Genomic DNA, 62,566 nt, shown 5'->3' with positions numbered 1-62,566 from the left:
AATCACCGCAGGTACAACTCAATTTGTAAACCCCGGGGTACTGTAAGTCAGGAATGCCATCCTTCACGGATGGGATCAGATCACGAATTTTGTGTACTGTATTGAACCGGACCTGGATCTTGTGTTTGTTTAGAATTTTGGAAATCATTTTAGTAACGCCTGCTATATATGGTAGTGTGATGGTTTTGGCCGGAGTATCAAGTGGTTGTTTCTGTATGGAGGGAGAAACAGCTTGGCGGATGGTACGGTCAGAGTAACCATTCCTTTTGAGGGCCAGGTGTACATGTTTTAATTCACTGGTCAGGTGGTGTTGGTCCGAAATGCAATGAGCCCTATGGTATGAAGTTTTGATGAGAGAATTCTTTTGGGCTGGGTGGTGGTGGGAATCAGGTTTCAAGTAGGAATCTGTGTGGGTGGGTTTCCTGTAGACAGAATGCCCCAATGAGCCATCAGGTCTCCTCTCAAACACAACATCTAAGAATGGTAGCTTAAATTTCGATTTAAAGTTTTCGTGACTGCAAGGATTCATCTTCTTTGGTTCTTTCGGTAAAGTCACGTAGAATGAGAATAAAATAATAAATTGATAAAATAAAATAACACAATAATATTCTCACGACGTTTCGGCCACAACACAAGCGGCCTTCATCAGGTGAAGGGGACGAGACTGTCTGGAGGACAGCGCTGGAGTGAGAAAGCCACGCTGAGATCACGACCTTTAAGCTGTGTGAGAAGAAACAAAGCGCCTGACAAAGGAATTAGCATTTAATTTAGCATTGAAATGGCTGAGTGATTAGCTTGTGACTGGTCACAGAAAAGGCTATATTAAAGTTAAAGCATACACATCCGCAAAGGCACCCCTTGACAAAAAAATTAGCATAGAATTTAGCATTGAAATAGCTAAGTTAAAGTATACACATCTGCAGAGGCACTACTTGACAAAGGAATTAGCATAGAATTTAGCATTGAAATAGCTGAATGATTAGCTTGTAACTGGTCACAGAAATAGCTATGTTAAAGTCAGAGCATATACATTCACCGAGGCACCTAGTACAAATCAAACAGGAGAATTTAGCATTGAACTAGGCGAATTTAGCATTGAAATAACTGAGTGATTAGCTTGTGACTGGTCACAGAAATGGCTGTTGAAGCTAAGGCCTACACATCCGAGCTATTCACTGTAACTGGGTATACAATACAATATATAATGAATACTATATCATGAACCAAAAAAAATACTAAAATATAAATTACCTCAATGTTATCAATAAACTCTATATTCTCCAATCAGCTAAGCTACCAACAATAAGTCGTTATATATCACAATGCTATATGGCGAAAAATGGGTGGATTCTTACCCTCAACTTTAGCAACACGGATAGCTTAACCGTGGTTAATGGTATGGTTTACAACATGGAGTATAACAGCGCCTCGCAGCTGTCTCTCTCCCCCTCCTCTGTTCCGACCATCGATGAACTCGTCCGTCTGAACGGGACCCGTAGCTATCCGTGGTGCTAAAGTTGAGGGTAAGAATCCACCCATTTTCGCCATATAGCATTGTGATATATAACGACTTATTGTTGGTAGCTTAGCTGATTGGAGAATATAGAGTTTATTGATAACATTGAGGTAATTAAAATTTTTGTGTTTTTTATTGGTTCAGTATATAGTATTCATTATATATTGTATACCCAGTTACTGTGAATAGCTCAGATGTGTAGGCCTTAACTTCAACATAGCCATTTCTGTGACCAGTCACAAGCTAATCACTCAGTTATATCAATGCTAAATTCACCTAGTTATTTCAATGCTAAATTCTCCTGTTTGATTTGTACTAGGTGACTCGGTGAATGTATATGCTCTGACTTTAACATAGCTATTTCTGTGACCAGTTACAAGCTAATCACTCAGCTATTTCAATGCTAAATTCTATGCTAATTCCTTTGTCAAGGGGTGCCTTTGCGGATGTGTATGCTTTAACTTTAACATAGCCTTTTCTGTGACCAGTCACAAGCTAATCACTCAGCCATTTCAATGCTAAATTATGTTAATTCCTTTGTCAAGGCGCTTTGTTTCTTCTCACACAGCTTAAAGATCGCGATCTCAGCGTGGCTTTCTCACTCCAGCGCTGTCCTCCAGACAGTCTCGTCCCCTTCACCTGATGAAGGCCGCTTGTATTGTGGCCGAAACGTCGTGAGAATATTATTGTGTTATTTTATTTTGTCAATCTATTATTTTATTCTCATTCTACGTGACTTTACCGAAAGAACCAAAGAAAATGGTAGCTTACCATCTTTCTCCACTTCCATGGTCTTGTTCTTCTGACAGAGCTCCACATTCTGCAGGCCCATCCTCTCCGTTTGCAGCGTCGTGGTCTCGCGGTAAAAGTATGAGATGGAAAGCTTAAAACGAAGATAAATGAAGATCTCCATCCCAAGCATGGCCAACAGCGGAACGCCAACGGTCAACAGCGCCATGCTGAGCTCGTGTTGACGGCACGCGGGACGGAAGGAAGTGTGAGGCACGTCACGAAGGGGCGTGTCCTATATCACCGGATGTGACGTACAGCCATCCCTGCCCACTTATTGGCAATCATTGCCCACCACGTGACTCCACGGCCCCGCCCCTTACCGCGCAGCTCCTCCCCCATACTCTTCTTCCGCCTTCCCCACGTGACGCGAAGCGAGCCAATCACGCGAGAGGCGGCGCGCGGTAGGCCCCGCGACCGCTTCCCGCCATTCTTGCAATGGGCAGCGGGGCCGCGCAGGGGGGGGGGGGCGGTGGGGGCGGGAGGGGGCGGGGCTGAGTTCACTCCACGTCGCGAACGGGAGGAGGATTGACGAGGGGGAGGGGCCAGGAGGGACGAGGGGGAGGGGCCAGGAAGGACGAGGGGGAGGGGCCAGGAGGGACGAGGGGGAGGGGCCAGGAGCGGGAGGGGGGGAGCCGTGGCGCCGCTCTTGGGCCGCGAGGCCTCCCCCTGGACCCGCGGCGCCACGCGGAGACCGCGACAGCAGCAGCAGCAGGAGGTGGTGGTGGTGGTGTTTGTGGTTGTAGGCACGGGAGAGGTGGTGGTGGTGGTGTTTGTGGTTGTAGGCACGGGAGAGGTGGTGGTGTTTGTGTTTGTAGGCACGGGAGAGGTGGTGGTGGTGTTTGTGGTTGTAGGCACGGGAGAGGTGGTGGTGTTTGTGGTTGTAGGCACGGGAGAGGTGGTGGTGGTGTTTGTGGTTGTAGGCACGGGAGAGGTGGTGGTGGTGTTTGTGGTTGTAGGCACGGGAGAGGTGGTCACGGACAGGCGGTGAGTGCCGGGTGATGGAGGGGGGGGGGATTGCAGGGTGAGTGAGTTAATGAGGAGAATTAATAGGTGAGGAGGGTGAGTGAGTTGAAGGGTGAGGTGAGTGAGTGGGTGAGTGGTGAGTTCACGACAGGGAGATTGGGGCTGAGTGAGTGAACGCAGCGCACGGTAAAGATCCCCTGAGAGCATTCGCAAGAGTTGGACATTGAGTGCCGCTGTCAGGGTCCACACGCAAATTACTCACTTGGCATGATATACAAATTAACCATTGTAAACGATAACTTTAAAAAAGTCCGCTATTTGTCAGAGCTAATGCGATGTGCGTTTTGCATATTTGTAGCACGTTATAACCATCGTCAACATCGTCATTTAGAGTAACCATTAGTCCATACGTGTCACTTGCTAATAGTCCCCGGGTCAATCACAACTTTGCCGTGCGTGCAGGCTTTGTCTCTGGCTGCTCGCTAGGGCTGCGATGCCTTTCCATGCCACAAGATGACGTTCATTGCTCCTTCCACACCGCGACAATATTTACTGCAGTGTTCTATAACGCGGCAGTTGCGTTGCTGAATAACACCGCGTTGTGTAAACTCCCTCGTTACAATGACTAATACAGGGTAAAGCACAGTCCGTGATAACAGCGTGAGATGCGTGTGTCGGCTGAACAAAGACTGAGGCGCGTGGGGAGCATCAGGAAGCATCCAGCAGCATCCCAATGCCTCGTGTGACGCTGTGCCCAGGCAGCCGTACAACCGCACATTCCTACTCGCGTGACGTGGTTCTGTTGACTCAATCGCGTTATATCCATTTAGCATCTGCGTTATAAAACGTGTTCCCTATTACATCCATCGTGCCATATCCAAATGGCGTTATGAAAACACGCGTTGAGGCAGAACGAACTCTATAAACTATTTTTATTTTACCAGGTGAGACCCACTGAGCTATGTGGCTGTTTTCCAGAAGCGACCTTTCCACAAATGATAGATCAGCTAAATGGCTAATCACGTTAGAAATGTGTAGCACCAGCCACAAATACTCTAGACATGGGATCCCCTTTGACAGGGTCAGTGTCTACTTAGATTCACTCACTCCGCCTATTGTCATGCGGCATCCGCAGCTGCGTCGCGACACTTGGTAGAGTGCTGACTTTGAGGCAGAGAGCTTTACAACCGTGTGCAGTGGTTAATTTGCTTAACAGCTTTACACCGAACTCCTTGCTTGTGGTAAAACATGTTTGCGACTTTGCTGATCGAGAACTATGCAGATTTAGATTTATAGTAACATGTACTTAGTGTGAGATGAACTTCCAAACAATTTCCTTTGCTCAACATCTTGCAATTAATGTCTTTTTAAATGGTCAGCTTAAGTGATTCCGTGATGGTTATGTAACTTGACCATTAAGATAATCTATGGAGCACAATTATTTCAGTATTATTTGTCATAAGTAAACTTTAAACTGAACCCATATGTGATATTATATTGATTGATTATTTTATTTTTTAATGTAGTCTACATGCTCTTCTGGGGATATTACCCCACATTTACCATTCATTGATGTTCCCTTTGACATTGGTAATTGGCATTGTCACACCATAGTAATTCATGGGCAATTATGTAATTCCCTCTGTGTCTATCTCTCTCTGCATCTGTCTGTGTGGGTGTCTCTCTCTGCCGGTGTGTTTTTCTCTATATGCGTCTCTCGTGTGTCTCTTTGTGTGTGCCTCTCTCTGTGTGTGGATGTCTCTCGGTGTCTGTGTCTCTCTTTCCTTTTCCACGATGTGGTGTTGTATTTACATGCAAATTCTACCTCTAGCCCCGCCCACTTACCCTTGGGCTGAGCTTATCTCAAGCCAATATAACTTTGTGTTTCAGCAGCTTTCTCGCTATATTTTTTCACCTGATGATGGTTGCTTGTGTTGCGATCGAAACGTCGTGATCTATTATTTTTTTCTACCTACGTGACTTTACCTAAAGAACCAAAGAGTATTGTGATTTTGATAGTGATCGTTGTGGTGGAGGTGGTGATATTGATGGTGGTGTTAACGATAGCAGTGATTTTGGTGGTTGTAATGGTGGTATTGATGGTGGTAATGGTGGTTGACTATTACCCCTCTCGTGTCCTTACTTCCACAACCAGGTTTAAGAATCTGCTGGTGTCTGTGCTGGAGGTGGACGTCGGATATCTGTGCGGTCTGGAGCGGTGGACAATAGACTCCTGCAGCTCAACCAGGTGGACGCACTGGGCAGGGGGCAAGATGGTTGTGGCCTTAGAGACCCACTTACTCCCACAGAGAGCCATAGACTCACTCACAGAGTACACTCACACAGAGAGCCAAAGTCTCACTGACACAGAGCCATAGGCTCACTCACATGGAGACACATAGACTCACTCACACAGAGAACCATTGATTAACTCATTGGTTTTTTCGGTAAAGTCACGTATGTAGAAATACCATAAAATTATATTAAAATAAATCAATCATGACGTTTCGACCGCAACACAAGCGATCTTCATCAGGTGTAAAAACAAATAGCACATAGGGTGACATCAGCGCAACACATAGAGAGCGTTAAACTGCACGGAGGTAAATACAACAAGAAGATGAGAGACGAGAATTCAAAAAACCTAAGAAAAATTTACGTGATGCAAAACCAGTCGGCCAACGACACAGTTAGACACCTGCCTGGCAGACCACGAATTTCAGAAGAGTGCTAAATTTCGTGTTCATCCTCTGGGTTGAACATACCAGCATAGACAGAGTGAACAAATACGAGGTATAAGATAGCAGAAATACATATACAGGGACACAAGAGGTAAGAAGAGGAAAGACGGACAGAGAAGCAAGAAAAAAGGGGCCGGAGGGATGAACAGACAGAGGCTTAAAATAAGTAGTAGAGGTGGGGGGAGGGGCGGAAGAAAGCAAGGGGCACCCCACCCACCCCACCCACCCCACCCACCCATCCCCACCCATCCCCACCCATCCCCACCTCACCCACCCACCCACCCCACCCCACCCACCCCACCCCTCCCACCCCTCCCACCGATCCTCCCCCCAACCCTCCCCTCAACGCTCCTTTCACTCCTCCCGTCACCCCTCCACCCCTCTCCTTTCTGCTGCGTCAGGGCCAGAGGCTGAGAGCAGGGGAGAGGAGGCTACACGGGGAACTGGGCCGCGTCAGGGGCGAGAGACGCGGGGCGACTCGACACTTCACAGCGTGGGTGAGTGTGGGGAGTTCGTGGTGCATGGGGGACGGTGGGTGGTGTGGTCCAGAATATAAACCACCTGTGTAGGATACACGGGGGATTTTTGATTGGTGCTTAAATGTGTGTGTGTGGAAAACGGTGTAGTGTGTGAGTGTGTGTGCGGTGGGGGGTAGGGAGGTAAATGTGTGTGTAACGCAAATTAGTATCTGGGGCGGTGTGTAAACATCACACATTGGGGAGACAAAGGCGGTCCGGCGTGGTTCTGACCACTTACCATTTCGTGTACTATGCCAGCCTTCATAGGAGCTCAATAACAGCACTTGCCCCACCAGTCTGTGGAGCTCCATGGTGGATGTTTGTGTTGGAGCTCGTGCTGTAGGTGTAGACGACGCACGACCGTGGATCCTCTGTAGGGAGCGCGCGTCTGCTGTGGGTCGCATGGAGCTGCACAAGCGGACACCGCCGCAGCGATTCCCATACCGAGTCACGAGATAGGCGCTGGGAAACACCACCATGGTGTGCTTGCCTTGTATGGTCAGTCGTGTGACTGATTATTATAATATATTAATTCACACCTGTGCACCGTGTCATAGCAGTTTCTCTGTTTTTCCTTCATTGCATTTTTATTTCAGAAATATTTCACCTGCAAAATAGATTGAGTTTGAATATCTCATGCGAAAGGGTGCCCAGGGCATGTGGGGTCGTCCAATTGCACAGTGTTTAGCGCACATCACTACACACCCATGGACTAAATCCAGAGGCGAGTGACAAATGAATCAGTTCTGCCCCCCTCGCTTCACCAACCCGCACTAGTCAGCGTGGTGAAATATGGTAAAAAATCAACACGACCGACAGGGCATAGGGTGCCCATTATCCAGAAGTGCTTTACTTTATGATCACATCCACATCTAATGTGGATTTGGTTATTTTTCTTTAGTTTTCTTTGTTGCATAAATACAACTTGACAAGATGTGTACTGCTTCATTCTGGTACATTTACTGTTTTTCAGTGCATTTCAGCACTGGGTGTGTTTGTTGGATTTATTGTTTGTCACGTGAGGTTAAACACTAACAAAATATTTTATGAACCAGGCAAAGTTCACTAAGCTATTAGATTTTTCATTGAACTGACAGATGCTGTAACCTGGTCCCTTGGGTACCCAGGCCTTCCTATAGTATAACTCCAGGAATCGGCAGATTTTTATTTTATTGTACCAAGTAAGGTCCACTGAGCTATATAGCTGTTTTTCAAAAGCAACCTGGCCACAAATCGTAGCTCAACGAAGTGGCTTATCACGTGGAAATTTGTAGCAGCCAAATACTGTAAACGCATATTTCTAAATGTGGAGGGAAAAAAACTCGAGGATCCAGAGAAAAACCCACGCCACCACGGGGAGAATATGCAAACTCCAAATATCCAGGCGTCGGGGTTGGAATCGAACCCACGACCTCCTGCATTCCAGGCGAAGGGGATAACTTGTTGCCACCACTGAGCCCCTTGTTAATCTGATGTGGTATACTGGTACAGCCCCTGGTGGCCTCGGTCACTTTACTGACCTTTGCACCATTGTGTAGTCGGTTCAATTGAGTCGCAGACATACTCTTTGGAGGCAACAAATTTATTTATACCAACACGAAGGGGTAACTTCCCTTTTACCAGATAACAACCTATGGTGGTGGACCACCAGGCTATCTGCGCTAACACTCTGGGATAGCTACAATGAGCAGGACTCCAGCTTGAGTCCTGCCCATGTGTTGGTGACTCTTCACGGACGTTGAATGTAGATCTTTCAGAAGACAACAGCAAAGCTGAACCCCGGTCCCTCTGGGGACCCGGTTTATATGCTCACCAGTCGTGGCCGGCTCTGCCCTTGGCCACGACTACCTTCTCGATTCCTATTGCAAGATCTCGCCCTGATACGTGACTACCCACTAGCCCCAACTTGGGGCCCCTGTGTAGACTTTACCCGTCATGTACCTTCCAGGGTCAACCAGAGTGCAATGGCCCACATTAACCTCATTCATGGTTGACACTTTCACACCCCTCCTATATAGAACAGCACTGCACGCCACACGTGGTGCCACTCAGCGCCATGACTCAGCACTCACCAAGCCCCACTAGGGCTGGTACTACACCCACATATATGGGGTGTCGGTGATGTAATTACATCGCACGCCGTGCCTCTCAGGCCGGCACTACACAGTGGCATTCCCGATGTCACTACATTACCCCCCCCCCCCCATTCGTAGCATTCAGCCGTCCTGGCTGTCAACTCCCCCTTAAAACTAACCAAGTGAATAAGTTCTAGATTTGAAGCTTTCGTGACTGCAAGGATCCATACTCTTTGGTTCTATTCGGTAAAGTCACGTAGGTAAAAAATAAAAAACAAAAATCATGACGTTTCTTCCACAACACAAGTGGCCTTCATCAGGTGAAGGGGACCGTACTGTCATGAGGACAGCGTTGGAGTGAAGACAGTCCATCCCAGGTCGCGTCCTTTTAAGCTGTGTGGGAGGAAACAAAATGCTTTGACAAAGGAATTAGCATAAAATGACCGTAACGCACAAGAGGACCGGCACGGAGGGGGGGAGGGGGTGTGAATTGGAACGTAGAGGACCGGCACGGGGCGGGGGAGGAGTTTACAAATGTAGGTGTGAAGTGAAATAAGCTTCTATGAAAGTTTGGTATATCACTATTTGGATAAATACCATTGAAAATTAGTTTAATGTTTGGTATGATTTAGAACATCTTTCCAATGGTTGCTTAAGTGAATAAGGTGAAAAAAGCGAGTAAAAGTGACTAAACGCTATGTGTGCCTCAATAACAATAACAAATAGCATATAAATAACCAAGCCCACCTATACAATATATACACTAGCTGCAAATGTACAGAACAACACGAGAAAATATTAAACGCGAATGCACGGAATCCCCTCCATCACCAACAACTCCCATCCTCACCGTGTAACAATACCCATAAGCACAACAAAGGCTAGGTTCAGCCAATAACCGATATGGCCTACTGAGTGTGACAAGCAACTGATGGTGTGGGAGTGTGTGTGCATGGGTGTCACAAAATCCGAAGAGTTTTTGAGCGAGTCCTCGTGGCTGGGCCTCCAGTGGAGGTGGGCTCACTCTCCCTGGAGGTCCCAGGGGGAATATGCAACTGTCCAGTCGAATCCGGCTCCTCACGAAGAGCAGTAGGCCGGGTCGACGGGTTCTCCTCTCTCGAATCAAGTGAAGACAGCGCAGGCGGCGGCTCGGGGGACATCAGGCGCGCGGCACCTGAGGGAGGAAGCACACGACTCCGCTGAGGACCAACCTCAACGTGCACACATGCCAGCTCGCCGGACACATCTGTCCCTCGGCGCCCACAGTGTGGAGATGGAACAAACTCACAGGGAGCAATAAAGGGCTTAGGGCAAGAGGAGTGTACAAATCAACTCCGCCGCCCCAAGCGGATCTGGACACACTGCGGTCGAATGACCCGAATCACATCAACCAGCCCTCTCCAGGGTTTGAGCAATTTGGGCGATGTACCCACCGGTACCTGTGGACAGTGCAACCAAGCTCTGTCCCCAGGTGCCCATTCATGTTTTTGAAGTACGGAAGCCCCTCAGCCATTCATTGGCCAATCGGCACGAATCAGAATTTACCCTGGAAGTCTCCCGCACTTCTGAAAGCTTTTGAAGGGTACAGCACACGGAGTCAGAGATTTAAGATTTAGCCTTGTTGGGTGCGGCTTGTAACTGAACATGAATCTGGGGGTCGTGTTCTCGCTGACCTGATGACTCAACATGGAGGTCAGAGTTCTGTGCAGCCACCTCAACCATACCATCCATCTGCGGATTGTGCGGTGACATGCGTACTTTCTTGGTTCACAACTAACGCACACCTCTTGCAATAATTTTGAAGAAAATGTTTTGCCCTGATTGTTCAGAAGACGTTCGGGAGCACTCTTGTCCATTATGTAGTGGGTAATAAACTGGAGGAAGCTTACTCTGAGGCAACACATTTATTATAACATTAACAGGTTATTACACAATGGGGTAATGGCCCCTTTCACCCGATACTCTATGGAGGTAGTCCTTCCAGACTAGCTTGCCTCTCACTGGCTATCACGACATCTATACTGCTGGGGCTTGAGTCTTCGCTTGAGTCTTCACTGGTTATCAGCTGGAGCTTTCACTGGTACAAGCTCGAGCCGACCCTAGCCAGGGGTTCGGCTCTGCCCATTGGGCTCTACTCTTCAGGGCTCCAGGATGCTCTTCAGTCTTCGGCCGGACAACAACTGCTGGGACCGCTCAGGGACCTGACTTATATATAGGCTCCTGGCTCACTCCGCCCCTGGCCACGCCTTCCTTCTAGGACCGTCTCCGAGGGTCTGGAGAATGACATCATCTCCCCAGCCCCCTTCCCGGGATCTGGGGTCCTGACCGTTGGTCACGATGCTCCCCCAGGGATTGCCTTGGCCAACGGCCCGTCATCATTAATCCAGCAGGTTCAGCCTCCCCTCTGCTCCCTACTGACACAAGCTAGTACTGCCGGCTATGATTAGTGGCGATCATGTTCAACCATGCCACTACAATTACATAGCCATTGAGGAATGCCTCAGTGATCTTTGCCGCCAACTGTTTGGGAAGCGGCCAGGCCACAGGCCATCATGAGAAATACTCGACTCCCACCAGAAAATATTTATTCCCACGAGCGGCTTCTACCGCGTGTACTGCACACACCCCTTCAACAAATTAGCAGCATCCTCAGCCATGCCAGGCCAGAAGAAATCCGACTTACGTGTGGCCAATGCTAGTTTATGCACACCCAAGTGCAACAGACGCTCGTGCACCGCCCAAATGACCTTACCCCGCAGGGCGGTGGGCACAACAATGTTGGAACATCGCATCTCTCCGTCCCAATGCATGAGCAATCCACCTCTGAGAATGAAAGAGGCGACACCCCATCAATCCTCGCCCCCATCAGTCTCTCTGACTCCGCATCGCAATTTAAGCAGGGAAGCGTCCTCAACCTGGAGGCGCCCCCATTCTTCGTGGTCCAATCCAATGACAGCATCACGCGCCACTGGATCCCCAGCTCCCTCAGATGTTACAACCTCGGCCGATGCCGTAAGGGTAGGGGGCGAGTGTTCGTTGCGCGGCTTACAGCGACCGGAGCCCGAAAAACTTGCGCAACTCTCGTTCGTGGGTAATCGCGAGAGGGCGTCCGCGTTCGTGTGATGGGAGCCTTTGCGATAGGTAACCTGAAAAGAGTAGTCACGGAGGACCTCCAACCAGCGTGAAAGTTCGCCAGATGGCTGGTCAACCTGCAGCGCGTACTGCAGCGCCGCGTGGTCCGAGCGCACCTCAAAGTCTCTCCCATACAAATATGGAAGATACTGTTGCAAGAAAAACACGATAGCTAACAGTTATCAGCGTGTGACACAGTACCGCTGTTCAGCCGGAGACAGCACTCTGCTTCCTTATGCGATAACACTCTCGATGCCATTGACAACTAGAGACAGAACAGCTCCAATGCCAGTGTTACTAGCATCTGTATCAAGGACAAACGGCAAGGAAAAGTCGGGGTAGTGGAGGGGAGGGGCGTTCACCAAGCCATCTTGGAGTGCAACAAATGCGGCCTCCTCATGGGTTGTGCCGATGTCACAAGTCGAGGAGACTGAAGTGCTGTGACAAAAGGGCCATTGCCTGAATCGTCTCTTACTATAAACATTTCATTTCAAAGCGGTGTTATCGAAGAAGTTTTTTTGGAAGATAAATAACATCGCGATGGGGGGAGGGGGAGATAGCGGGATTGAGGGGGAGCGATTAGGGGGGTTATAGAGGTGGGTGTTGAGTAAAATAGTATCAGTGTCTTGTGCTTGAGCCTAGGGGCTATGCCAAGGGGCTAGGACATTGAGAACACGGATTCGAATGAACGTCTCATCTTGCCACATGCTTTTTTTACTATCTCCATCAGTAACAAAATCAATCTACAAAGCAACGCTGCTTCTAAAATGGGTATAGTACTCTGAAGCATGTAAAAATGGTAATGTACTGTCAATCGTACTTTAACAGGAGCATTGTCTCTTTAAAGGTCACGGTTTTTGTTGTTGACATGAACTCTATTGGCTTCCACCTCCCTGTTCACAGAGATCGTCAATAGAGGCTGAAGTCTGTTACTCGCGCACAGTCAGTCGAGGGAGTGATAGCCCTCACTGTGCCCTTCAGCCCGTGGCGTTGCCTATGGGACTCATTGTCCCGTAACATCCCGAGTTCACAATGTCGATTAAAGCGACACCTTTGTTTAATAACGATCCATGAAATTAGTGGGACTTTATATAGTGTGACAGTCTTGTTTTTGGTAATACTGTACTCATGTTTGTTTCTGTTGCCTGGTTTTTAATTGGTAAAGCTGTGATCGTGTTTGATCCCTCCACTGGTATCCGATTAATTTCTGCATCAAGCACAATATCCCCTTTGCTGTCTTCAAGTTCCACCATGGACACGCTCCTGCTTGCCTCTCCCATCATCTTATTCCCCTCCCAATGTTCTCCTATATCGTCCCTACCATCTCGCTTTACTCCCCTTCACTCATTCTCCGCCCAGCAACCAAGGCTTCCTGTTGGAACTTCTAATCAACCTTTACTCATTCGGAGGTCACTCATTCCCTTTTCTTTTGATGCAATTATTTGGGCCTGTCACTTACCATCCACAGATTTCTCCTGTGATCATCACTTTATGTTCTCTCTTTAGAAATGTAGGCTGAATGTACACCTCCTTGTTCCCAATGATGATTGTATCTCACTGATGTGCACATCACCTTGACAGAGGCTCTTTTTAAAGGCACTCTAATTGATTATTTCTCATTTCACAGCCTCCACTACACTACTCAGCAGATTATACCCCACTTTGTTCGTCAAGACTTGCTTGAGGCAAATATAAGTATGGTCCAACAACTTCTATGACTGACACGGCACGAGTAAGACTGCCTGCAGTCCAACCAAAAAGGCTGCATCATTGAAAGCTGGTTTCAAGCCTGCCCTCCACGTGTGTTAAAAGATCTTACTCACCCATGTGATGATAGTTGAGCCTCTGGGTGTCAGCATTTCTGCTCTGATATTGCAAGTGTTGGATACTAGTGATTTCTTTCATTTTTCTTAGGGTACCTCTCACTTTATACTCAAATGGCTCAATGCAGAAGGTGTAGGGTCTTTGGTTGCTGTGGCTTGCATGAGCTCTTCAAAGGGATATGACGAAGAGCGATTCTGCATTTGGGAGCATAATTACTTCTAGCATGCTAGTTTCCGCCTTCAACTGCTGAGGAGCTTGCCACTGGCATTTGTAATTGCGCAGGAAATATTAAAGTAGGCTCCCCTGAGCTGACTGAAGTTTGCAAAGTCATCCTTTATTTGACTGAGAGTTATTATTCAACTGCTGCAGCTTTTCTATCAGGCCCCCTCTGTTCATGCCAGATCTGAGTTTTGCATTGCCTTCTTAGGCCCTTGTAGCAGTTTTTACGTTCGTTTTTCAATTAAACACCACGTTTAATCACTAATCCATTCATTTCCAATATTGCAACAGGTTGTTGGGCTGGTCTTGGCGGCGTTGTTTACATAATCTTGAAATTGTCCCAAACTGTTGGTTCCTCATTAGACAGGAGCGTGCATTACCACTGCCCACCTCCACATTACAACCATCCCCACCATAAGAATTATATCCAGTATGAGCTGGAGAAGCTTTTGTTGAACTTCGAGAGTACTACTAAGAAATGGGGTTTACGTTCATCCCCACATAAAACAAAGCACCTGCCTGGGTATTCTGTCATCGTATTCTCCCATCCCTCCACTCCCCATGAGCAGTGGGGCAGTTTTGGACAGAGCAGAACAATTTTCCATACCTGGAAAGGGTGCATGTGACTAGCTCCAGTTTGGCAGCAGAGGTCATGCTCCGAATCGGTTGAACATAATTATCTCAGCTGCGTAACACACTGTGAATGCTACATTGCCTGTCGCTCCATGTAAAGCTCTGGGTCTTCTCAGCCAGATATCCCCTCCCTTCTCTACATTTGAGAAATTTGGATCCCTTTTAAAGGAACATCCACACTGGTTTTGCATATTCAAGTTGTCTACGATCCACCGTGGGCTTAACAAACTAGATTATGTGAGCAGCTTAGATCCTTGAATGATCTGGACAAATGCCCATCAGTGAGATACTAAGGCAGGTGAGGCAGCATTGGCTGGGTCATGTAGCCCAAATGCCCAGTCACTGTGTACCCAAACAGCTTCTGTTTGTCCAGATATAAGGGGCTTATCGCTATAGGCAAGAGTTTGACTGCAGTGTAACAGAAGGATGGTGGAGCTGTTTGGGCTTGCCAACAGCTCGACCAGTGGTTTCAAGATCAGCGTCTCTGGAGGAGTTTTGTGAAGGATGTCCGCCTCCAGCAATAACGGAGGGCGGAGGAGTGATGCTCACAACAACGAGCGGAGTGCAGAATGAGTAAAATGCAGCAAGGTGGAACAGTAGGGAGCACAGGTGGTAGATCTGCCAGTCATCCCTGTCACTCAACCCATGACACCTTTATCTATCCTGTAACCTACTGCCCATGAGCCTTCGACAGTCCACGTGACCTCAATGTGCACTTAGCCTGGCACAAACACTTTTTTGACGTCACCAATTTTGAGTGGCGAATGGCTTTTATTGTTATTGTGTTTATGTATCCACCCCTTCATGTGTCGTACTGGCCTTCTTAGGTGCTCGCTAGCAGAACTAATCCCAATAATGTAAAAAACGATATGGGAGATTTTTCTCATTTGTATCTTGTATGTTTGTGTACATCGCCTATGTGTGTTTGTGGCGAGCCATGCTGCACAACAAACTCAGCCACAGTTATCAATAGCACGTGATATCTACACTGGTTTTGGGTCCTCTAGGTTGTGTCTGCATTAAATGAGTGCCTGGTACAATGGGTAATCAGTATAACCTATGAGACAAACGTGGCCAGGTGTGGTGCTGGCCATTTCTACCCCACTTTGCGTGCAGGTCTTCAAAGGGGCTCACTAACAGCACTTGACCCACCAGTCTGTGGAGCTACATGGGGGATGTTTGTGTTGAAGCTCGTTCTGTCGGCGTAGAAGACGCTCGACAGTTTATCCTCTGTAGGGAGCACGCGTCTGCTGTGTGTAGCGTGGAGCTGCACGATAGTGAAACCAATAGAGTTGTTGCGCCTTGGGCGTAAACATCAATGTATGTCCATTTGCCAGGTGTTATTTTTTTCATTTCCTGTGGAGATGTGTGCTGTATGAGAGAAAAAGCGACTAAGCCCACGCCCTCACCCCCTTCTCCCTATTGCATTATCTCCTCGTACTATTTGACTACTCATAAAATCATACGTATATAGTGACACCCCAGGGATAAATTAATATTGCTTGTTATAGCACCTTCTTGTAGAAAGAACGCTGGTTAAGTCAGACCGGCCTGTATATGTACAGTATAGATATTTAGTTTGCAGCAATGCAATACACACAGCTCAATACACAAAGAGTTAAATGTATAAATATCTCATACTAAAGAATGGATTACTTGGGTTTACAAACATGATGTACAAAACTCGTTATAGTCTCATGCTCTGCATGCTGTTGTAAATGCACGTGGTGCATACTCACTGACCAGATGCTTCGTTATTATTGATACTAATAAAAAATGTTAAATTAAGAATTTTCTTCATCAATTTCTCACGTTAAACAAATATAGGGAGGCGTTCATCCAGCGGTAGAGAGACAATGGCTGCTGATGATGATGTAACGTGCCGCTAATTTTGAAGAATTCCTAAGAGACAGTGCAAGTGGAGATTCAAAGGCATAGGAAGGTGGTTGCACAGACACCTGGACCACTGCTGTCCTGTATAAGTGATTTATTTAACATAATGAACATTACAGTAACATTGACGTTGCCTCATGTGTGTACTTTAAGTTTTGGCTTCCCCACACAAACACACTACCTCCACAAAAGGTCATGTTTACTCATTTCTGTGAAGCGTATTCAAGTTTAATTTATTAGGTATAGCCCTGTGAGCCATGCGGCTCTTAAGTCGGGTGCAAACGCAACAAACAAAATATGAATCTACATTGCAGAAAACTATTGAACCACAACCAGACCAAAATAAAGCTACAAAAACAATGTAACAGCAGTAATCATAGGAACTGTGATTTTAAAATTAACAAACGATAAACATAACATGTACGACAAAACCTGCAGCCATAGCTGGCAGCACGACACTCCCAGTGTATGATGTGTGAGTGAGTCAGCAGCAGCGTGAGTGTATGATGTGCGAGTCAACGTATGATGTGCGAGTCAGCGTATGATGATCGAGTCAGTATTAGGTTGAGTGAGTACATGATGTGTGAGCCAGCGCATGATGAGTGAGTCAGTGTATGATGTGTGAGCGAGTCAGCGGCAGAGTGAGTGTATGATGTGCGAGTGAGCCAGCACACGATGAGTGAACATGTGTATGATGAGTGAATGGGTCAGTGGTTGTTCGAGTGTATGATGTGTGAGTGAGTAAGCGCATGATGAGCGAGTCAGTGCATGATGTGTGAGCGAGTCAGTGCATGATGTGTGAGTGAGTCAGTGCATGATGTGTGAGTGAGTCAGTGCATGGTGTGAATGAGTCAGTGTATGATGTATGAGAAAGTCAGTGTCGGCTCCCTCTGCCCGCGCTGTCGCCCCCCCCTCCCCCCGGCTCCGTCGCCCCCCCCCCCCCCCCGGCTCCCCCGCCCCGTCGGCCTCCTGGCTCCATCGGCTCCCTCCGTCGGCTCCCCCGGCCCCCTCACAAATGGCCCCGCCAGCCGCTGCTGGGAGCGCGGTATGTGACGTCATACCACTGCTAGACAACCTCAGAGCACCCTCTACCCATACATTGAGAGCATGGGAGTGCCCACTACATAGGGACTACCCAAGATCAAACCTGGCTCCCACCCTCTAATCGTCACTCAACTAGAGGTGACGCTATCCCGATCATTGCACATTACAACGCAATTTGCCATCTGCGTGGCATCACGATGGTCGAGGCAGTGAGCACGTGGTGTCACGCAGCTGCTTAATCTGCTAAACCTGTGTGGTGTTTTGAATTAGGTTTACATTTTACTTTTCTTTATCGTAGTGTTGTGTTCATGTGAATGTTCAAATGCTTGCACTGAAGAGTGTTTTGAGATGCCTAAAGTGTTTCGATGCAATTGTATGTATTTCTATATATTCCAATGACAATTTTTAAGCTTTCATTACAATTTAAATAACTCAATGTATTCACAATCAAATACCTAAAGTCACAATTGTACCTAACCGAGACCTCTCAGATTTTAGTAGCAACATTTTATTTTTATAATTATTATTCTTTCCCGTACCTGTCTAAAATTACACGACTATGCTTACAGGTGACACATGGTTTGTTTTCATTTTCTTCAGGTGACTCGATGCATTTGTCGTGATGGCATCAAAAGTTTCTGCATGTGAGAGCATTAAAACCAACAAAGTGAATCTGCAGAAATACCTCCAGGCGAAGTCTTCAGAAGTGCTTGACTATTCCTATCAAACAGGGATAGTCCTGGACAGTGTATATGCGTCCCTCAAAAGCGAGAATAACCCCATGGCACGAACACGGGACCTGGTTGACCTGGTGCTCAACAATGGAGAAGAAGTGTGCATGAGATTCCTTAAAGATGTGCTGGTGCCACTGAGATCCGAGATCCCTCTCTTGGGTCAGTGGATATCACAGCATGAGCAGCAGCTCAACGTGATGGGTGTCGATCTGAGCACAACTGCGGGTAAAGCCATCCCTGGAGCAGCTTCTCGTGAGTGATGCTAAACTTCACGTAACCATTCGCATGTCTCTGGCAAGTTTAAGTGAAGGAATTGCTTTGAACTGATATGAACTGTCATTTGATATTCGCAAACTGCACCACTCTTGCATAACAACATCCCTCTCAGGAGGAGGACATTCATATTCCATTCCATAGCAGGGTATGTACAAGGGATCAGAAATTTGGAGGAAAGGATGGATGGATAATGGAAATGTGTGTCAGTATCAAAACATTGCATCCACACTGTACCCCAACATTCCTGAATTTCTGTCCTATCCTACACCTCCCTTTCCTTGCAAATGACTTAAACATGGTGATTTTCTCTCACCTCTTCAGACACAGGCATTTTATTTGAGCTGGAAGAATATAATGAGCTATGAAGCTCTCTTTCAAGTGTCAAGCCCAATATGTTTGGCCATGGCAGCAAACCCATCAGCTGCCTTGGTCTCCATGACTTGGTACAATCTGGATTCCACCAAGGCCATTTCGTTGAAACTGTTTCCCTATTGAGGGTGAATGACCACCTCTCTTAAATTATGGAAGCTGCTTCTAGTTCTTGACTTTTGGGCTGCTTTGGATACCACACACCACTCCATCCTATTGAATCGGCATGGCTACGCAGGCATCTCTCACACTTCCCCATTGCTTCTGCTTCCCCTCTAAAAGTGAGCCCTATTTTTGCAAGCAAGGACTGCCTTCTGTTCAGAAGTCCCAATTATATGGTGTTCCACGTGGCTCGGTCCTTGGCTATCTGCTCTTCTCAGTATAATGTCTCCTCCTTTGTGGACATTTTTTACTCCTAATTTTTTTATATTGACTAGCTATGACTGCTATTCTCTTTGGTTCTATTCAGTAAAGTCACGTAGGTAAAAAATAAAACAACAAAAATCACGACGTTTCGGCCACAACACAAGTGGCCTTCATCAGGTGAAGGGACCAGGCTGTCTCGAGGACAGCGCTGGAGTGAAACACAGCCACGCTCAGACCGCGACCTTTAAGCTGTGTGCGAGGAAACAAGGTGCCTTGACAAAGGAATTAGCATAAAAATTTGCATTTGATTGGCCGACTTAGCATGATGAACGGCGTAGAGGTGGTGTACATGCGGGTGCACATGCCGGTTGGCGCGGAGGGGGAGTTTACCTATTGATGGTGTGAAAAGGGAATTTTTAAGAGCTCATTGCATTTCGGACCAACACCACCTGACCCGTGAATTAAAACATGTACACCTGGCCCTCAAAAGGAATGGATACTCTGACCGTACCATCCGCCAAGCTGTTTCTCCCTCCATACAGAAACAACCACTTGATACTCCGGTGAAAACCATCACACTACCATATATAGCAGGCGTTACTAAAAAGATTTCCAAAATTCTAAACAAACACAAGATCCAGGTCCGGTTCAATACAGTACACAAAATTCGTGATCTGATCCCATCTGTGAAGGATGTCATTCCTGACTTACAGTACCCCGGGGTTTACAAATTGAGTTTTACCTGCGGTGCTTGCTATATCGGGGAGACAAAGCGACATGTCTCTGACCGAATTCGCGAGCACAAATCAGATTTGAAACACGGCAGAACGAATTATTCTGCCGTAGCTGATCACTGTTACAACGCTGTGGGTGATCACGATATAATTTTCTCCGATACCAAGGTTCTTTGCAAACCCACGGGTTTTTATCAGAAATTTGTTTACGAGGCAATTCAGATCTACAAACACAGACACAATTTCAACCGAGAAGATGGTTTCAAATTAAGCAACCATTGGAAAGATGTTGTAAATCGAACCAAACATTAAACTAATTTTCAATGGTACAGTATATTTTTCAAGTAGTGGTACCCCAAACTTTCGCAGCTCTTAAAAATTCCTTTTTCACACCATCAATAGGTAAACTCCCCCTCCCCCCCCACGCCAACCGGAATGTGCACCCGCATGTAAACCACCTCTACACCGTTCATCATGCTAAGTCGGCCAATCAAATGCTAATTTTTATGCTAATTCCTTTGTCAAGGCACCTTGTTCCCTTGCACACAGCTTAAAGGTCGCGGTCTGAGCGTGGCTGTGTTTCACTCCAGCGCTGTCCTCGAGACAGCCTGGTCCCTTCACCTGATGAAGGCCGCTTGTGTTGTGGCCGAAACGTCGTGATTTTTGTTGTTTTATTTTTTACTAACGTGACTTTACCGAATAGAACCAGAATATGGATCCTTGCAGTCACGAAAGCTTTAAATCTAGAAATGACTGCTATTTCTAATGACACCCCGCCTTTTAATGCCATTGACTCATGAAACGGAACCTACTCTCTCCTCTTAACTCTTGAAAAATGTTGATACTCCTACTGATACTCCTGCTGTTATGGAGTGACTCATGCAGCAAGCTATGGCTGCAAAGTTTGGTAGTACATGTTATGTGTATCTTTTATTGTAAAATTTAAATTAGTTCCTATGATCACTGTTACATTGCTTTTATAGCTTTATTTTAGTGATTTCTAAAACGTTTTGGTTTAGCCATATTTATTTGTTGTAGTACAGAGTTAGACTGATAACTTTAATCTAAATTGTCTTATGGTTGTAATTGTTTGGCTTGCATCCCACTGGGATGTTTGCACACAGCATTGATATACGGTGCTTTTTCCGGAAGACTTTGCTGTTTTTTCCTGGATTTTTCTGTTTGCGCGTAGTCACTTTAAGATGTTTCTTGTTCCTGGTTTTGTTTGTTGCAGTTGCACCCGATTCAAGAGCCGAATGGCTCACAGGGCTATACAAAATAAATGAAACTGAAACTGGATTGGTTATACTTCACTCCAGATTCAACGTCAAATTTGTAGACCTCGTCATTTGTAAAAAAGTCCACGGGAGATAATGACTCCGAATATATGATTCCCGAGAAATTTAAATAAGATCAGATACAGAGGGATCAGGCTACTCATGGTCACCATTGCCCAAGTGGTGAGAGACTGGGTTCAATGTTTCCTTGGAAAGCTGATGGAAGTTGTTGAGCAAATTTGTCATTGGAAATCGACACTCTCCACAATGTAGTGGCTGCCACAGTATTTGCTGATGATGCAGTAGCCAGATTAGTTGAAGTTCAAGTGAACCTACGATGTATCACGTGGGATGCTACGAGTGTTGTGATTCATGTGTCTGTTCTTGTGGAAGTGACAGCACTTCATCTTCTCTGCTGCTAGGACCGTGGCTGGTGTACTGCACTCCACCAGTGTAGCCCCCGTGCTACGTGATGTAGGCCAGCTTGAGATGGGAGAGGAAACACAGCCCCAATACCAGTGAAATATAAAAAAAAAATCAACATCCTAGACAAAAAAAAATCGATAATTGTAGGATAAGGCAAGCAGTGCATTTTACACACAGATTGATAGAATTAGGTTGTGATGATGCTGATGTACACGGTAATGCTAAATGTGGTACTATCTTTTTCACAGGCAAAACAAACAAGACACATGGTGGTAGCATTTTTGTTATGATAAAACATATTTTTTTACAAAAGGTACAGTGTTTATAAAAATTGCATTTGGAGAATATACACATCGTGAAAACTTCCACACAATAATTCATGATGTACATGATGTTGCTGCATTATCCATGGTGAATGAATTCGCTACGCTTTTTTTACATAGTTTATTTTAAACATATTTGTCTGCTATAGGAATATGTTTTTTATTGTAAGTGAAACTGATCTGCTCGTTAAATTATTTGTGTCATTTAGATAAGCCTGGTGATGATTTCAGAGAATTATTGCTGAAGCTGACATCATTAACACGAAACTACGACGCACGACCTGGAGAACCTGCAGTGTTTTTGCTGGAGAGGATGGTGAAGCCAATTCTGGTTCCCTACTACCGCCATCAAGAAACCAAGGAGCACGAGTTACTAGCGAGAGGCAAGCAGCACGAGGAGCTGATGAAGAGAGCACAGAGAGAAGGGATTACTTACAAGAAGCTCTTTGATCACATTGGAAAAAAAACACACCCCCGACTGGTTATTGTAGTGGGGACTCCAGACAGCGGTAAAACCATGTTGAGCAAATTCATTGTGCACAGCTTGCTGTCAGGTGAGAAAGTATTTGCACGACGCTTTGAGCACATCGTGCTCATAAGGTTCAGGGAGATAAATGATATTGGAGAGGTGTCACTGGCAGAGCTGTTTTCTAAGCTGCACTCATGTTTGGGAAACAAAGCGGATGAGGTTTTCGCAAACCAAGAGAGAACCCATTTTGTTATGGACGGGTTGGACGAGTTTGGAAAGCGCCTTGACTATGCCAATGCGTGCACCGATCCACGTAAGACGGCAACAGTAGAAGCCATCATTGCTGCCCTAGTGAATGAAAATCTCTTGCCCAAGGCCTCGGTCTTGATAACGACCAGACCCATTGCCATGGAACAACTGAGTCAAGTGAATGTTGATCGAGCTGTTGAAATCACTGGGTTTTCCAACAAAGATAAAATAGCATTTTTTAACAAATTTTACCAAGATAGGAGTCTAGCAGAAAGGGCACTCAAGCTCCTGCAGGAAAATGAAACAGTGAATACATTGTCCCAGAACCCTTCATTCTGCCATATAGCAGCCATTACACTGAAGGAACATTTACAAAAGTCTGAACATTCTGAGATTATCCTCAAATCAATGACCGACCTCTTCACACAATACGTGTTTGGGCTCATAGTACACCATGGACGTGGCAGCTGCTGTGCCAAGGAAATTGTATCGTCTCTTGGCAATATGGCTCTGAAGGGGGTTCAGCAAAACATCCAGATGTTCAGCCAAAAAGATCTAGAAGAGTTTGTTGTTAGTTCTTCTGAACTAGGAAGTACATTCATCAACAAAGTGTTCACATGTGAGGGCATTAAACAAGGGAGTTGTTATTCATTTTCACACTTGACAATGCAGGAATTCTTTGCAGCGATAGCTCTGCATCTGTCACATTCAACATGGCCAGTGAATGACGTCATCAAGGCTATTAAGGACAGCAAAGATGGGAGGTTTGATGTGTTTCAGAGGTTTTTTTGTGGACTGGCATCAAGCACTCCATGGAAGTTCTTTGAGGGTATCTTGGATCCTCCATCTGCAGATTATCAAAAGGAAATAATCGAGTGGCTCAATCGCAGCATGAAGAATCGGATGGTTGACAAACACAGGCTCAACAGTCTCCTGCACTGCGTGCACGAGCTGCACGACCGCAAGTCCCTGAGTGATGTCACTCGGTCCATGACTGAGATAGACCTGTCATTCACAAGGCTGTCCCTGCCAGACTGCGCTGCCATCTCCTGGATCCTGCTGCAGCGAGAAGAACCTGTGGAGACACTCAACCTGTTCGGCTGTGGCATCGGCACCGAGGAAATGAAGAGGCTTCAGCGTGGACTGCACAGATGTAAACATCTAGTGTAAGACTGGCACACCTTGCATTCACTACTTCACAAATTGTGTGTGCATAATTGTGCGTGATATCAACTCAGTTTCAATTGAGCACCAGGTGCAGTGTGTAAAACATCGCTACTCGGGAGACAAAAGCAGCCGGGCGTGATACTGGCCACCCACTCCATCATATGCCATGCCGGCTTTCATAGGTGCTCCCTAACGGCACTTTCCCCAGCAGTCTGTTAAGGCTATACGGCAGATCTTTGTCTATAAGAATCCTCACTTATTAACTGTGCATACAGTACAATGTAACTCCATTCTCACGTAAACACTCGGTCTTGCGTAGCCCAAGCATGAACACAAATTTTGACAAATTCTTCCCCTTTCCACTGCCATCATTGTCCTCACTCACTTCACTCCTCTCCCCGCACGCCACGCTCATCCCTCCCTTGATACCTCCCATTAACCCCCAATCTGCTCCTGCCTTCACTTTTTCCATAACCCATCCCCCACCCTTGCCCATACCTTCACTCTCCAGCCGCATACCCACTCCCACTCATCCACTGAGGGATGAGGTTCGGTGAGTGAGTGCGTGCCTGCTTGAGTTGGTGGGTGACTTGGTGGGTGGATCGATGAGTGAATATGTGGAGTTAAGTGAGGATGTGAGTTGCGTGTAAGTGGGTTGGTGAATGAGTGAATTAGTGTGTGAGTGGGTTGGTGAATGAGTGAATTAGTGTGAGTGGGTAAGTAAATGTACAGTGAGTAGGTGGGTCCACAGTGAATGCTGCACTCACTGTACGTTAAAGTACAAAAGGAAAAAAAAGTTATGCATATTCATGGATGCTGTAAAGTTTTCCATCATCTTCAGCAACATTTAATTAGCGATAATGATAGCCCTCACACTATATGCAGGGAGTGAGGTGACCTTAGGCCATACTGAGAAAATGTAGCCCTGATTGCGACTGCGGTGGAGAGTGAGGGTAACGGTTTGATCCACGTGTCCGATTCAAGCCCCTGGTTCACAGTGGATCATGGTCAGTGATTGTGCTCACCACTACAGAGACAGCTAATTGGTAATGGGTGTTAATCTTAGTTGTAAAGCATTAAAGAGACAATGATCCCCCAAGTAGCCCATATAAACTGGTGGGGAAAGTGAAGCCAGTGACAGGGAACAAGCACACACTATTACACTGCACTTTAGAGCACAAAGACAATCTCCCCGTGGAGCCTGCATACACTTTTGAGGCAAGTGCTGATCGCACTTCCCTGACCAGCACCGTCCTTGGCTGTCTTTCTCTCCCCATTGCTGATGTTGACACACCACCAGGTACTCATTTAAGGCAGAGTCACCCTACGGGAGTTCCAGGACCAGAATTTTTTTCATCACTCACCACTGATGCTGTTTACGGATATTGAACCCAGGTCACTTCGTTTGTAATGTAATGTGCCAACGACTTTCCCACCATTCCCCTAAACGCATATAAATACACAATCAAAGACACTCGTATATACACACAGACATGTACACACACAAACGTACACATAGTGTACATATAAACTCACACACTCCTACACATGTACAAGTACAGCCTTTGGTCAGTCTACTGCTGGATAAGGCACTCCCACACCATGCAGGTCTTGGGGGTTATTTGACCAGACATCACCAATCTTGTCAGTGTGGGTTGGTGTAGAGCATAGAGATGAATGTTGTTCCATTGCCATAACGCAGCTCCGCAGGCTACAACAACTGTTGTTATACATGTTAGTCTTGGGTAGAAGCACCATCCAGCCTCGAGCCTATTTAGATTTTCAGATTTATTAGACCTTACATGTGTAGTGTTCGATTTCACTCGGACAACTTTTGTCTTTCTTTGAACACCGTTTTATTTACAACTCTCAGCATGTCCTCAATATTTTACAGTATCCATGTCGCCACGGCTCGCTCGTTGTGCTTCACTCGACTCGCTCGCCACCTTGGTCTCTCCACTCCCCCACGATTACTTCGCTTACTCAGCCGCTAACTTCTTCATCTCTGCTCTCCTATATCACCGTCACTATGCTCTCTCCACTGCTAACTGCTTCGTCTCTGTTCAGCTTCGCTATCGCTACGCTCTCTCCACTGCTGGCTGCTTCTCTTCTTCAGCTCCGCTATCGCTACGCTCTCTCCACTGCTGGCTGCTTCTCTTCTTCAGCTCCGCTATCGCTACGCTGTTTCCAAGCTCCGTCTCCAATTCTGTCTCCCAAACTCTGTCTCTCCAACTCTCTGTCTCCAAGCTCTCCACACTTCAATTCCCCGCTGTTCACTCCAAGCTCTCCAACTTCAACAACCTTGCTCCAATTGCCGACCCCCCAATTTATCCCCGCTCTCATTACTCCCCAATTAATTAGTCCGTGTCCCAACGACGCTCCGCATCGTTCGAACCTGTTTCTCCTCCAGACCTTTAGGTGCCACTCTAGCCTTGGCAACAGCTCCAGCCAATCACAGCCGTCCTTGGTTCACCCAGCTTAATTGCCCTAATATAACCTGCACTGTATTTGCCTTCGCTACAGGCTGACCCAACATAACCCGTAGTGTCTGTGTTATCATGTAATCACGCTGAACACATCTTTGAATTCAAAGGGAAACCCATGGAGACGCGACCGCTGCACAGGCGTTAGTTCAGGGTTTTGCATATATAGATCTCGCAACCAGTCCGGATCATCTCCATCACCCGGCAACATCTCACTCTGTCCCGTTGCCAAACACGCCTCCCCTTCCGGACCCGGCGCTGCCGTTGCATGCGCCAACGTTGTACCCTCCAGAATGACGACCGATTCGTGTCCCACGTTTACAATTTGTATTAAAGGGTCGCAATTTGCCGGTACAATAGTCAAAGCCCCTACCAAAGTGGGCATCCGTGATACAGCATTTGAGGGCGTCAGCAATATACCCTCCTGTTGCTCGCCGAAAGGCAACTGTTTTTTAAAGCGCAGCGGCACAAGCATCTGCGTGCCAGGCGGAACGCGAACGGTGCGGCTCACCACGGCCTGCACCACGGCATTCGCAACCGCAAGCTTAAAAGACGTTCCCAAAAATTTTAGACATTTTCCCGATGGCAATTCCAAACACCCCTTTCTCTATAGAAATTCTAAGTGGCATCTTTTGCAAATAATCCGTTCCCAACAAACACGGTACCTCCAAGGCCTTGGAAACCAAAATATTCCCCGTAACGCTCACTTCGCCAATTTGATTCGTCGCAACCATACAACCCATAATACCGAGACTGCCACCATTTGCTACTATGCACGGCCCATCAACCGGTTCTAGGGCCTGGGGCAAAGTTGGCAATAAGCAAAAAGTTTGTAACGAGATAAGGGTCGCAGAAGCCCCCGTGTCAACAATAACTCTGACCATCACCCCTTGAATAAGTGCCATCACATCCGACGACCCCGGCGCAGCTCCCAAAACACGATGCACCAACGCGCCCCACACGTCCTGACCGTGCGCAACATACGAATGAGATGTGAATGGGTGAGATGACGCAGATTGGTGATGTGGAAAGAGCGGCCGTGTATTGAATGTATCGCGACTCACCCGGAATCCTCGGTCCTGGGAGAATCCTCGGTTGTAGCTGGTCGGCGCCCTTGGAAGGCCGCCCCTGCGCCACCAGCAGTCGCGGGCAACATGTCCTCTCCGTCCGCACTCGTAGTACATCCATACACCGCGGGGCGACGCAGCATGCCCGCGGGTGGCACCCCGGCCGCCGCTGCAATCGGCGGTGCCTCGCCCACCGCCACCGCGCTCTCGGACGCGGCAGCGCTCAGCAACAGCAGCTGCGCACCCACCACCGCTGGTTCATCGCGGAGGTCCAGGTTGACTTTGATGTTCCTGGCGATCTGTAGAGACATGTCATCGTCGTTGTTGCTGTCAGGAAGCGAAAGGACGACTCGTAGCTCCTTGGCCAACTGCAAAAGCTTCTCCTGCAGCAAGGAATCCAGGGCCTCCTGGTCCATCGCCAGGTATGCTACTTGAGCGAGGGCCAACAGCGCGCTGCGGAATGCAAGAGGGGATTCCATGTCCTCCCGCTTCCTTTGCTGGAATCTACGTTTGGCGACCGACCGCGGCTCGTACACCTTGCTCATTGCCGCGAATGCCCCATCCAGTGTTGACCTGACGGTGGCAGGGAATCCATTAAATGTCGCCAAGGTATCATCATCGAGGGCCGTCGGCAGTGCCCGCAGAGCGGCACCCTCAGTCCACTCCAGAGATTGATAAGCTGCTCGGAACCGTCTTGTAAATGCCGTCCAATCCCCAACTTTGGCCTCGAACCGCTGCACATGAAGTCGCCGTGCTGTTCCCGATGGTGGTGCTTCATCGTCGTCGGATTTCTCCAATCGCTCCGACCCCGCGGCAACATCTGCTGGTCGACTTGACACCGTCGGTTGCATCTGGTCCGATGTCACAAAGCAGTTAAACGCCTCCGTCAATGTCGCCATCCTGGCCTCCCACTGGGCCATGAGGACTCTCCAATCACTCGACGGTGCGGGGGTCTCGGCCTCGCTCGAACCGCTGTCTCATTCTCTAGACTCTCGTTCAACCAGGCCCTCCGGAGGAGTATCGGCCACTTGGCAGGACACGGGCAAGCACGTCCTCGTCGTTGCTGTCGTCGGATGAGTCCACCGGCACGTTCTTCTTCTTGGCCGCCTTCCTTGACATCTCGGCATGGTTCGTAGTCACTCTGACACGAAATGTAGTGTTCGATTTCACTCGGACAACTTTTGTCTTTCTTCGAACACCGCTTTATTTACAACTTTCAGCATGTCCTCAATATTTTACAGTATCCATGTCGTCACGGCTCGCTCACCGTGCTTCACTCGACTCGCTCGCCACCTTTGTCTCTCCACTCCCCATGATTACTTCGCTTACTCCGTCGCTAACTTCTTTGTCTCCGCTCTCCGCTATCACCGTCGCTATGCTCACTCCACTGCTAATTGCTTTGTCTCTGTTCACCGCTATCACCATCACTATGCTCTCTCCACTGCTAACTGCTTCGTCTCTGTTCAGCTTCGCTATCGCTATGCTCTCTCCACTGCTGGCTGCTTCTCTTCTTCAGCTCCGCCATCGCTACGCTCTCTCCACTGCTGGCTGCTTCTCTTCTTCAGCTCTGCTATCGCTATGCTGTTTCCATGCTCCATCTCCAACTCTGTCTCTCAAACTCTGTCTCTCCACTCTCTGTCTCCAAGCTCTCCACACTTCAATTCCCTGCTGTTGACTCCAACTTCAATTCCCCGCTGTTCACTCCAAGCTCTCCAACTTCAACAACCTCGCTCCAATTGCCGACCCCCCAATTTATCCCCGCTCTCATTACTCCCCAATTAATTAGTCCGCGTCCCAACCACGCTCCTCGTCGTTCGCACCTGCTTCTCCTCCAGACCTTTAGGCGCGACTCTAGACTTGGCAACAGCTCCAGCCAATCACAGCCGTCCTTGGCTCACCCAGCTTAATTGCCCTAATATAACCTGCACTGTATTTGCCTTCGCTACAGGCTGACCCAACATAACCCGTACTGTCTGTGTTATGTAATCACGCTGTTTCCACTATGCACCTTCCTACTCCACTACACATGTACACTAATATACACACTCTCATATATGAATATACACACACTCACTCACATGTACACACTTTACACACCCCTGTTTGAGTCTGCAGTTTTAATGTGACAGTATTTTTTTACATGAAAATGAATGCAAGGAATCTTCATATAATAAGGATTCACATTCATGAGGCGCAATTCATCCAGTGATATGAGTGCGCCATGGACAAATTAGTGAATATACGCATGTATGTGCGTTATTTACTTTCGTTACTGTGTGTGTATGTAGGTGTGTAGACGAGGAGTAGTAGTGTCGTGATTAGCGCTACGCTACGCTATGAACCCGGCGTCCCGGGTTCGATTCCCGCTCACGACCAACACCGGTGACGATTATCTGAACCGGACCTGGGCCTCCCTCTAGGTCGACTCAGCCTCAAATGAGGACCTGGTGCGGTGTGTAAACTTTGCCACTAAGGATACAAAGGCGGTCGGGGTGGTGTAGGTCACTGTTGTATATGTTGGTTGTGAAAATTTTGATGAAAATAATAAAAATTAAATGAAATTTGGAATTTGCGTAATTATCCGCAATTATGTTAGGTGATGCAATTATGCGCATAAATTATGCTAATTCGAGATATAATCATATTCATTAATGCTCGTGTGTGTGATTATGCTATTGCAATCCGTTATTATGATTAGGCCCCGCCTCGCTGACGAGGGTCGGATTATCAATCGGAATAATACAATTCTTCGTATGAAGTTATACAGGTGCTGTGAGCATGCCAGAGTCAGCTCGGCTTCCTTGTTTAACTTCGTATTATCGATCGGTATAATACAATTATTCTCGTTTTAACATTTACTGAGTGTATTAGTGTGTTTATGTCAGGTCTCCAAATTGAGATCTCAACGCAGAATACAGTTCTTATAAATAAGATTATTACGCACGAAATCAGGAAGGACACACGCAACCACTTCTGCGTTAATCAATTTTATTCTAAACAAAACTTTAACATAAGGATATGCGAACTCTCAAGCTCGGAATTTTCAACACAGCATCAACACAGTAAACATCAACGATTGCGTTGTTTCACTTTGACAACTGCACATATCATTAATTCCACTGCGTAACGCGAGCTTAATTGGTGATAGGGAGAGTCGTTAAAACATGCAGGCACGCTATTCTACACAAAAACCTTAACACTCTAATATGGAAATTTTTGTACTTGAAATTGTCAGCATAGTACTACAGGCAATGTTCATTTCATTGATCCATCTCTTCAACCCTCAATAATCACGTTGTTAATTGGGTAACGGAACAATTGATTGCTTCCTCTGGGTACCACGAGCATATGGAAAATACGAATAAAAAGTCCTTAGTAGTTCATCCGACGATATTCATGCGAAAAGGCAGTCAAAACAATTATTATTCTCAAAGGCAAAAGTATACGTCAATGGATTCATCGGCAAGATTATGCCATTAAAAGAAAACGAACGACTGAGATACTTCTAAATGACCGTATCCACGTAACTCAATAGGCAGCAATGTTCTTCACGATCAGCACCTTGGAATGTCACTCTTCTTGATTGTCCCGATATGCGTGTTGTGTGTCTTTGTGAAACAGACGCAGGGTGATGCGTCGTGAGGGTGAGAGTGTGGGGGGAGGGTTATACGAACTGCTTTGTTCTCTTGCTCGGGGCGTCGGCTTGGCTGCTCGTGCTGGCAGATACGGTCTCTTTCCACTGATGTAGTAGCTGCGCCGCACGTGCTCTCTGTGGAGATGCTCGAACGCGCTCTTTGCTGGTTCGCTGACTCTTTTGCTCATGGGCGGCTGGTCAGGCTCTTTCCATTGCTGGATGAGCCAAGTCAGCACACGCTTGGCTGCTGGCAGCTGGCACTCAATGTAGAATAAAAGTCTTTTAGCGATATTTCTTTCAGCTCTGAACTCACACTCGGTGGCACATCGCTACTCTGCCAGCCTCACATCCTCGGTTGATCGCGGGGCCCCCTTGGAGCCTGCCGCTCGCCACCCTCTTCTGGCGCTTGCTGAGCTGTTGTCTTGTTGAACTGTCGAGTGTGCTATTGTCGCTCACTCTCAAAACTTGAAAATTGTATTTGCACACCTCTTACACAACTCTGATAGCTTAGTATGATACAGCTTATCGCAATCCTCGATTCTGCAAGCGACTCAAAACATCAGGATGAATGTATAATAACTTTCAGCGATACTCTGTCTGCCCATGCCGAACTCAGCACCTAACGTCCCCTCGCCCCTCTTCTCTGCGGGACACAGCACCCATAGCTAATGTCTCGAGGCCATGCCTCGGAGCTGGCTTGATGTCTTCTTCCGAACGCTGTCTCGCTGTCCTTTGCGGAGCTTAAATGTGAAATTCCCTCTCCTCTCTCCGCGTCTCTTGCGAGAGAGAGAAAAAACAGATGCCCTCCCCGTCCGCTGTCTCACCGCGGTCGCGCGCGTGATTGCCCCCCTCCCCTCTTGGTGACCCCGGGCGGCTGTGTTACATCAAACAGGTTTGTTTGTGAATTGTCCTTTGGCAATCTGGAGATTTTGCAGATAGTCGCTAACCTCTCTTTGCCCCGGAGGTTATTATTTATTTATTTAAACGACCTTTTTACGATCTCGCGTTGCTGTTTGCTGGTCCTTGTCGTAGCGGTGTTTATTTATTTATTTCAGTTACTATTTTAAAAATATCGGCAAATATTATTATTGATTTTAATTGTGGAAAAAGGGCCATATACAACACCACCCACCCCCTCGTGTGCCGTTCCGGCCTTCATAGGTGCTCGCTAACAGCACTTGCCCCTACAGTCTGTTAAGGCTACACGGGGGATCTTTGTCTTTTTTGTAAGATGAGGTCTTGCAAAACAACACCCTTATGAACACAAACACGTTTCAGATTATAAAGGTACAGTGCAGTATAAATGAATGGATGATTGTGAGTAAACTCCTTTTTGTGAATGCCACCTATGATATATAAAATGTCTAACACAGAAGCATTGAACAATGAGCAGCTTTGCTCATGAACGTGTGTGCTCTGGTCACGTGCACCGCCATTGTGAGTGTCCCTCACTCACCGTGTGTTTGACTCCGCGGTTCCCGTGGGCTCAGTGAGTCAGCGCTGTCCCTTCCCCTGTCCACCCGGGTTTAGGCTGAGTGAGAACGAGATTAGAGACAGGGGACTCCAACTTTTAGCCGACGGGATGTTGGAGAGAGAAGGGAGTTTGGAGACGTTAGTGTTGAGTAATTTCCTGATGCACACACACTTATATAAGTACGCCTAAACAAATATATACACATATACAGACACAAAACACAAAGATATTCAGTAGCATAATAATGTTGTATTTTAACATCGATTTTAACATAATTTTTATGCACTTATCAATTAAGTTATTTGCCACACTTATTACAGCACTGTTAACCACTATTAAATAACAATACAATTACAATTGTCACATAACCAACTCTAACCAATGATATTGTTTTAAATTATATTATGTTAATATATTAGATCATCGATTATCCGGCAGCCAGATTTTCAAACACAACCAGATAATCGCATAATTATTTAAAATATCTTATTTTTGCATATTCTTAAATACGATTACATTTTGATTTAAAGCTTTTGTGACTGCAGTAATTCATATTTTTAGCTCTTTCAGTAAAGTCACGTTGAAGGGAAACAATAAAATAATAAAATATATATAATGTATTTTTTATTGTTTTATATATTTTATTATTTATTGTTTCCCTTCAACGTGACTTTACCGAAAGAGCTAAAAATACGATTAGATTTTTAGGTGTTCTGTATATATATTTAGTGTTATTAAATAGTTTGCGATCTAAAAATCGCTAAAAGTAAATATACAAAGACAAAATGAATATTCTGCTGTAAAAAGTGACTATTTACTCTTATTGGTTCTTTCGGTAAAGTCACGTAGGATGGAAATAATAAAATAATAAAAATAAAACATTATAAAATTATCACGACGTTTCGGCCACAACATTTACTAACCGCACTCACCACTCCAATATCAAAGACTCTGCATGGGGTGTACTATGCTCTTGTTAAACAACTTGTGCTTGACAACAACAACTTGTGTTTGTCAATAGTTGGACTGATGCAGCCTTCAGACCGGTGCTCTGGTGAATGCCGAATTCCACTCAATTTTCGCCAGATCGCACTTTATATTTTCTGTTTCTATGACTAGTTATTAGTCATGAAACATGTATATACGTGGAGTATTTTCATTGTTTAAGTTGTTGTATGTAGTGTGTAATGAACTGTATATATTATTTGACACTGAAATAAAGCATAGCTGCTTGTTTTGTCACGCACTTTGTGCCGATCGCCGGACTGGTTCAGCCTTTGGAGCGGTTTTACCGGTTTCATCGGATGTTGGAACCCAGATAGGCACGCTCTGGATATAATCAATGATCATCTGTATTTAATGTCATAGATTACAATTAAGAATTTTATATAATGAACGGCTGCAATCTTGACATTAATTGCCCACCCATACGTTTACATTAATAACACCACAACCTGACTCTTATTAAAGCCATAAATCACCAATGGCTCTTATTCGCCAACCCGATACATTTGAACATTATTTGATCCTTACCCAATATACAGTTTAAACTAGCCTTTGCCTCGTGATGGGTTACGTGGACATCTGTGAAAAAGAGCTTTTTAGCTTTTCAGATTCTCTAATATAAATAAATATTCAGATTTATATTCTGGCTCCTCTGCCTGTATCTAGTGGCCTTGCATGGACAAACGCGATTTTTAATACAAAATATTGCAGACCTCGCCAAATGCGGTGGGTTACGTTCCTGTAAAATGCCGTGTTGGACAAAGCCACATTAAACAATTAATAGACAAATAGGATTGCGTTCCTGGGTCCGAAATGATTACTCCCTCTGTTTAGCTGATTCTACGAGATTTCCACCCTTATTGTACTAAAAGGTGTTGAGTTGCTCTCCATTTCTTGTGAGTGTGTACACTTTTATTTTCCAGTTTCACCCCACTCAGTGCCTCTTCTCTCCCTGTAGTCTGATAGAGTGCTCACTGACGGACAAATCGATCCCAGCTCTCCATGACATCATGATCACCAACAAAGCATTGAGGAAGCTCGGGTAAGTTATGCAGCTTGTGTCTCATACGCGCTCTGATTGTTGCTACAAACAAAACAACTGAGATTCGTCAGTAACACTGTGGCCTTAGCAGGAGAAAATATGGAAAAGGCAACGTTTTGGAAATTGACCTTCACACCATGTTTGTGTGCTAAGAGAGCCATTGCCAGAAGTGGAGTGAGTAGTGGAGTGTATTCCAGTGCATTTAATATTCTCTTTGGTTCTTTCGGTAAAGTCACGTAGAAAATCTAATCAAATAATAATAATAGAATAGACGTTCCGATTGCAACACAAGCAACCATCATCAGGTAAGAATGAAAAAAATGGCAAACTTAGAAACACAATGCAACACAACACAGAACCGAACAGCACAACAGCCAACATCCCACCTGGTTGACCCCGCTCCTCCAAATAATGACAATATTCATTATCAGACCAATGAACATGACCAAACGACTGGAAATGCGCCTGATCTTAAATCTGCAAGATAAGCAGGCTTTAGCCTGGAGTGCTGAGACGGGTGACCACCGCACATAACCACAGGAGTTATAGGCAGCAGAGCTAAGTTGCAGACAACAGACTGCAGTGTGCAGCACAATCCACCGTTGTACTTCACTACGATCCTAGATCTGCAGTCCTTGCCATCACAGGCCTGCACTGACCCGCGTGGTGAAGTATGGTGAAACAGCTCTCATGGCATGGGGAGACCTTCATCCAGCATGGTTGTTGTGGGGGCTGCGTGGGTCTTTGTGTGAACCCGCGTCAGCGTGAACCTCTCTCTTGCTGCAGGGTGGATGGCACTCGCTTCAGTGAGGAAGGGAAGCAGGAGTTGAGGAGCAGATGGACTCACCGAGGAGGCCTGGATATTTAGATATAAGCTGAGAGGCCGTGCTGGCCCTGCAGCAGATGGAGCTGGTCCACGCACGACTTGAACAGCAGCCCGGCTCATTTTACCTCCATCGCTCCGATCGTCGACCCTGACTCTGAGACGACAATGAGCTGGGAGCTTTCTCTGTGAGCTCCACATGGAGCCAAGGGTGAACGCGACTCCAAGATGCTGATGAGTGTGGTGATTCCAATAATGTGTAATAATGTGTAAGTGTATTTATGAATATGTGGTATAGGGAAGCGATGTTGGTGGCATGTGGAAGGGGTGTCGGTGGCTTTTAAATGGTCTGGCAGCTCACCATTGTTTCACTGAGTAGGAATGTTTGTCATGAATGTGCGTACATAGGGGTGTGTATCACACTCATGCAGATATCCTCGTCTATTTATGTATGACTTCAATATTCACCCTCTATCTTTTTTATATTCATGCATTTTAACTTTCAGTTGCGCTATGATCGGTCTAAAAATAATCTTCCAAGCCGACTTCAGATATAAGAAATGTACTAACGATTGTTATAAAGTTGTTTTACTCTGAATTCTCTTTCATTGCTCTAATTGATTAGTTTTCGATTTTGGTGCCTCGGATCACACTTGCAATTGAAACTATCCAGGTTAAAAACCTGGCTAAACAAATACACTTGATATTTCTTATCTTTGATTATACACATCTGTATACCAAATAACAGCACTTCAGCCTCGAAATGCTTAACAACGTATCAATAATTCAATTTTAATGTATACATTTATTGGCAGACTGTCATTGTCTGGATGTGGTCTGGGAATGTTTATTGCTGTTGTTTTACTGCCTTTCCCAAGCTTGGGAACTGATGCAATTTGAACTTGCATACTTTTAGGTATTTGTTTAAGTAACGCCATGGTGGTGTGATGTCATCTTCCTCGCCTGGTATGCAAGAGTTCAGGGGTTGGATTTCGACCCTGACACCTGCTGTATAGTTGGAGTCTGCATGTTCTCTCCGTGGTCACTTGTTTTTTTTTTCCTCTGGGTTCTCCAGTTTTTCTCTCCATATTTAGAAACATCCGTTTACATGTATTTGCTGCTATAAATTTTCAAGTGATAATCCACTTCCTCGAGCTATTATTAGTGGCTTGCTTCTGAAAAATTAGATAATAGCTCTGGGCCTTTCCTGGTAAGATAAAAAAAAGAGTTTAGTTTCATTTGTATATTTTAAGTGATTTGTTCACCTTTACTTTACTGTGCACTCTTATCGTGTTGTATTGTATTGGTTGTTGTAACTTTTGTCCTATCTCTACTGCACTCATTGCATTACTCCAGTATAAATGTTCAGATTCTGCTATTAAGTGTAGATTTATATTTATATACTCAGCCTTAACTGAGTATCCATCGCAGTGTGTAAACATCAGCACTGGGGAGACAAAGGTGGCCGAGCGTGGCACTGGCCACACCACACCGTCGTGTGCCATGTCAGCCTGAATAGGTGCTAACTAACTGGACTTTCCCATACAGCTTGTGGAGGCTACATGGGGAATCTGTGTATGTTTCCTCGTGTGTGTGTGTGTACTGTATATGGGGGATCTGTGTTGTACTTGTGTGTGGGGGTAGCCGTGGTTTAGATGGTGATGATGAAACACGGGAACAGAGAAGAGACTCCCAGCGACTCCACTCCTCCGCTCCCAGTGTCAGCGCGTTGAGCTTTTGATGCAGGAGGTTTAGGAAATGTCCATTTGTCTGACTCCACTTGCTTCTCTTGCTTGTCAAGCATTCTAACTTCTCGCATGGACTACGTGCTGGAGAATACAAACTCGGTGTAACTCACAAGAGGACTCTCCTGGTTACTCATGCGGCGTTGCCATTTAAATATTTCAATGTTATTGAATAGTTTTGATATTGTGCGCAATGCTATCATCGACCGTACTAATGGTGTCACGAGACTAATAACATAATGTTTGGATATCTCACGGTGCAGTGCAAGCATTTGTGTTCGATAGCGGCCCACAAAAGTGGATATCACAGAGCTACCAGTCAAATGCATTCCACTAACACTCGGTTTCAGACAGACCCATAAACTGAGATATCCGCAGACTCACATTTAGATATAAAGACTCATATAGACACAAAAAGACAAACAGAGAAATGTACTCACACTGAGCTAGAGACTTACAGGGATGCATAGACTCACACAAGGCACACAGTCTCGCTTCGACAAACACACTCACAAAGAGACTCATATCAACTCAAAGCTACAGACTCACGAAAACGTCCAGAGAATCATACAGAGAGCCCCCCCCCCCCAACTAGCACCGCCCACTCTACCACTAGGGATGCCCATTCCATCATGAGACCCGCACACTCCCCAACGAGGCCCGCCTACTCCCTCACTTAGCCCAACCCACTTCATCACTAACCCAGCCCACTACCATTAAGATCTGCCAATTTCACAGCTTGCCACGCCCACTATACCACTAATCCCTCCCACTATTATCCCACTCCTAGTTAATTTTCTGATCTTTAACCGTCTGGACCACTGTTATTCTCGTCGTCTTGGTCTCCCTGAATCAACCCTCACTCTCCTCCACAAATACAACATTCTTCCACACAAGTTATTTTCAATCTACCATTTATTTTTTACATTTTACCTCTCCTACTTCAACTTCACTGGCTTCCCGTTCACTACCGCTGCCTTTTAAAATGCCTGATGCTCATCTTCAAATCTTTCTAGGGCCTTGCCCTACCTCATCTTGCCCCTCATCTCCTTCCATGTGCCCTCTCGTCCTCTCCGTTCCCAATCTTCCCTGTCCCTCCATCTCCCTACGCCCAATCCTTCTCTCTGGACACCTCCACTGGAATAACTTTCCCCAGCACATTAAGCAGTCCCCCTCCTTAACCTCATTCTGTTCCTCTCTTAAAGCCTCACCGCTTCTCCATTTCCCATTCTCTACCCCTCCCTCCCCTATCATTTTGTCTTCTGTTTTCAGATGGCTGATGTAGATGCAGAGTAACAACTACAATTTCACATTCAGGTGGTCAAGCCAGATAACCACGTCAAGAGTAGCGCAGTGTGTCATTGTCATGTGGATCGGACATTGCTTCATTGTATGTTGATTGGTCTGTTCTGGATGACCACAGTTGAACACTGGAGAGTTTTAATTTTCCATTTGTGCATCAGCTATCTGCATCTGCCATGGTTTGTGCAGTGGATGCGGTTTAGGGTGGACCATGAGCTTCTTGGAAGATCAAACCCAGGGATCTGCCTTGGGCCTTTCACAAGGTGTTCGTTAACATCTCGCCACCAGATGAAGTGAACACCACTACGGTGTGTTCGGGATGGGTGTTCAGTCGTGATCATTTTAATCCATTCTATCTCACACCTGCCCACCGTGTCGTGGCAGTTTTTCTGTTTTTCCTGCATTGCATTTTTTATTTTAGAAAATATTTAATCTGGAAAATCCATTGCGATAGAATATCTTACGTGCAACGGTGCAAAGGAATATCAGGTGGAGCAGTTGCAGTGCTTAGATGCACCACACGACAAACCCATGGCCTGAAAGCAGTCGAGTGAAGAAGAATCAGTCCTGCCCCCCCTCGCTTCACCAACCCATACAGGGCGTAATGGTGAAATATAGAAAAAAAGCATTTACTCGTTGGTTCTATTCGGTAAAGTCACGTAGGTAAAAAAGAAAATAACAAAAATCACGACGTTTCGGCCACAACACAAGTGGCCTTTCAGGTGAAGGGACCGTGCTGTCATGAGGACAGCGTTGGAGTGAAGACAGCCAAGCCCAGGTCGCGTCCTTTAAGCTATGTGGGAGGAAGCAAAACGCTTGACAAAGGAATTCGCATAAAAATGAGCATGATGTACGTAGGAGGTGCATGGGCCATGATGGACCAGGAGCGGGTGGGGACCATGACGGACCAGCAGCGACCGAATTCGCGAGCACAAATCAGATTTGAAACACGGCAGAACGAATTCTGCCGTAGCTGACCACTGTTACAACGCTGTGGGTGATCACGATATAGTTTTCTCCGATACCAAGGTTCTCTGCAAACCCACGGGTTTTTATCAGAGATTTGTCCACGAGGCAATTCAGATTTACAAACAGACACAATTTCAACCGAGAGGATGATTTCAAATTAAGCAATCATTGGAAAGATGTTCTAAATCAAACCACACATTAAACAAATTTTCAATGGTACAGTAATTTTTTCTTCAAGTAGTGGTATTCCAAACTTTCACAGCTGCATATTTCACTCCACACACTCCACTCACTCACTCACTCCGCTCACTCACTCACTCCACTCACTCACTCCACTCACTCACTCCACTCACTCCACTCACTCACTCCACTCACTCCACTCACTCACTCCACTCACTCCACTCACTCCACTCACTCACTCCACTCACTCACTCACTCCACTCACTCCACTCACTAACTCCACTCACTCACTCTACTCCCCCCCCCCCCGCTGCTGGTCTGTCATGGTCCCCACCCGCTCCTGGTCCATCATGGCCCATGCACCTCCTACGTACATCATGCTCATTTTTATGCTAATTCCTTTGTCAAGCGTTTTGCTTCCTCCCACATAGCTTAAAGGACACGACCTGGGCTTGGCTGTTTTCACTCCAACGCTGTCCTCATGACAGCACGGTCCCTTCACCTGATGAAGGCCACTTGTGTTGTGGCCAAAACGTCGCGATTTTTGTTATTTTCTTTTTTACCTACGTGACTTTACCGAATAGAACCAAAGAGTATGGATCCTTGCAGTCACGAAAGCTTCAAATCTAGAATTGATAACCTCTACGGGGAGGGCTTTCACCTATCTGTTAGCGCTTTCAACAGACAACGGGACAATAAGTCAAAGCTCATCGAGACGCTGACCTTCCTCAAAAGATGCCGCGACAACAAGGTAATACCCATCGCTTTCACACTAACATCTGCTGCTGTATCCTCACCGAATTCTAAACAGATTCTGTTTAAGGCCAGCCTATCTTTTATCTCAGAGAGGATAAGACTACTCCGTTTTGACTCGATACTTTAGACAAGACTCTCCTACAAGCTCATTTAACGCTAACACAAAAATGTCACCTGCTGATTGGAACCACGTAGACAACATGACTGCTTCTTCTGCCGATTCACTTTCAGTCAAATACAAAGCTAACTTGATTTCTAAATTCAACCACCTATCGAAGAAGAACCCAGTCCCACATATAACAAAACTAGACGTTAACAAAATCGTCATTAATCAGAGTAGCACCCCGATTTCGGACAATCTGAAAACAGTACTGGCTAGAGGGCTAAATTTTGCTGTCACCCCGAAACATTCCTGTAGATATCTTTCAGGTCGATGCGGCCCTTAAAGGCATAGGACACATCCAAGCTGACGTTGCGAGAGCTGAAATATCCACTATTCCTAAGAATGCTAAGAAATGTTGATTTAAAGCTTTCGTGACTGCAGTAATTCATATTCTTAGCTCTTTCGGTAAAGTCACATTGAAGGGAAACAATAAAATAATAAAATATATATATAAAACAAGAAAAAAATTCTCACGACGTTTCGACCATAACACAAACCATCGTCATCAGGTGTGTCGGTTTGCATACATTTATTTATTTTTAAACGGTGTATTTTAAACGGTGTTCTTTGTAAGCCATCTGGCTACCATGAGAGATTCGTTCATGAGGCTATCCACATATACAAGCACAGAGACAATTTCAACCGAGAAAATGGATTCTGGCTTAGCAATCATTGGAAAGATTTGATAAACCATTTCAGGTCTTAATTGATTGTTCACGCTTACAGTGGCTTTCAGACAGCATACATTAATTTTTCGTCTCCCCCCTCCTCTTTTCAGAACATAGATGGACTAGTCCTTCTAAATAAACTGCCAAATCGCTGCACGTGGCGCTGACGTTTTTTATAAATATATAAATGCACCGTTTAAAAAATAAATAAATTTATGCAAACCGACACACCCTGATGACGACCGTTTGTGTTATGGTCGAAACGTGAGAATTTTTTTTATTGTTTTATATATATTTTATTACTTTATTGTTTCCCTTCAACGTGACTTTACCGAAAGAGCTAAGAATAATGCTAAGAAACCCATTAGCAACACAAGCAAAAATGAACGCTCTGAACTCGCGAATTTAAAAACCAGAAGTGATATAGTCATCCTCTCAGCCGACAAAGGCAACGCTACTGTAATTATGGATAAAGATTCGTACAACAACAAAATCCAGAACCTACTCAACGATGGAAGTTACTCAAACATTAAAAATGACCCTACTAATAGCCTAACTATAAAAACCAACAAGATCATCACAAGTTCGACCTCCCTAATCGAACCAACTAAACGTCCCTCCTTAAAACCTTCTGCTGCAAGACCCCCTAGATTCTATGGTCTCCCCAAGATTCATAAAGAAGGCACTCCACTACAACCCATCGTATCCACGATCAACTCCCCTACCTATAAGCTAGCATGTTTTCTGTCAGATACCTTGCTACCTTTCACTGGCAAAACCTCAGCAGTACTTAACTCAGCTCATTTGGTCTCTATGGTCAAAGACGTTGTACTGTCCCCTGACGATATCCTTGTCAAGCTTCGATGTGGTCTCCCTGTTCACCAAGGTCCCGGTACCTGATACCATTGAAATAATTGAAAATTTGGTCCAACATGGACTAGACCCCGATACACCTGCGCTGATTAGACACTGCCTCACCAATACCTACCTACTTTACTTGGAATGGCAGCTTCTACAAACAAAATTAGGGTATCCCCATGGGTTCTCCATTATCACCAGTGATAGCCAATGTTTTCATGGAGAAATTTGAATCAGATGCCATCCAGACTTCCACCCTCAGACCTTCCCTGTGGAAGAGATATGTGGATGACACTTTCGTCATTTGGCCACATGGCCTCCCAGCTTTGAACCTTTTCCTACACCACATCAATTCTAGACATCCCGCCATCAAATTCACCATGGAAGTGGAGAAAGATGGCAAGCTACCATTCTTGGATGTTCTGTTTGAGAGGAGACCTGATGGCTCACTGGGGCATTCGGTCTACAGGAAACCCACCCACACAGATTCCTACTTGAAACCTGATTCCCACCACCACCCAGCTCAAAATAATTATCTCATCAAAACGTTATACCACAGGGCACATTGCATTTCGGACCAACACCACCTGACCAGTGAATTAAAACATGTACACCTGGCCCTCAAGAGAAACGGATACTCTGACCATACCATCCGCCAAGCTGTTTCTCCCTCCATACAGAAACAACCACTTGATACTCCGGTCAAAACCATCACTCTACCATATATAGCAGGCGTTACTAAAAAGATCTCCAAAATTCCAAACAAACACAAGATCCTGGTCCGGTTCAATACAGTGCACAAAATCCGTGACCTGATCCCATCCGTGAAGGATGTCGTTCCTGACTTACAGTACCCCGCGGTTTACAAATTGAGCTGCACTTGTGGTGATTGCTATATCGGGGAGACGAAGCGACATGTCTGACAGAATTCGCGAGCACAAATCAGATTTGAAACACGGCAGAACGAATTATTCTGCCGTAGCTGACCACTGTTACAATGCTGTGGGTGATCACGATGTAGTTTTCTCCGATACCAAGGTTCTCTGCAAACCCACGGGTTTTTATCAGAGATTTGTCCACGAGGCAATTCAGATTTACAAACACAGACACAATTTCAACCAAGAGGATGGTTTCAAATTAAGCAATCATTGGAAAGATGTTCTAAAACACTCACTCCACTCACTCACTCCACTCACTCACTCCACTCACTCACTCCACTCACTCACTCCACTCACTCACTCCATCCACTCACTCACTCCACTCACTCACTCCACTCACTCACTCCACTCCACTCACTCACTCCACTCACTCACTCTACTCCCCCCCCCCCCCCCCGCTGCTGGTCCATCATGGCCCATGCACCTCCTACGTACATCATGCTCATTTTTATGCTAATTCCTTGGCCAAGCGTTTTGCTTCCACACAGCTTAAATGACGCGACCTGGGCTTGGCTGTTTTCACTCCAACGCTGTCCTAATGACAGCTCGGTCCCTTCACCTGATGAAGGCAACTTGTGTTGTGGTCGAAACGTCGTGATTTTTGTTATTTTCTTTTTTACCTACGTGACTTTACCGAATTGAACCAAAGAGTATGGATCCTTGCAGTCACGAAAGCTTCAAATCTAGAAAAAAAAGCATTACTACAGATAATACATAGGAAGGCCTTTATCTAGCAGTACAGCAAGTGGGTCTGTGAATTCCATCTGGTTGCAGAACTGTGAGTGTTATTCTCTCATGTGCAAGGTGGAGTTTCTCCCGGTACTCCGGTTCCCTCCCACACAAAGCCAAACACCTGTTTCATGGAAATAGTCAGCCGTCCCAGGGCAGGCTTAAAAAAATTAGTCTTGGGATGCCAGTGATGTTATCGCAGATAGATGGACAACATTGTTATTATCATATTTGAAATTCTCTCTCTCTGCTAAGAGCACTCTTTCCCTCTCCTCCACACAAAAAGCTGAGACAAAGAACCCCTAATAGCCATACAGGCTCTAGAGTCAAGTGCTCTTTGGGAAAATGGCTCAGCCTATTTCTTATCTCGTAACACCCATGTCCCCAAAATGCAGCTCTCCCTTGAGCGCCGTCTTTAGCAAATACACTCGGCTCCACATTCTCCTTTACTGCATCAATCCATCTCTTTTCCAGCCTGTGTGATGTCCGTTTATAACCCTCTATCTGCCCCAACATAAGCTACTTGAGCATGTGGAGGCTGGGTATGTTGGCTAGATGACCCAGTCAACTCAAGCATTGCCCGTTGGAAGAGCTCACGTGATGTGAGCTCACAATCCAGCCTGGTTAAACCCAGGATGGATGGGCATAAGTAGGAGAGGGGGACGATGCCAACCCCAACTGCAAGCGATGATGAAATTATTTATTACAACTTTCATCAGCTGGCTGAAACCAGGCCACTGTCGGTTTTAATGGGGTCCGAGATGGACACCCACCACCAGAGTGGAAGACTCTCAAGCGCATCTTCCTGTGACCAAGCCACCATTACCTGACTCCCGATAATGGGAGGTGAGCCCACCGTTACTTGAGATTCGCAGCTTCCCACACCGCATTCATTGTTTTATTCAAAAGAAGAGCCACTCCCTGTTTTGCAGTTTCCAATCCCATGTTTAGGACTGTCCATGCCTCAGTGGTTGGTACTATGCAACCTACGACTAAAATGGACATCCAGAACGCAATGAGAAGAGGCACTCGAGAACAAGGAGACGAGGAAGTATGAAGAGGAAATCTTCAGCAGAATCAGGGGGGAAAATTTTAAAAACCTTAGTATAGCAGGGAGAGAGATCGCGGAGACACGGACTTTGGAGACAACTCGGTGTTTATTTACCAGCTTCACATTCCCTATTGCCATACTAAAACTGAAGGGCCTTTGCTATTGATGCCCGTAGGGTCTGGAATGCTATTGCCAATAAACTGCAACTTGAATCACCACCTATGAGATCTTCACTCAAAACTGCTCTAGAGGAGTTGTACAACCCTAGCTGCCACTGCTATTCAGTGGCCTAAAATATGGCTCTAGATTTTGGTGTTATAATTAATTTATGTAGTTTATTGTAAAAAATTCGGTCACAGTCCCTATGATCACTGTTACATTGGATTTATGGGTTTTATTTTGGTGATTTCGAAAAGGTTTTTTTTTGTTTTGGCCATGTTTTTGTTTATTGTAGTACGGAGTTGACTGATGGCCTTAATCTTAGTTGTCTTATGGTTGTTGTTATTTTGACTTGCATCCCACTGGGATTTTTGCGCACAGCGTTGGTGTACGGTGCTATTTCAGGAATATTTTGATATTTTTTTCCTGTATTTTTTGTTTGCACAGTCACATAATCACTTTAAGACGTTTTCTTGTTCATGTTTTTTGTTTGTTGCGGTTGCACCCGATTCAAGAGCCGAATGGCTCACAGGGCTACACCAAATAAATGAACTATGAACTTATTATTGGTACTTACAGCACACACGGCGTCGCTAGGCAACCGAGCGCGAGGAAAGGGGGGGGGGGGTAGAGATGGTGTTTCTTCATTTGAGTTTAGAAAAAAGTTGATTTGCAAATTGCAGCAACAAAAACATCATCGTCAACATAATGACTCATTCCTATTGGATTCCAGTTATGGTGGTTGCTTTGGTGACGGTGGTTACTACGATGATTGCTGTGGTGATGGTGGTTTGCTGCTAGAGTGAATGTGGTTTCTATGCTGTGATTGCAACTATGTTGATGGTGATTGCTGTATTGTAGTTGCCATATTGGTGGCTGTGGTGATGGTGGTTGTTGCTAGACTGATTGTGGTTGCTACGCTATGGTTGCTGACAGTGATGGTGGTAACTACGGTGATTACTGTGGTGATGGTGGTTGCTGCTATGGCGATGGAAGTTGCTATAATCATGGCGGTCTCTATGGTGACCATCGCGGTGATGTTGGTTGCCGCGATTGCTACGGCGGTTGCCGTGGAGATGCACGCAGTGGTCCTGGCAGTGGGGCAGATCCAGGAGCTCTTGGGCGAAAGACTCCTGGGTGCGAGTCCAGGACAAGACGCGAGACTCTCCGCTGGAGAACTCCGCCTTGAGAGATTCACAGTTACGCGATCAGAGCTGCCTCAACGCATCCAGGGGGTCCTGAGAGAGACACGGAGACTCGGGGACTCGCACAGAGACGCACGCAAAGACTCGCAAATAAACTCACCTCATGATTCACAGACTCGCACAGAGACACGGAGACACACGGAGGCTTACACAGAGACTCACAGAGACTCAGCTTCACGAGCAGCGCTGCCATTCGCTCACAACTCGCCCACCCGCTCACCCACTCACCCTCACACTCACCCACCAGCCAGTTACCCATTCACCACCCAGCCATTCACCTACCCCTTCACCACCCACCCACTCAACCGCCCGCTCACCCACTCGCTCACCCAGCCGCTCATCCACTCGCTCACCCAGCCACTCACTACCTAACCGCTCACCCCCTAACCCACCCACCACTCATCCACCTACCCGCTCACCCACTCACCACTGGCTCACCAACTCGCTCGCCGATTTGCTCACCACTCACTCGTCCACCCATTCACTCGCTCACCCACGCTCTCAACCACTCACCCACTCACCATCCACCCATTCCTTCATTCATTCACACACTCACCACCCACCCACTCACCAACCCATCCGCTCACCTACCCAACTGCTCACCCACCCACCCGCTCACCCACCCACCCGCTCACTCGCCCACTCACCCGCTCACTCACCCACCCTCTCACACACCTGTCATCTGCTTATCCACCCACCTGCTCACCCACCCGCTCACTCGCTCACTCACCCACCTACTCACACACTCACCATCTGCTTACCCACCCGCTCACCCACTCACTCACACTCTCACCCACCCGCCTGCCCACCCGCCCACCAACCATACCCGCTTACCAACCCAAGTGCTCAACCACCCACCTGCTCACTCACCCACCCACTCACACACCTGCCACCTGCTCAACCACCCATTCGCTCACCCACTCACTCACACACCCACCCACCCACTCACCACCCACCTGCTCACCCACCCATCCATACACATTCACCCGCTCACTCACCCGCTCTTGGGAGGATAGACTTTTAGTTAGTAAAACATCTGTAAACAAATCAGGATTACTTGTTTTACAGATGATAAAATAGATCAGTAGACAGGGGCTGTATGCGTTTCTACATTGTAATTTATATTCTGCACAAAGGCGACTCCACAGCAGCTGTGGCGAGGCAAGGCCGGCGATCACGAGAGCCAGATGACAGCAGATAACTCGAGAGAAGCACGCGTTATCGTCTAGCTGTGGGTGTGCTCAACTGCGCGTGTTTGTGGCTAAATGCGAGAATGTGGATCAGTGTGTTATTAAATTACGAGGCTGCAATAAGATCCTTGTATGTATGTCGACCTTCTGTTGCACCGTGCTTAGCCAACCGTGATAATCGGACATTACTCAATTGTATTTTATATCGAGCAATCAGCACCCCTACGTGCAGAGCAAAGCCGCTTGCAGGTGAAATGCTGAGTCGCCTTCTTATTGTGCAAAAAAAAAAGTTGCCACTGGGGGTGCCCTTTAGAAGTGCAAAGGGGATTGCATTCCTCGCAAACCACGTGGCCCAGCTTTGCCCTTGAGAGGCAGTCGCGCCATGCAGGCGTCCCAGTGTCAGCGCTGTCACCACCGTCACCACCATCACCATCGTCACCACCGTCACTATCATCACCACCCACACCATTGTTACCACCGTCACCACTTTCAGCATCGTTACCACCGTCACCAACGTCACCACCCACACCATCGTTACCACCATCACCCTCCAGGTGTAGGATTCACGGCATTTAAAGAGACAGGGAGTCATCTTAGATGAAAAACCATACATAGGTGTGCAGCATGCATGCACCCACCCTCTCCAACTTATCTAGACCAACAGCTCAGAAAAACTGAATTTGTGACCAAGTTGTCGTTTAGACCGGCGGTCCCCAACCTTTTTGGCACCAGGGACCAGTTTCGTGGAATAAATTTTTTTCACGGACTGGGGGGGGGGGTCATCATTGGGCCTTTCCCCCTTTTCAAAGAAGCTCTCCAACGACGTTTCTTTTTTGCTCATTTTGGCGAGGGCTAGCTTGTGGGCTTTACACCAAAACTGTGACTGAGACAAGTGCACAGTGCGGGAGAGAGGCGCGGACGGAAGTGGTAAATACAATAATAGGCAGGCCACGCGCAGACTATAATAAGTTACGGATTCCGACTTCTCATAAGGAGCGTGCAACCTAGATCCCTGGCATGCGCAGTTGACAGTAGGGTTCGCGCTCCTATGAGAATCTAATGCCGCCGCTGATCTGACAGGAGGCGGATCTCAGACGGTAATGCAAGCGATGGGGAGCGGCTGTAAATACAGATGAAGCTTCGCTCGCTCGCCCACCGCTCGCCTCCTGCTGTGCGGCCCGGTTCCTAACAGGCCACGGACCGGTACCGGTCCGCGGCCCGGGGGTTGGGGACCCCTGGTTTAGACCACAGACTCAAAGCGTTGAGAACACATGGCCGTCCCAGCAACAGGCAGCAGTGAGACAAAGACAACTGTGGACCGGTTTCGTCTAATTAGGACTCATTAGTGCAGGACGGTAATCGATAATTTCTCTTGCCATATGCCTCTGGCAGCCCCATATATGGAGATGACCTTTACACTATGGTGACCCCATACACAGTTGTCTAAAGGTAACAGTAATCAAATCTGTAAATGATGATAAAACCAATCACAACAAATATAAATTATGCAGGCTGGAAACAATAGATTTCACAATGGTATCAGTGAAAATAGTATACTTGTTTTTTTTACGGTAAAGTCACGTTTACACGTTCAGATACAAAAACACTCCGCATGTACCCTCCCCGAGCGAATCTAAGTAATTAAAATAAAACAAAAACAGCACCATGCATTACTGCTCTACTTTGTAGTCGCGAAAGTCTAGTGTGACAAGTCTTGATCAAATCGTGTTTATGCATATACACGTGCCTGAGGAAACATTTTAACGATGATAATCCTCTACAATTGAAAAAAACATCACATTAAGAAGATCTGTGTGTGGGAATATTTACAAGGCCTAAAAGTTGCACATCACATACGACTTAGGGGTCTACAGCTGTACGCACTGCCGTGCAGTTGAAATCCTTTAAATTGTGAGAAAAAATCACACGCGGACAGAGTTATTTGTGGTTGGCGCACTGCTTTATGAACCACATATGTATAGACAGTCACCCACAGAAGTGTATATAACAGAGCTACCTCTAATTACAAATGTCATTTTCTTCTTGAATTCCCTGCATCTGCCCTCATTCCCCTCCACCAAATAAAAAAATATTCTGCGCGAGTTATTTTCAACCTCCCCTTTAATTCTCACACTTTGCCTCTCCTCCTTCAACTCCAATGGCTTCTCGTTCACTACCGCTGTCTTTTAATATACCTGTCGCTGGTCTTTAAACCTCTCCATGGACTTGCTCTACATAATTTTGCCTCTTTCATCTCCTTCCATGTCCTCTCTCGTCCTCTTTGTTCCCAATTTTCTGTCTCTGTCCCTCCTCTTTGTGCCAAATCTCATTTATGGTCCCTCTACTTAACCTTCTTCCATTCCTCCCTTAAAGCCCCACCTCTTCTCCATTGCCCATTCTCTACCTCTTCTCTCCCCTTAAGCCTCCACTCCTTCTCGTCCCTACTCTTCTCCGATCCCATTACTGTCTATCGCTGTCACTTATTCCTCAAACTTTGTACACCCCTGCCATCTAAATCATTCCATTCTGTCACTGCCTTGTGCTTGTTATGTCAAGAGAGAAGGCACTCTATAAATATACATCAAAGCCACCACCGCCACCACCGTCACCACCGCCACCAAGAAAAGGAACAGATTTATTTGTTGGGTCTGGAAGTGGCCAAAGTGCAAGTCGGCCATGAAAAAATTTTACATTTAAAATTACACCGCTACCAATTAAAACATTAAACACAAACACAAAGGTTGTCTGTATAACCTCAACGGACTCTTGAGGCAAGTGCTTTTAGCGAGCAACTATGAAAGCCAGCATGGTACACAATGGGGAGGGTGGCCAGCACCATGCCTGGCCGCCTTTATCTCCTGAGTAGTGATGTTTACACACCGCACCAGGTACTCATTGGAGGCTGAGTCGACCTCGAGTTAGCCCAAAACCACTTTAGTTCATCGGTACTGGTGTTGCCAAGTTCATAGCGCAATACGCGAAACACTATACAATTACCGGATAATAAGCATACCCACACAGGCTTGTGCATGTGTGGGTGGGTTATTTATACAGCAGTATGCAACATGGCAGTCAGTCGGCACCTTCCGCAATGCACGTTGGTTATTCATGAGGATGCACATCCTGATGTATTCATTGGCTGATCACCCGAAGCCACCGTGTGAGCTGAGAGTTTCTCGATCTTACCGGGTACTCGATAGAGCTGAGAAATGCACTGCGGTCAATACTCAGAGTCATCATTTAGAGGTAGAGACCCAGAGATGAAGAGAATCCTTAGCAGCCCGTACATGTTAATGGATAGCAGTGATGGTCCCAGCTGCTGACTTGTACACCAGGGGTGAAGAATTGAGACAAGGCTGTGGTCCCAAGATAATTTCACTCCTTCCATTTGTTTTGTATTGAGTGGCATCCTGACAGGCACGACACGGTTCAGACGCGGCCACCAGCTCAAAAAACACGTACAGAACAAACCCTGCGCAGAGAAGCATGCAGAGACACGTGCTCGAAATCACACCAAGACAGAGGAACGCGCAGATGAGAGAACATACACAGAGGTAAGATCCCTCCTCATGTTGACCATGATGAGAAGGAAAGAGCAACACGCAGATGAAAACGTTTCTGGAAGTGACGATGGCTGATGATCAAGAGTAACTTGGAGGGGAGGAGGAGGTGGGAAGCTCATGCACAGGTGCTGGGGCCGATTGTCACAGCGCAGGCATCACGAGAAGTGACGTTGGTTTGGGGAGGCCTTCATCAAACAGTGGATTTACCACTGGTGATGATGCCCATAATGATGATGAATGCATGGGCAGTCCACTCACATTCGTGCATAATCAGGTGCACGTCCACTCCCCTAGTCACCCCTCCACTAATCTCACTCCCCGAGTCACCCCTCCACTCACCTCACCCCCATTCCCCGAGTCACTCTCACCTCGACTTCTCCACTCTATCGCCAGTCGCCCTGAAGAGGCCCAACTCCGGAGCCTCCCCCAGTGCCACGTTCACTCTCAGCACGAACATCGTGCGGTGCCACCCCCTCCTCTGCTGCATCCCTCCAACTCTTCCTCCGCCATTGCGAGAATCGGCTCCACGAAGGGTCCCACGCTGTCCCCGTCCCTCAATGGACTCGTGTACTTTGTTGATTAAGGCCATTTAATAAAATAATGATAATTAATTATGCACACACACAGGTCACCAAAGTAGCCTCAATAGACATGTTAGGGCAAGTTGTGGAGCCTTGTGCTGTGGAACACACGAGGGGGTGGTATGTATTTTGTATGTAGAACTTCTTTTGCACGGTACGTAGCCAACTGTGCTAATCGGAGGTGCAGGGGAAGGACATCAAACTCAGCACAAAAAGTAGTTCTAAAGAAATTAGTTTTCAATCACAGCTCCAGTGGCTTCTATCAGAAGGAAGAGCGTTCGAGACGGCCGCAGAAGCGCTTCTGAAAGTGTGATGCAGCGACCGCCTTTGTTCGATGGTTCGCCAAAATCTGCTGTAGGGATGTGATGTGGCCAACACCATGCACGCGGCCACCTTTGTCTCTCCCAATTGTTGATGTTTATTATAGACACTGCACCAGGTACTCTTTAGAGGGTGAGTCGACCGAGGGAAGGTTCAGGACTGGGTCACACAGACACACACACACAGAAAAAGATGCCCTATGTCAAATCCAGAGGCTTCTAAGAAAATGGAGGTGTAAGATGGACACAGCTATTACATGGATGAAGGTGTAATACAGATATTTGTGTTAACGTGGTGCCGATCACCTGAAAACAATAACAAAAATCCCACCACTCATTCATCTGTTTAATCTTTGATTGGAAAACGCTGGGCGAGACCTGCGACATTCGAGTGAGCTTACCTACTCGCTCACAAACACGCAACACTCAACCCAGTCAATCAACATGTTACACACCCTAAATATGACCCGCCTTGTCCTGGGGGATACCTGCAACATGCGACTGAGCTCACCTCTTCACTCACCAACTCACCCACTATTGCTATGTCATCCACACACCCACACACTCGCTTATCTTAACAGACCTCAATAATTGACATTTAGCTCCTGAAGATATTGCTACATGCAATAAAACGCGAGTGTGTGAGTGATTGATTGAATGTGTAAGTGAGCGTCTGGTTGCGTGAATGAGTGAGCATCTGAGTGCGTGTGTGAGTGTGTAAGGTAAACGGTAGTGTATCGGCGAATGTGCTGTGCTACAAATCTGGTGATCCGAGTTCAAATCTCGCTCACCAGTCTATGGGTCTCTGTGTAAGTCTTTACCTCTCTGTAAGTCTATGGGTCTCTGTGTAAGTCTATACCTCTCTGTAAGTCTATGCGTCTCTGTGAGTCTACGGGTCTGGTAAGTTTACTGGTCTCTGTGTGAGTCCATGGGTCTCAATATGAGTTCATGGGTATCTGTTATCATCATCTGTGTTTGAATGAGTCGATGGCTCTGTGTGATTGACTCCAAGTCTCTCTGTTCGAGTGAGATTATGGCTTTCTGTGCAAGTCTACGTGACTTTACCGAAATAACCAAAGAGTAATTCCTGCAGTCCCGAAAGTGCCAAATCAAGTTTGAGTCTATGTCTCTCTGTGTAAGTGAGTACAACATATCCTTGCTTAACGCGGGGGTTGCGTTGTCGAAAATTGCTGCTTAAAGCTATTTTACGTCAAGCAGAAAACTTTTCTACAAGGAAAAACGGTAAAGGGGGAGGCTCCGTTTTAGCACAATGTAACTTTTATTACTATTTTTAATTGAGAGTACAGTACACTGTTTTCTATGTTTATTTTAAATGTGTTGTGTATATGTAGAAGATCTATATTATAATCGTTATTTATACTGGAGGAATCTAAAAAGCCCTTTTTCACAGATTTCCAGTTGGGGTGGTACAGAAAGTTACAAGAACAAACGATGCAAAAACACAATCGAAGTGAAAAGTATAGGAAAGGTAAGCAAATCACAAAAAAATAAAAAACAAACTATTTTTATCTTACCTAGTAAAGCCCTCTAAGCTATTAGCTTCTATTTCAGAAGCGAACTGGCCACAAATGATAGATGAATGAAGTAGCTTATGACGTGGAAATTTATAGCAGCCAAATAATAATAAAAAATTGTGTTACATTCATCAATATACATACAAAGGACGTGAAAGGGAGATATGATGAGTGAAAACTATAAGGGAGTGAGTGAGATGACACTACACACAGATGCTGGAACAAAGGCTGAGGAAGAGGATGACACGCCACATTACACAGTGCGCTCCGGTACAGCATCAGCTCCCAGCAATACAGAACAACGCTGCCAACACCCACACCACTCATAAGAGCAGTCCGTCATGTGCTACTCCAGTTATAGTGGGTGTGGTGTGCGCTAAGCGAAACACATTACATAAAAGACGAGGATGTACTGCATATAGTCCTCTGCGTGAGTGAGTCTATGTCTCTCTGTGTGAATCTGTGCGAGTGATTCTATGGTTCTCTGTGTGGGTTAATCAATGGTTCTCTGTTTGAGTGAGTCTATGTGTCTCCATGTGAGTGAGTCTATGGCTCTGTGTCAGTGAGACTCTGGCTCTCTGTGTGAGTGCTCTCTCTGAGTGAGTCTATGGCTCTCTGTGGGAGTAAGTGGGTCTCTAAGGCCACCACCATCTTGCTCCCTGCCCAGTGCGTCCACCTGGCTGAGCTGCAGGAGTCTATTGTCCACCACTCCAGACCGCACAGATCCAGACGTCCACCTCCAGCACAGACACCGGCAGATTCTTAAACCTGGTGGTGGAAGTAAGGACACGAGAGGGGTAATAGTCAACCACCATTACCACCATCAATACCACCATTACAACCACCAAAATCACCGCTATCGTTAACACCACCATCAATATCACCACCTCCACCACAACGATCACAATCTAAATTACAATCACAATACTCTTTGGTTCTTTCGGTAAAGTCACGTAGGTAGAAAAAAATAATAGATCACGACGTTTCGATCGCAACACAAGCAACCATCATCAGGTGAAAAAATATAGCGAGAAAACTGCTGAAACACGAAGTTATATTGGCTTGAGATAAGCTCAGCCCAAGGGTAAGTGGGCGGGGCTACAGGTAGAATTTGCATGTAAATACAACACCACATCGTGGAAAAGGAAAGAGAGACACAGACACCGAGAGACATCCACACACAGACAGAGGCACACACAAAGAGACACACGAGAGACGCATATAGAGAAAAACACACCGGCAGAGAGAGACAACCACACAGACAGATGCAGAGAAAGATAGACACAGAGAGAATTACATAATTGCCCATGAATTACTATGGTGTGACAATGCCAATTACCAATGTCAAAGGGAACATCAATGAATGGTAAATGTGGGTTAATATCCCCAGAAGAGCATGTAGACTACATTAAAAATTAAAATAATCAGGCAATATAATATCACATATGGGTTCAGTTTAAAGTTTACTTATGAAAAATAATCCTGAAATAATTGTGCACCATAGATAATCTTAATGGTCAAGTTACATAAACATCACGGAATCACTTAAGCTGACCATTTAAAAAGACGTTAATTCCAAAATGTTGAGCAAAGGAAATTGTTTGGAAGTTCATCTCACACCAAGTACATGTTACTATAAATCTAAATCTGCATAGTTCTCAATCAGCAAAGTCGCAAACATGTTTTACCACAAGCAAGGAGTTCGGTGTAAAGCTGTTAAGCAAATTAACCACTGCACACGGTTTTAAAGTTCTCTGCCTCAAAGACAGCACTCTACCAAGTGTCACGACGCAGCTGCACACGCCGCATGACAATAGGCGGAGTGAGTGAATCTAAGTAGACACTGACCCTGTCAAAGGGGATCCCATGTCTAGAGTATTTGTGGCTGGTGCTACACATTTCTAACGTGATTAGCCATTTAGCTGATCTATCATTTGTGGACAGGTCGCTTCTGGAAAACAGCCACATAGCTCAGTGGGTCTCACCTGGTAAAATAAAAATAGTTTATAGAGTTCGTTCTGCCTTAACGCGTGTTTTCATAACGCCATTTGGATATGGCACGATGGATGTATTAGGGAACACGTTTTATAACGCGAATGCTAAGTGGTTGAGTCAAGAGAACCACGTCGCGCGAGTAGGAATGTGCGGTTGTACGGCTGCCTGGGCACAGCGTCACACGAGGCATTGGGATGCTGCTGGATGCTTCCTGATGCTCCCCACGCGCCTCAGTCTTTGTTCAGCCGACACACGCATCTCACGCTGTTATCACGGACTGTGCTTTACCCTGTATTAGTCATTGTAACGAGGGAGTTTACACAACGCGGTGTTATTCAGCAACGCAACTACCGCGTTATAGAACACTGTAGTAAATATTGTCGCGGTGTGGAAGGAGCAATGAACGTCATCTTGTGGCATGGAAAGGCATCGCAGCCCTAGCGAGCAGCCAGAGACAAAGACTGCACGCACGGCAAAGTTGTGATTGACCCGGGGACTATTAGCAAGTGACACGTATGGACTAATGGTTACTCTAAATGACGATGTTGACGTTGGTTATAACGTGCTACAAATATGCTGAACGCACATCGCATTAGCTCTGACAAATAGCGGACTTTTTTAAAAGTTATCGTTTACAATGGTTAATTTGTATATCATGCCAAGTGAGTAATTTGCGTGTGGACCCTGACAGCGGCACTCAATGTCCAACTCTTGCGAATGCTCTCAGGGGATCTTTACCGTGCGCTGCGTTCACTCACTCAGCCCCAATCTCCCTGTCGTGAACTCACCACTCACCCACTCACTCACCTCACCCTTCAACTCACTCACCCTCCTCACCTATTAATTCTCCTCATTAACTCACTCACCCTGCAATCCACTCCCTCACCCCCCCCTCCATCACCCGGCACTCACCGCCTGTCCGTGACCACCTCTCCCGTGCCTACAACCACAAACACCACCACCACCTCTCCCGTGCCTACAACCACAAACACCACCACCACCTCTCCCGTGCCTACAACCACAAACACCACCACCACCTCTCCCGTGCCTACAACCACAAACACCACCACCACCTCTCCCGTGCCTACAACCACAAACACCACCACCACCTGTCCCGTGCCTACAACCACAAACACCACCACCACCACCTCCTGCTGCTGCTGTCGCGGTCTCCGCGTGGCGCCGCGGGCCCAGGGGGAGGCCTCGCGGCCCAAGAGCGGCGCCACGGCCCCCCCCTCCCGCTCCTGGCCCCTCCCCCTCGTCCCTCCTGGCCCCTCGTCCCTCCTGGCCCCTCCCCCTCGTCCCTCCTGGCCCCTCCCCCTCGTCTCTCCTGGCCCCTCCCCCTCGTTCCTCCTGGCCCCTCCCCCTCGTCCCTCCTGGCCCCTCCCCCTCGTCCCTCCTGGCCCCTCCCCCTCGTTCCTCCTGGCCCCTCCCCCTCGTCCCTGCTGGCCCCTCCCCCTAGTACCTCCTCCTCCCGCTCGCGACGTGGAGTGATCTCGCCCCCCCACCGCCCATTGCAAGAATGGCGGGAAGCGGTCGCGGGGCCGACCGTGCGCCGCCTCTCGCGTGATTGGCTCGCTTCGCGTCACGTGGGGCAGGCGGAAGAAGAGTATGGGGGAGGAGCTGCGCGGTTAGGGGCGGGGCCGTGGAGTCACGTGGTTGGCAATGATTGACAATAAGTGGGCAGGGATGACTGTTCCGTCAAGGTGTACGTCACATCCGGTAATGACGTTGGTATTAATAACACGCCCCTTCGTGACGTGCATCACACTTGCCTCTGTCCCGCGTGCCGTCAACACGAGCTGAGCATGGTGCTGCTGATCGTTGGCGTTCTGCTCTTGGCCCTGCTTGGGATGGGGATCTTCATTTATCTTCGTTTTACGCTTTCCATCTCAGACTTTCACCGCGAGACCACGACGCTGCAAAGGGAGATGATGGGCCAGCAGAATGTGGAGCTCTGTCAGAAGAACAAGACGCCCCATCTGAAGCTACAGCAGCAGCAGGAGGAGTTGATGGATAACCGAGAGACTCTCCAGAGAGAGAACAGGGGCCTGGTTCAACAGCTTAAAGAGCACCAGTTGGAGCTGGAGTCGACGAGAGTGCCTTGCTGCGAGCGTGCGTCTCTCCGTGCGGATTTTCTCCGAGACTGCAATGCAGCACAGCGGCAAATGTCGCTGCGCTGTAAAAAGGAAGGTCTCCGTAGGTCGCTGCGCATCCACCTGAGGGAGTTGAACTTCCTGAATCCACAGAGAGGGCAGAAGCAGTTTAGGCTGCGCGGGAAGCTGGCGCGTCACGAGGAAAAGTGGCACGGCGAAGAGAAGATGCGCAAAGAGTGCCGGCATCTCAGTAGACAGCTGAAAGAGCTGAAATGCGCCAATTCTCAAATTTACAAAGATGCCACCACCACCAACGCCACTGCCACCGCCGCTGCCACAGCTGCCACCACCGCCACCAAGCTCAAGAAATGAAGAGATGTATTAATTGGGTCTGAAAATGGCTGAAACGCAAGTCGACCATTTAAAAACATTGGGGCAATTTTGAAAATGACACCGTCCCAATTAAAACATTATTCACAAAGACAAACGTTCCCCGTATAGAATCAAGAGACTATTGGGGCAAGTGCTATTAGCAAGGAGCAGCACCTAAGAAGGCCTCCACAATACAATCACAAGCACAAACACAAAGGTCCCCCATGTAGCCTCAACACACTGTTGGGGAAAGTGTTGTACAATATATATTTATCTATGTTTAACTTATTTTGCATCACATGTAGTCAACCATACCAATGGGAGGTGTTGTTAATGAATAGTACAACTTTTGGATTCCATTACAGAGAATCGTTAGTAAGTCGAACAGTTCATAAGTCTGAATAAAATAGTGTACTGTATTTAAATTCACATACTGGAAGTGTTGTAAAATGTATTACGGTTTAACAAAAAATTGGAAGCATTGTTAAAGTCATAACACGGAATATTATACATTTGCAAATAATACTGTAATAAATACTGTATGGTAAACAAAAAATAAAGTTACATAAATAGAAAAAAAATATGTTTTTATTGTCACTTACCTTGAGTCTGGATGTGGGCCCGTTTGTCGGGAGGGGGCATAATGAGTCCCCATAACTGCACACGGGGGGGGTTTGGGGGTGAATGCCCGCAAGCACACACACACACAAACAGCGACAGTCATCCCCCGAATAGCCTAACCAGAATGTTGGGGCAAGTGCTGTTAGCCAGCAGCGCCTATGAAGGCTGGAATGTCGCACGAGGGGGTGTGTTGTATATATAGGTGTTATGAAAATTGATGAAAATAATGAAAATTAAATGAAATTTGAGATTTGCATAATTTATCCGAAATTATGTTAATCAGTGTAATTATGCGCATAAATTATGCGGATTCGAGAGATAATTGTATTAATTTATGCGAGTGGGCGTGGTTATGATAATGCAGGTCGTTATGGATTATCAGGTCGAGCCTCGGTGACGAGGATTGTGTTATGAATTGGAATAACGCAATTAATCGTATGCAGTGACGCAGGCGTTGTGAGCGTGAATGAGAGAGAGTCGATTCGACTCTGCTCTTTAATTCCGTATTATCGATAAGAATACGATTACTCTCGATTGAACATTACGGATTATGTGTGTTATGGATTATGTGTGGTGATAGTGTGCTTATGATAGGTCCCCAGGATTCAGATCTCAAACGCAGAACAATATTATGCAGAATTTCAGGAAGAATCACACACAAACCTTCTGCTTTAATCAATTTTATTTCTAGCTAACTTTAATTTTTGGATAATATAAAAACTCAATGTCGGGATTTTGGAATTTCAACACAGCGTTAACATGATACCATCACGATTGCGTTGTTTCACCTCGATAGCGGCACCTGTGGTTAATTCCCGACGCGTAACACAATCGATCGGTTGTTGAGAGAGAGATTAAAAACATGCGAACTATTCTATCAAACCTTAACTTTATAATATGCAAACCCGTATGCTTGAATTGTTACACAACACGGCACTTGGTCTTTGATTCGTATCCAATCCTTAATACATCCTGATATGCGAAGTTATTATGCTTGAAATCGTCAGCACAGTACCACGTTGATGTTCGTTCATTGATTCATAACGATTATGAATTTAAAGCGTTCGACTGAAATACTTCGAATTGCCTTATCAACACCACTCGATGGCCACCATGCTTCGTTACTTGAATTGTCACACAACACAGCATTCGGTCATTGATCATGCGCGGCCCTTAATGCAATTATTGTCACGTTGTTCACAATAGGATGACTGATTATTATGCAACGCTACTCGTTGACAGGGCACTCCAACCAGTATTATTCTTGGAGGCACAAATATGCGTTTCAATTCGTTATTTCATTTGTGGATACCAGCAAGATTATGCAGAAAGACAAATATTAACGAACGACTCAAGTATTTCTAATCAACTTCTCAACGCGACTCAATGGGTGGCGATGTTTTCTTTTGATATCCTTATCTCGGGCCAATCTTTTAATTAATTGTGGCCAGACCCCTGACAGGGAACCGGTTGAACACGCTCTCTATCCCCGCGAGCGGCGCTCCGTGGTGAGGTGTCAAGAATGAATCCTTGTTAATGGGTCAGTTGGTAATTTATGCGGTTAGAAGTACAGCCCCAGCACAACATTACAGAGAAAATTATGAACACTCTTAAAAACGATAGATTATTCACTCGGTCGTTGCGATGTTTCCACAATCACGGATGGTTCAATGGCTTGAGGTTTTTAGGCTTTGTTAATGACCCGTGAGTGTGTGTTGAATGGTATGAATGGTGAAAGAGTAGGCCAATGTTCGGAATCGATTCTTTGCGTCAAGCAGACGTCTGGTTTGTCGTGTAGTGGGGGGCAGTGTATCATACGTATCAGTTGATTCTTCTTTCAGTAGTTGGTTCGGACTCGACGGACGTTGGTGAACGAGTAGATGCGTTGTTGTAGCTGAGATGACCGTCTGGTAGACGGCGTTAGAAGCACGCCCGCAGCGGCGCGCTGGTGCTCCGTCGTCGGCGGTTGTAGATTGCAGGCTCACGATTCGCTCGTGGTGGCGCTGGCCACTAACAGCGGCAGCGGGTCGCCAATCGGCGACACTCGCCAATTCGGCGAGTTGTAGAGACGTCTCCGGCGTCGGTGATGGCTGTTCTTCTGCTGAGATGAGTTGAGCGGGTCTTCTGCTGAGATGAGTAGAGATGAGTCTTCTTCTGTTGAGCTGAGTTGAGATGAGTCTTCTTCTGTTGAGCTGCCCCCGAGGGCTGATGAGTTGGCCCCGAGGGCTGATTAGTTGATTTCAATGCTGAAACGGCTCCTTTTTATGCCAAAAATCTCTCTCCCTCTCGGCTCCCCCTCACGAGGCGGAGCTATCTTTGATCTGATCGTATGTCGGTGGGGGGGGGGGGGGTCGTGTGTCGGTGGTGGGGGGGTTCGTGTGTCAGTGTGTATGTTTGTGTGTGTGTCATTTATGACACGGTCCTGTTCGGGTCTTTCCTCAAGCCATAAACATCAAGACAACAGACACCTCGATTCATCTTGGTGGCGTCTGGTTGTCTAATCCCTCCACCCAGAGAGAGAGGCGGGTTCCCCCCCCCCCCCCTTTTCTGTACGCGTTCCGACGCACAAAGAAATGGTTAAGATTTTTTTAAGTTTAACATTTCACATCACAGTTGGTATCTTATCATACACAGTTATGATCCTGCTTGTGATTCATAGTATTTGATTTATTTCCAAGTGAAGATGCTCTTCCGAGCGTATGCATTTTATCACGTGCTGCAGGGAAAGACAAAGGTGGCCGGGATCTTCCCATCTCTCTATACTTTGCAAATATCATTTCGACTCCACATTCTACCAGCCTAATCCACCCCGTTGCCTTGGCTCTTACTTAGTTTATTAATTTTCGTCACTTTGTGCGTTTATAAATGTGTGACAGTTTAACTTAAAGCTCGCTCGCTCTTTTGCTGCCCGTGTGCAGGGTGGGGTGGGGGCTATTACTAAGTTCCGTGTGTGGCAGATGGTCCCCGCGATAACGTTCTGGTTGTCTTGGCGTGAAATTCCTCTCTCGCGCTCTTCGGGAGAGACAAAGGTGGTCGGGAACACCTCTTTATTCTTTCGACTTATATTTCTCAAATACCATTTGGTCCCATGTTCGCCAAGACTCGTGTTTGTAACTACGTCCTCCCGACACCTCTCGGTTTTACTGAGGTTCGAATTGTTATGATGGAATTATTAAAAAGAAAAATAATTATCATCCTGAGTTTAAAAGGTCCATTTCTTGATTGTTGGAATCCATATCCCTTGGTTCTGTAAGGTTCTATAATGGAATGTCGTGTAAGGTTAACACGTTGTTATTATTAATATTATTTTGCAATTTTCTTTAAAACTTTCTTTTCCTGGTTGCCGTGTGTGGGGTGGGTGTGTCTCCTCATCAAACCCGGCTGGCTTTTCCAGATGGCCCCTTGTGATAAGGTGTGATTCCTGCTTCTCCGCGCTGTGAGAGAGACAAAGGTGGTCGGGGTTGCTTGGGATATTGTTTAAACTCTTTCGCAAGTTTGCCCATTGTCTCGTTCCTTCTCGATAACCTTTGATGTGAATCGGTATTCCTGCTCCAAGCTTTGTTTTAACAGTAAAAGTATTAAAGGTGAAAATCATTTGATAGCGAATTAATCATTGGATAATAATTCACTGATGTATCTGGTGGCCTGGTCTTAATTGGAGTGAGCGCGAGGACCGCTAACTTTAGCTTATTCTTGTTATTGCATTTTAATTTTGAACCGTTGTTTTAAAAAAAATAGTTTAACCCGTGGGCGTCCTCATTTCTGGCTTGCGGAGGGCTTCCCTCTGCGTGACCTCCCTTAGGGCACATCAAACTCTTGTTCATCTGGAGATCTTCGCAGATAGCTGCTAACATCCTCGCCTCGAGAGTTTTATTATTTCTTTATTTTTTTAATGGTCTGTTTATGACCGACATCTGGTTTTTCGTGTTTCTGGCTTACGGGTTTTATTCATTATTAAAAAATATATATTGTTTGTCACGAAAGAAAGGAAAAAGAAATCTACGTGTATGCATCCGTGAATATTCTTATGGATATTAATTGTGGAAAAAGGGCCGTATACAACAGAGTGGAGGAGTGGGTGGAGAGTGGAGAGTGGAGGAGTGGGTGGAGAGTGGAGAGTGGAGGAGTGGGTGGAGAGTGGAGAGTGGAGGAATGGGTGGAGAGTGGGGAGTGGAGGAGTCGGTGGAGAGTGGGTGGGTGGAGAGTGGGGAGTGGAGGAGTGGGTGGAGAGTGGAGAGTGGAGGAGTGGGTGGAGAGTGGAGAGTGGAGGAGTGGGTGGAGAGTGGAGGAGTGGGTGGAGAG

General features: G+C 46.4%; 1 protein-coding gene and 1 long non-coding RNA gene across 5 annotated transcripts; one reads left to right on the top strand and one right to left on the bottom strand.

The window, feature by feature from the left end:
- Window positions 1–5,439: 5,439 nt before the first annotated feature.
- On the top strand, window positions 5,440–35,866 carry LOC142905295 (NACHT, LRR and PYD domains-containing protein 3-like). 3 transcript variants are annotated; one of them, XM_076064493.1, is made up of 6 exons: window positions 5,440–5,519; window positions 6,414–6,509; window positions 17,951–18,336; window positions 22,065–23,739; window positions 34,362–34,445; window positions 35,232–35,866. In XM_076064493.1, exons 3-6 carry the CDS (start codon window positions 17,973–17,975, stop codon window positions 35,311–35,313), a joined length of 2,205 nt encoding a protein of 734 aa, XP_075920608.1. In that variant the 5' UTR covers window positions 5,440–5,519; window positions 6,414–6,509; window positions 17,951–17,972; the 3' UTR covers window positions 35,314–35,866. The 3 variants fall into 3 exon arrangements, 1 of the variants encoding a protein (XP_075920608.1); XR_012940745.1 differs by lacking the exons at window positions 5,440–5,519; window positions 6,414–6,509; window positions 17,951–18,336; window positions 22,065–23,739 and adding an exon at window positions 32,523–32,541; XR_012940746.1 differs by lacking the exons at window positions 5,440–5,519; window positions 6,414–6,509; window positions 17,951–18,336; window positions 22,065–23,739 and adding an exon at window positions 33,368–34,129.
- A 15,853-nt stretch (window positions 35,867–51,719) lies between these two features.
- LOC142923405 (uncharacterized) lies at window positions 51,720–56,426 on the bottom strand. Of its 2 annotated transcripts, none has more exons than XR_012940743.1 (3): window positions 56,324–56,426; window positions 53,857–53,948; window positions 51,720–51,805 (listed from the first exon to the last, which is right to left on the bottom strand). It is a non-coding gene; the product is annotated as an uncharacterized LOC142923405 (long non-coding RNA). The 2 variants fall into 2 exon arrangements; XR_012940744.1 differs by lacking the exon at window positions 56,324–56,426 and adding an exon at window positions 56,088–56,220.
- Between the last annotated feature and the right edge of the window lie 6,140 nt (window positions 56,427–62,566).

Source organism: Petromyzon marinus, unplaced genomic scaffold (genome assembly GCF_048934315.1).
Source record: "Petromyzon marinus isolate PM22_M1 ecotype Great Lakes invasive population unplaced genomic scaffold, UKy_Petmar_22M1.pri1.0 PM_Scaffold_486, whole genome shotgun sequence".
NCBI lineage: Eukaryota > Metazoa > Chordata > Hyperoartia > Petromyzontiformes > Petromyzontidae > Petromyzon > Petromyzon marinus.
The sequence above is the reverse complement of the archived record's forward strand: the minus strand, read 5'-3'. Positions and strand labels throughout refer to the sequence as shown.

What these genes read in the sequence shown, in the direction of transcription:
- LOC142905295 (XM_076064493.1), top strand. Translation starts at nt 17,973, where the DNA reads ATGGCATCAAAAGTTTCTGCATGTGAGAGCATTAAAACCAACAAAGTG. An exon ending in CACAGATGTAAACATCTAGT is followed by an intron (nt 23,740 to 34,361) that starts GTAAGACTGGCA and finishes CTCTCCCTGTAG; the next exon opens with TCTGATAGAGTGCTCACTGA. An exon ending in AAAGCATTGAGGAAGCTCGG is followed by an intron (nt 34,446 to 35,231) that starts GTAAGTTATGCA and finishes CTCTTGCTGCAG; the next exon opens with GGTGGATGGCACTCGCTTCA.